We start from the raw sequence: 71,691 nt of genomic DNA on the forward strand, positions 1-71,691 counted from the left end.
GTAAAGAGGCGGGAACATCTGGCATCGTGGTGACAAGTATGCTTTCTATACTAAGACACTTTGCATTGACGTTGTTTGATTCGGGTTCTACCCATTCGTTTGTTTCTTTTGCATTTGTTAGTCAAGCAGGGTTCGTAGTAGAACCTTTAATGTATGTATTGTCGGTTGGTACCCTAGTAGAAGTAGACTTGGTTATTGAAAATAGAGTAAAAGACGGACACAAGTTGTATGGAAAATTCTCTAAATGCGAATTTTAGCTATGACAGGTTTCGTTCTTGGGACACGTAGTGTCTAAAGACGGAATTTCAGTAGATCCCACCAAGATAGAAGGCGTCATGAAATGCAAACGCCCAACTACGGTCACCGAGATACGACGTTTCTTGGGATTGACAGGATACTATCGAAGGTTTGTCCAAGACTTTGGTAGAATAGCCTCGCCTCTCACCCAATTGACAAAAAAGGGTGTACCTTTCGTATGGAACAATACTTGTGAGGCTAGCTTTCAGGATCTAAAACAAATATTAGTGTCCGTCCCAGTGATCACGATCCTAAAAAGTTTTGCGGGATACGTGATTTACAGTGATGCATCCAAAAAGGGGCTAGGTTGTGTACTGATGCAACATGGCAAGGTGGTTGCATATGTGTCATGCCAATTAAAAGATTATGAGAAAAACTATCCTACACACGATTTGAAGTTGGCGGCAGTGGTGTTCGCGTTAAAAATTTGGCGACACTACCTGTATGGCGAAAAGACCCAAATTTCTACTGACCTTAAAAGTCTAAAATATTTGGCGACACTACCTGTATGGTGAAAAGACAACGTAGATGGATAGAGCTGGTAAAAGATTACGACATAGTTATCCAGTACCACCTTGGAAAAGCAAATGTAGTTGTTGATGCACTAAGTCGAAAAACAGTACACTCGTCGGCCCTCATCACAAGGGAGCCACGAGTGCGAGCTAATTTCGAACGAGCTGACATAGCGGTAGTAACCAAGGAGGTTACAGCCGAAATAGCGCGACTGACAGTGCGTCCCACGCTCAAACAGAGGATCGTAGACTCACAACGTGAGGACCCTAACCTAAACAAAAGCCTCAATCAGTTGACACTAGGCCTAGTGGACGATTTTTCTAAGTCAACAGATGATGGACTACTATGTCAAGGACGTTTATGTGTCCCAGTTGTGAGCAAAATAAAGAATGAAATCCTAACTGAAGCAGACAACCCACCCTTCTTGATACATCTAGGTGGTACAAAGATGTATCAAGATCTGAAACAACACTTCTGGTGGCGGAGTATGAAAAAGGATATCGCGGAATACGTGAGTAAATGTTCTGGTGTGCCAACAAGTAAAAGCCCCTAGCTAGAAAACCACTGGACTACTACAACCTCTAAGTATACCAGAATGGAAATGAGAAAATATTGCTATGGATTTCATAGTAGGCTTACCCAAGACACTAAAGGGTTACACAGTATTTTGGATAATTTTCGATCGACTGACAAAGTCGGCACACTTTCTAGCGGGTAAGGCAACATATACAGTAGATAATTGGGCTCAACGGTATCTGAAAGAAATTGTGAGGTTGCATGGAGTCCCGATATCAATAGTGTCGGATCGAGACCCACGTTTTACGTCGGCCTTTTGGCGCGGATTTCAAAAAGCGTTGGGTACCTGCCTCGACTTTAGCATTGCCTTCCACCCATAAACTGATGGCCAAACGGAATGATTTAACCAAATCCTATAAGACATGCTTCGAGCATGTGTTATGGATTTCATGGGGAGTTCGGACACTAAACTACACTTGATGGAATTCTCATACAACAAAAGTTTTCAAGCAACAATCGGGATGATATCGTTTGAAGCGTCATATGGAAAATGGTGTAGGTCCCCATTGTGCTGGGATGAAGTAAGAGAAGGAGAATTGGTAGGACCCAAGGCAGTACAGAAAATTAGAGCAAGGATGCGCACCGCACAAAGTAGGCAAAAGAGTTACGCCGACGTTAGGCGTAGGAACTTAGAGTTCGAAGAGGGGGACCCAGTATTCCTAAAAGTAACTCTTATGAAAGGCGTTCTAAGATTCGGGCGTAAGGGAAAGCTAAGCCCCCACTTTATCGGACCTTTCAAAATCCTAAAAAGAATAGGGTCAGTAGCATATAAACTAGCCTACCACCTTCACTCTTGAGCGTACACGATGTGTTTCATGTGTCTATGTTGAGGAAATATATTATAGACCTTACGCACGTGATAGACTACCAACCCCTCGAGATCGGGGAAAGCTTAAGTTATCAGGAGAACCCGATTAAAATTCTAGCTCGAAAAGTGAAAGACTTATGTAATAGAAACATAGGTTTCGTCAAAGTATTGTGGCGAAATCACCAAACTGAGGAAGCGACGTAGGAACGAAAAGAGGAAGTAAAAGAAAAATACCCCGAATTGATCTAAGAGATTGAGACTTTTGAGGACGAAAGTTCTTTGTAGGGGTAGATAATGTAACGGATCAGATAAGAAAAAAAAAAAAAAATCCGCGGTCATCGGTGAGATCGAAAACTCCGGCGAACGTCGAAGTTTTTGTTCTCACACGCGTCTAATTTTTTGTAAAAACGTGATAGTTTGAGGAAGAAACCGACGACACTCTGGCGAAGCCAAACCATATGAAATCGACTTTGAAACCTCTAATCTACACCACGGAAATAATCCCAGAGACATTTACTCACACCAGGGATAGATTTCGATGTTGATTACACGTCGTACACCGTTAGAGAAGGAAGACAAAACATCGAGTTTTCGAAATCTCTAAGTTTTGGGAGTCTCTTTTCAAGCCAAAATAATACCATAAATGGGATGAAAGGAAAAGGAGGAAAACAGACATTGGAAATGGCGTTACCGAGGAGAGAGAGAGAAATCTAAAAAATTTCGAATAATTGGGCGAAGAAGTCGAAGTCCGACTCGAGGTCCGGACCCCGCGACCCGAACTGAGTCCAACCCACTCCAGCCCAAACTCGCGACTACAACTCAAAAACCCATGCCTAGGCCCGACTTCGGCTACCACACACGGCCGCTTCTGGTAGCACCACGTGGCAGCATATGGCTCAAAACTCCCCTTGGCTCGTGTGACTTAGTTGGCTCTGGCGGCTGCTAATCCGCTCCAGCGGCTTATTCGGCTCGGGAGTCTTATTTTGACCTGCTCAGCACCGTTCCGACCCTCCCAGACTTGATTTCGATCCCATTTAAGGTAAAATAGATCATTTTAAGGCTGTATTTCACAATTTATGTTGGAAATTAATTGTGTTTGTGAAATAGTAATGAAGGTGTCGAATGATCCAATAGGAACAACCACCAACAGAAGCGTAGGACGTATACGAGGAGCTAGGAGCTTAAGTTTAAATTTTAGGGAGTACTCCGGCTAAGGCCTACCAAGTAAGTGGCTCACCCGTCATAACTTACGCGTTGTATGTTGTATGTTGTATGTTGGCACATGACCGTGGATTCGCACGTGTCATTAAATTGTATGCTAGACAGTTATGCTTAAATACGTAAACTTGTGAAATGTGAATGTACGCTCTTTGGTATGATGTGATGTGTTGTGCTTATGATATTTGTGATATTTCTAGATGATTCTTGTGATGTCCCACCTTGGTTGGGGAGAAGAACAAACCACCATTTATAAGAGCAGGGAAACCTTCTCCTAGTAGATACGTTTTAAAGCCTTGACGGGAGCCCGAAAGGGAAAGCCCAAAGAGAACAATATTTGCTAGCGGTGGATCTAGGCCGTTACAATTCTGGTATGAACGGTACTATAATTTTCAATACATGAAATGCATGACATGTAATATTAGTGGAGACTGTTCCAATAAAGAATCTGCCATACAAATTTGGGACACTATGAACGTCGTTATGCTTATGAAAACTTTGCTCAACGGAATATTGTATGATACTCTTTGGTGGAGATTTAAGATAAAATATAGTATCAACCAATTCTTAAAAAAGAAAAAATAAATTGATTGTATATAAAATACATTTCCTAACTAAATTTATATCATATGAACAGTTATACTTGCTTTCATTAAATTTCCCAAAAACTTGGAATCAAATCACAGAGTTATGGTAAACGAATGAAGATCATACAGCTGAAACAGATCCAAGTTTTTGTCAGCCCGGTGATCAGTTTCGTTACCAGATCCAGACCGTTGATTTTGAAGCAGTTAAAAATAAAGACAAAACTAAAATTAATTTTAAAATTAACATTAATATCCTTAAATAGATAGAAAAAAAATAACAAATTAAAAGCTTGTACATGATCTATCCAGTGTAGATAAGATTTAATAACCATAAACTTTTGGTTAAAAAATACTTAAAAAACATTGAGATGATCAATAAAGTCGGTTTTCGTCTAATATTGACTGTAAGAACATTTTATTTTTATTTTTTTTATAAAGTTTGAAGGTGTTAATGCTATTTTAAAATTACAAAGAAGGATATTAGGATCTCATTCACATGGTTTGGAGGTATCAGCAGTAAATCTTCAAAGAGCGGTCGATTTTCATCACAAATTTCTCGGATCCTTCTTGGGGAGGTTGAAGTTCGATTTTTTTTTTTTATTATTATATTATTATTACTTTAAATTAACAAAAATAGAAAATTTTTTCAGTTACGAGAAGGCAAAAGATGCAATTTTTTACTCATATAAGAACCATATAAATGGGTTTGCAGCCATTCTCGATGAGGAGGAGGCCACCAAGCTTGCAAGCAAATACCAAACTATTTTAATTTTAATATATATTTATATATATTTAAATAATAATTAATAATAATTTATAATAATTTATGAGACAGAGCACCCAGAAGTAGGAGTGTTGCCAAACAAAGCTAGAGAGTTACACACAACTCATTCATGGGAGTTCATGCATCTGGAGAAGAATGGAGAAGAATGGTGTTATTCCCCCTTCTTCTCCTTGGAGGAGGGCTAGATTTGGAAAAGATGTTATTATTGCCCATCTTAACTAAGGTAACATTGGAGGCATTTGATCATGCCATCCACGATGGCGTCGATGTCCTTTCGCTTTCCATCGGCAGTCCACCAGCCGAATACTATGATGATATCATTGCCGTTGGTTCCTTTCATGCACTAAAGAAGGAATCCCGGTTGTGTGCTCTGCCGAAAACTCCAGCCCGACCATGGCGACTGCTTCTAATACTGCTCTGTGAATTTTGACAGTCGGGGCTAGCACTTTGGATCGTGAATTTCAGGCGCCCATTGAACTTGGAGACCGACACTTCAGGGTTTGTTTAAAAATATTTAGTCATGAATTACCTTTTCCATATATATAATAATTGATAGAAAAATATTTAGATATTTGCCTTCCATTATTGATTAACATAACATCATATTTGTCATCGTTTGGTTGAACATAAAATTTGTTCTCGGTGATTAGGGGTCGAGCCTTTCGAGTCCATTAGCGGGAAGAAAGCTATACCCATTGATAACGGGAGCTCAGGTGAAAGTGACGACCGCCTCTCCCCAGGATGCAATTCTCTGCAAGCCGGAAACGTTGGATCATTCTAAAGTGAAAGGGAAGATCTTGGTTTGCTTGAGAGGGGGTTCTTCGAGAATTGACAAAGGAATGCAAGCCCTCCTCGCTGGTGCTGTCGGAATGATTCTATGCAATGATAGGCTTAGTGGATTTGAAATCATCGCCGATCTCCATGTTCTTCCAACTTCCCATATCAATTACAATAACGGCCAAGCTATTTCCTCGTACATCTATTCCACGAAGTAAAAAAATTATAATTTCTTTCTTTCTTTATGAATTTTTGTCAGAATGTTTCTCTGATTGTTGTTTTTTACAGAAATCCGATGGGGCATTTGATCCTGCCGTCGTTTAAAGTTAATACCAAACCTTCTCCGACAATGGCGGCTTTCTCATCCAGAGGATCTAACATGGTTTCACCGGAAATTATCAAGGTTTGGTTATGAATTATGACACTCATTTGAGATTATCAAGAACAGAGCTCATGAGTTTCTAATTCTTTGCAGCTGGACGTGACAGCACCGGGAGTGAACATAATCGCGGCATTCTCCGGCGTCGTGAGCCCAACAGGGGAACCATTCGACAACAGAACAGTTCCATACATAACAATGTCGGGTTCCTCCATGTCCTGTCCCCATGTCTTCGGCATTGTCGGCCTCCTCAAAGCTCTCCACCCCGAATGGAGCCTGCTACCATCAAATCTGCCATAATGACCTCCGCCAGAGTTAGCGACAACACAATGAACCTCATGCTCGATGGCGACTCCCCTATCTTCGCTCCAGCCACCCCGTTCATATATGGGTCAGGGCACATCCTCCCCACTAGCGCCATCGACCCCGGCCTTGTCTACGACCTTTCCCCCAACAATTTACTTGGAATTCATTTGTGCGAGTGGCTACAAGGAGAAGAGCATTCGAGTATTCGCTGATGGAAATTTCAAATTCCCTATTTCTGATTCTATTTTGAACTTTAATTACCCTTCCATTGAACTTGACTGGGAGTGCCACCGTTACTAGAAGGCTGAAGAATGTTGGCAAGCTGGGGGTTTACCGAGTTAGAGTTCGGCAGCCGGAAGGAGTTAAGGTTTCAGTGAAGCCAAGCGTTTTGAAGTTTGAGAAGATTGGAGAGGAGAAGAGGTTTGAATTGATGATGGCCAGAGCTGTGGCGAAGGGTCAAATTTGTTACGGTAAGCTGGTTTGGACCGACTGCAAGCACTTTGTTAGGAGTCTAATTGTGGTTTCTTCTAGCTTTTTATGAACCCATTTTGTTAGGAGGGATTACTAGATTTCAAGTTTTGTTTTTTGTGCTTGAAATCATATTCGTTTTTTTAGATATGAGCTAGTTTCAAGGAATTCTATCTTTTTATTTGAAACATTTCCCTCTTTTTCCTTTTTAGTTTAATCAATTGTTTTAGTTTAACCCATGGTCGAAACAAACAATCTCTTTTCTTTTCATCTGTCTATTTCACTGAACCTCTCTATGGGATGGTGCCCAGATCTTTTGTCTTTCATGTGGATTGAAATTTACTGGACAAGGGATTTTGCTACCTTAGGACCATTATAATTATGGCCACCATTCACCGGGGCTGGCGGCCCGCTCCCTTGTTACCGGGTCATAAACTTCCTTGACTTTCCAGTAGTAGGCGTCAGCCTACATACATGGCCTTAAGACTTTGCGGGTGGTGATTTTTCTGCTACCACCATGTTAGCCCCTTTGAGCTTATTCGTATTTTAATCGAAGAGAGGTCAGTTCGACCAAGAGATGGATACGGGTGATAGAAAAAAAGAGGCAAGTCCCTGATTCAAATTATAGTGTGAGAGGGGTCGAGCTTGGGTCGAGTTTCTATTTCCATGTACGGGGGCAAGAATCTTTCTATAACAACCCAAAATTTTCTACTTAATTATACATATCATAAACATTGAATGGAGAAATATTCATTTAAATCTTAAAAAACATAACCTTTAGATTAATTAGAATTTTTTTTATTTAATTCTTTTCATTCATTACAAAATTGAATTAGACTTGATATATTATTTTGATATGATAGATTATTTCAATATTATCATTAATATGAGTTGCCCGGGACTCGAACTCGGAACTAGTCAGATGGAGTAGATAACTTACTCTTTAAAAAACTAAGTAAAAAAAATCTCTCCAAACCATGGTAAAGATTTATGATACATGTTTAGGGTGTACTCAATGTGTCCGAGCTTGCCCCACAGATGTATTAGAAATGATACCTTGGGGCGGATGAAAAGCTAAGCAAATAGCTTCGGCTCAATGAACAGAAGACTGTGTTGGTTGTAAGAGATGTGAATCTGCCTGTCCAACGGATTTCTTGAGTTTTCGCGTTTATTTATGGCATGAAACAACTCGAAGCATGGGTCTAGCGTATTGATGTGTTCTCAAAAAGCCCCCTTGAATCCATTTGATTTCTTTTTTATCCACAAAAATTCATGTTCGAAAATATAGCCATGGACTTACGTGTTTCAAGAACACCTTTAAAATTGGCACAAAAAAAAAAGATAAATAAAATAAATAAACATTTAAATTAAAAACATCCTATCCTAGTCTAAGTCTAAGAAAATAAATACGACTACCCTATGCATGTGTCATAGTCTCGAGTTACGATGTCGTCGTCAGCCGTAAAGAAATGTCTTGCCTTAACCTAAAATAAAGGTAGAATGTAGCTTGAGTATTTTAAGAAATACTCAAAGTGACCCCAATATTGGGGGTTAAATGCAAAGACATGCAAATGCAATGACGAGACCTATCATATCAGTCTCTATTCTAATGGGAAGATTGAATGTGTCCCATATACTCTACACACAGCCCATACGTGTGAGTATGGGCTCACCAGACAATTTGCACACCGCTGAGCCCCTTTTCTTATCGAGCAAGCCTTCTCTGGTAGCTCAACTTTTGTCGAACACCCATTAGAATTAGTAATTGTCACGGCAACATTATGTAAAATATAATGATACTTCGTCTACCTAATGAATGTATGCATCCGTACCCTCGTGATGGAATAGGGGTATCATTTAATACAATCCCACTAGTGTTCTGTACATTTCATATTGTTTTTTAAATCATTTCACATATCATTCATATTCATGTTATATTGTTTCTCATTCTTCAATTCTCATATCATACATAATTCTAACGGTGTTATATTTCATGCCATTTATCGTGATTTCATGTCATTCATATCATGCAATATACACACAATTTAGGAGACATAACATTTCATCATATATATGTCATACCATAACATATTGTTTCACAATATATCATATCATAAACATGTCAATTTATCACATATCTCGTACCATAACATATTGCATCACAATATATCATATCATAAACATGTCAATTTATCACATATCTCGTACCATGACATATTTCATATCATATGACAAGATATATATATCCGTCATTCACATGTCGTATCATAATCATATCATATCATAAACATTTTGTGGTCATATCGTTCCCTAACTTATCATAGTCTTAACGTTCTTATACCTATCATAGTCATGTCGTTACATGAACGTACCTTAGTCATATCATTACAAGAACATATCTTAACGCTATCGTTCTGATCAACCTATCACACCTGTCCCTTTCTACCCATAACCTAACTGTATTCTTTTATCAATCTCTCATATCCATAGCACTTTGGTATATAACCTAACCTTAACGTTTCATGAACATATCTTACTCCTATCGTTACACTTCGTTTTGTGCATCATTCTCGTATCCTAACTCAAACATATCATTGAACACATCGTATTGTAATTATTATCATACAATTGCATATCGATCCACAAACAATTCACACATATCATAAACATATCGATCCACAAACAATTCACACATATCAATATATGTGACATGTGTAGAACCACGGGGCATGTGTCAACATCAAATATAACCATGTCGATAGTAAGGTCACTTACCTAGTTAGCTTAGGTTATTGTCACGAATATATCCTTAATGAAAGTTCGATTCTTTCTTTTGAAATCCAAGTCAACCTATGTGAGCTCATGACATCAGTTTCAAGTTTGAACTCTATAAAATTATTTCTTTACTTTACATTAGTCCATAGTCCCGAAATGTTATAATATCTATAATGATGTTTTTATTAAAAATCTTATTTTCTATGGTTATTGTTCTATAAAAAAAAGTTACAGAGTTATTTCAAGTCATTATGCGCTTCCCTGTTCTTTTGTATTTACTTTTCTCTCTCTATCTAGTTTAAGTTTTTAATTTCTGTATCTTTCTTTTTTTCTCTCTTTATCTTTATTTACTCTATTGTCTTTTAATTTTGTTCACATGCATTCCAAATTTGTTGTGGATCCCTATTTCCAAATCTTCCCTTATATATGTGTTTCCTTTTCTCTCATCTTGTTAACACTTAAATTCTGTTCACAAATTTTATTAGCCATTTTATTTTTAATCTATTCATTTATCTACTACATAAATTAATTGATCTAATATTACTAATGTGACGTGATCTACTATAATTCATATAAATGATTGACCTTTAGTTTCTAACTTAGAACTAAATAATTATAATGATTTGATGAGATATAACTATAATTAGCTGTGATTTCTAAAAAAAAATAGGACAGAAGAAAATGAAGATTTAATATAACCTTATCAGATCTATCTTCACATAAATCATCTTAGTTAAGTAAATCGGGTAGAGGTCATTTCTCATTTTTTCCTCAAATTAAATCTACCCATGGTGAGTTTTTTTCCTTAAGAGGTGGATCAAGGAGAGATAATTGAGGAAGGGACGAGAGGTTAATAGAGAGAAGTGAAGGAGAGTTGTTTGGTTTTATTTATTTATTTATTATATTTTTTTATTTGTTTATGTTTTTTTTTTTTTTTGTGAGCTGTTACAATTTGGAGCACAATTTTCAATGAACCAAAAAAGTTATTTATTCTAAAACTAGAAGCACGAAAATCGTATATTCATTTTATTTATTCAATAATAAACTCAATTCTGAGTTTGGTTGGGTTTGTTTGAGTTGTTCGGGTCGTTTATTCAATTTATTGTTTTTAATAGAACTAAAATTTTAGTTCAAAATGTTAATTTATTTGTTTCAAACCTTTGTTTAAGATTTACCACTCAACTTAAATATATATTTTAAAAAATTACCTTCAAAATTATTTTAAAGCGCGGTTGGAGAATAAATAATAATAAAATAACTATGAAATTAAATAAAATTAAAATAAAAAATGTATATATAATTGTATGGTGAGCAAATACATGTTTTTTTTACTCGAACCCATGAACCAACCATGTTTATAAAATTTTCATTTATTTAGTTCAACACAAATTAAATAAGTTCATAAATTGTACACGGTTAATTGGGTTGATCAGGTTTTTTTTTTTTTTTTTGGATTATCTAGTTTTTTTTTAACACCCTTGTAACTTTAATTATGTTGAAAATGGATGAAAGAGTCCGTCCACATTCGCTAATTAAGAGGAAGATCATGGGTTTATAAGTAAATAACACTACCTCCATTATGGACAATATCATACCATTGTAGAGGTTTGTGGTTCCTAATTTGGGATAGAGCCACATTGCAATTTCGTTATACTTATAAAAAATTGTCTTTGGTGGAGACAGTTTGTCGATTGGAAAATTGTCTTGGCTCAAAGGAATATTGTATAACACTTGGAAATTAACCTTGGGTGGAGACTGTTCCAATAAAAATGGATCCAAACAAATTTGGACCTATGTTATTCTGGTTTCTTTGATTAATGTCATTTACTTTGTATTAGTAATGTGATTTGCTTGGGGTAAAATAATACCTAAAGTTTTTAATTTTTTTCGATTTAATTTGTGTTCTTGTGTTTTTGAGTATTATTATACGAACTCTAATTTTTTTTTTTTTTTTTTTTGAATTTCAGTACTATATTGTATTATTAGGATCTCATTCACATGAGTTAGAGGTATCAGCCGTAGATCTTTAAAGAGGGGTCGATTTCCATCCCAAATTGCTTGGATCTTTCTTGGAGAGGTTTGAAGTTCAATTTTTTTTTTGTTTGTTATTATTATTCTTATTATTTTGAATTAACAAAAATGGAAAATTTTCAATTCTTAGAAGGCACAACATCAATTTTTTACTCTATAGGAACCATATAAATGGGTTTGCAGCCATTCTAGATGAGGAGGTGGCCACCAAGCTTGCAAGTAAATACCAAACTATTTTATGTTGTTAAATAAAGCCAAAAGAGTTACGCACAACTCATTTATGAGAGGTCGTGCATTTGGAGAGAATGATTTTATTCTCCTTTTTTTTTCCTTAGAGGGAGACTAGATTTGGAAAAGATGTTATTATTGCCCATCTCCCACCCAGGTAAATATATTTTAACTTTTACTTATTCGTATAACTGAATCACATTAACATGAAATATCTAATTTAGAACATAAAGGTTAAGGTTGAATTTGACTGTGGTTTCTATTTGGGTTGTTCAGTTACTAATAAGGTTACTTAAGATGGCATAGTTGGAGGGCATAGTTGGAGGTGTGCCATCGAGGTGGAAAGGAGGCTGCATGGATAAAACCCCTGATATAGTGCCTTGTAACACGTACCATTGTTAATCATAATTTGATATTTAATTATTATTTTTAATTCAGATTAAAGGGTGATTGACTGCATTAATTATGATTAACACAGGAAATTAATCAGAGCAAAGTATTTCAACAAGGGGGTAATCGCTTACTTGAAATCCCAAAATTTAACGGACGAACTCCCATTGATCGTCAACTTCACGTATGGGTTGTATAGAGTATATGGTACATATTCAAGCTGCCCAATTAGAATAAGCATCGTAGGAAGAAAAATAAACTGATAGGTCCTGTCATAGCATTTTGCATGTTCTTGTTGCATAACCTCGAGCTAAGTATTCTAGAAATACTTACTAAGTATTCTAGAAATACTCAAGCCTCGTGCTATTACATTTTTAAATAAAGGCAAGTCACCCATGTGAGACCGACGGCAGCATCGCACATCCTGGGATCGTGGCACATGCATAGGACAGTTGTTTTCCATTCGTAGTATAGGTTAGTATAGGTTGAATTTCATTTGCATTCGTAGAATAGGTTAGTGTAAGTTTAATTCCCTTTGGCATAATTAGTATAGGTTGAATTGTAATCACATTAATAAATCATAGGTTAGTATAGGACATTTAGTTCAGAGTTGTTTTTTTCCTTTCTTTCACTTGTATTAGTTGTTCCTGAGTTAATAAATGACAGATTGATGTTGCATTTATAATAAGAGTTCATTTAAAGTAAATTCAACCTTAAATGTAGAAGCATTAAGATAAATTTCTCATTTAAAATATAGTAACGACCTTATATTGAATAGGAAAATCTTAGGGGGTTACATTTCACATATCGTTTATCATTAATATCATATCGTTTCTCATTCTCCAGTGCTCATATCATACATAATTCTAACGGGGTTATATTTCATGTCATTTATCGTGATTTCATGTCATTCATATCATGGCATATATACACAATTTAGGAGACATAACATTTCATTATATACATATCATAGCATAACATATTGCATCACAATATCTCATATCATAAACATGTCAATTTATCACACATCTCATACCATAACATATTTCATATCATTTTTATATCATATGACAACATGTATATATCTGTCATTTACATGTCGTATCATAACCATATCATATCGTAAACACTTCGTGTACATTTCGTTTCCTAACTTATCATAATCTTAACATTCTTATACCTTTCACAGTCACCTTAGTCATATCAGGAACACATCCTAACGCTATCATTCTATCAATCTACACCTGTCCCTTTCTACTCATAATCTAACCGTATTCTTTTATCAATCTCTCATATCCATAGCACTTCGGTATGTAACTTAACCTTAACATTTCATGAACGTATCTTACTCCTATCGTTACATTTTGTTTTGTGCATCATTCTCATATCCTATCTCAAACACATCATTGAACACATCATATTGTAATTATTATCATACAATTCACATATTATAACATATCATAAACATATCGATCCACAAACAATTCACACATATCAATTCACATATTTACTTTTCTCCCTATATTTAATTTAAGTTTTTAATTTATGAATCTTCCTTTTTTTTCTTTATTTGTATTTACTCTATTGTCTTTTAATTTTGTTCAGACGTCTTCCAAATTTCTAGTAGATCCCGGTTTCCAAATGTTTTGGTATTTCCTTTTCCTTCATTCTGTTGACACTTCAATTCTATTCACAAATTTTGTTAGCCATTTTATTTTTAATTTATTCTATGAAGTGATTTACTATAATTCATATAAATCTAGTTTCTAACCGAGCTAAACAATTGTAATGATTTAATGAGATCTAAGTATTAGCAGATTTAATATATACCTTATCAAATTTATCTTCACTTAACCTGTGTAAGAGGTTATTCTCATTTTTTTTTTCCTCAAATTAAATTTGCCAATATTATTTTTCATTTTTCTTTCTTTTCACCAACTGTGATTTTTTTAGCTTAAGAAATGGGTTGAGGAGAGATAATTGGGGAAGGGATGAGAGATTAGTGGAGAGAATTGGGGAGGTTCGTTTGTTATTTATTTATTGATTTATTATATTTTTTAACTAATTTTTTTTATAATTATTTTTATTGGTTTATTTATGATATTTTTTTGTGTGCTGTTACATTTTTATCTCGGTAGCACAATTTTTAATCAATCGAAAAAGTTATTTATTCTAAAACTCATAGCACGAGAATAATATATTCATTTTATTATATTATAATTACCCTCCATTTTATTTGAAAATATGCTAACATAACAATAAATGGGAGAGTATCTATAATTTACGGGAAATGTGTCTATAATTGTAGCACACGTATTTGTGCATCATGTTAGAATAATTTTTAAACTCAACCCAATTATTCACGTTGTAATTTTTTTTTAACTAAATAAATTAAATAATAAACTCAATTATGGGACTGAGTTGGATTGAGCTAGTTGTTTATTCAATTTATTGTTTTTAATAGAAGTAAAATTTTAATTCGTAAAAGGTCAATTTATTTGTTTCAAACATTTTTTCAAAATTTACAACTCAACCATGTATAATTATGGTGGGTACATATGTCTTTTTATTTTTATAGGAACTCATGAATCAACCATATTTATTAAATTTTCATTTATTTAGTTCAACACAAATTAATTCATAATCTAATCCAAGTTGTACATTCAGATCAGGTTTTTTTTTTTTTTGGATTATGAGTTTCTATTAACCAACCTTAAATATGTTAAAATTTATGAAAGAGTAATTCCATCAATATCTATATATTCAGTCAATTTTCTTTTTCTATTTTTGAAAAAGGAGGACAAATCCCATATCTATTTAATATTTAAAATTAGAAAATAAGTTGGGATGATATCCCAAATTTTTCTCCGTATATAACAAAAACCTTTCTTTATAAATAGGAGCAGTGACAAATTTTTTTATAAACCGAAGCAGTGATAAATTTAGTGATAAATTTTTTTATAAACGGAACATTCTTTTATAAACGGAAGCAGTGACAATTAAGTAACTTATAGAGAGGGACAATTAAGTTTATAGGGAGTGAAAAATAGAGAGATGAACTTTACTAATTTCATCCTTATTTTATTCTGGTTTTTTCGGTTAATATCACCTGTCATTGCTGTAAAGAAGGTAATGCCTTTTTTGATTCGACGCTGTGTTCTTCTTATGTTTATTCTTAAGTTTACAAAGTATTATTATACGAACCCTAATTTTATTTTTTTGGGTTTCAGTCCTATATTGTGTTATTAGGATCTCACTCACATGGGTTAGAGGTATCAACAATAGATCTTCAAAGAGTGGTTGATTCCCATCACAAATTGCTCGGATCCTTCTTGGGGAGGTTTGAAGTTTGATTTTTTTTTTTTTTTATATATATTTGAAAATATTGCTATCATTATGTTATTTTGAATTAATAAAAATTGAAAATTTTCAGTTCTGAAAAGGCAAAAGATGCCATTTTTTACTCGTATAAGAACCATATAAATGGGTTTGCAGCCATTCTAGATGAGGAAGAGGCCACCAAGTTTGCAAGTAAATACTAAACTATTTTAACTTTAATATATAAACATAATAATTAATAATAATTAATAATAATAATTTATGAGACAGAGCACCCAGAAGTAGCAGCAGTGTTGCCAAACAAAGCCAAAGAGTTGCACACAACTCATTCATGGGAGTTCATGCATTTGGAGAAGAATGGTTTTATTCTCCCTTTTTCTCCTTGGAGGAAGGCTAGATTTGGAAAAGATGTTATTATTGCCAATCTCGACACCGGTAAATATATATTATCTTTTACTTATTCATCATATAACTCGATCGCATTAACATGAAATATCTAATTTAGATCATAAAGGTTGAGTTCGATTGTGGATTTTCATCTGGTTGTTCCTGTTATTGACCATTTACCTAAATTAGATCATAACGATTAGTTAAGATTGTGAATTTTATGTGGGTTATTTGGGTAAATTAAAAAGTTAGGTAAATTAAATATTTTTTTTGTTAAAAAAAAAAAAAGGTGTATGGCCCGAGTCCAAGAGTTTTGGAGAACAGGGCATAGTAGGAGGTGTGCCATCGAGATGGAAAGGAGGTTGCACGGATAAAACTCCTGATGCAGTGCCTTGTAACAGGTGTCATTGTTAATCATAATTTGATATTTTATTATTATTTTTAATTCAGATTAAAGGTGATTAACAACATTAATTATGATTGACACTAGGAAATTAATCGGAGCAAAGTATTTCAATCAGGGGGTAATCGCGTACTTGAAATCCCAAAATTTAACAGATGAACTCCCATTGATCGTCAACTCCACGCGCGATTACGTAGGTCATGGATCCCACACGCTATCGACAGCCGGCGGAAACTATGTCTCTGGCGTCAGCGTATTTGGGTCCGGTATCGGAACTGCCAAGGGCGGCTCTCCCAAGGCCCGCGTCGCTGCCTATAAGGTATGCTGGCCGTTCCACAACAGTGGCGGTTGCTACGACGCCGACATTTTTGACGGAATTGATCAAGCCATCTACGACGGCGTCGATGTCCTTTCGCTTTCCATCGGCAGTCCACCAGCCGAATACTATGATGATACCATCGCCATTGCTTCCTTTCATGCACTGAAGAAAGGAATCCCCGTGGTGTGCTCTGCCGGCAACTCTGGCCCGAGCATGGCGACTGCTACTAATATTGCTCCGTGGATTTTGACGGTTGGGGCTAGCACTTTGGACCGTGAATTTCAAGCCCCCATTGAGCTTGGAAACGGGCAACGCTTTTGGGTTTGTTTAAGAATATTTAGTCATGAATTATAATTTCACATATATATTATATTTTATTTTTATAAGCAAATATCCCTTCCATTACTGCTTAACCTATGTATCATATTTGTCCTCGTTTGGTTGAACATAAAATTTGTTCCTGGTGATTAGGGGTCGAGCCTTTCGAGACCATTAGCAGGGAGAAAGCTATACCCATTGATAACTGGAGCTCAGGCGAAAGCAACGACCGCCTCTGCCGACGACGCCATGCTCTGCAAGCCGAAAACTTTGGATCGTTCTAAAGTGAATGGGAAGATCTTGGTTTGCTTGACAGGGGGCTCTTCGAGAATTGACAAAGGAATGCAAGCCGTCCTCGCAGGTGCTGTTGGAATGATTCTCTGCAACGATAGGTTTAGTGGATTTAAAATCATCGCCGATCTCCATGTTCTTCCAGCTTCTCATATCAGTTACAATGACGGTCAAGCTGTTTCCTCGTACATCAATTCTAGGAAGTAAACAAATTACAATTAATTTACTTCTCTATGAATCTTTGTCGGAATGTTTCTCTGATTGTTGTTGTTTTTGACAGAAATCCAATGGGATATTTGATCCCACCGTCGTCCAAAGTTAATACCAAACCTTCTCCGATCATGGCGGCTTTCTCATCCAGAGGACCCAACATGATTTCTCCGGAAATTATCAAGGTTTGGTTATGAATTACGACACCCATTTGAGATTATCAAGAACAGAGCTCATGAGTTTCTAATTCTTTGCAGCCGGATGTGACAGCGCCGGGAGTGAACATAATCGCGGCATTCTCTGGCGCCGTGAGCCCAACAGGGGAGCCATTCGACAACAGAACAGTTCCATACATAACAATGTCAGGGACTTCCATGTCCTGTCCCCATGTCTCCGGCATTGTCGGCCTCCTCAAAGCTCTCCACCCCGAATGGAGCCCCGCCGCCATCAAATCCGCCATAATGACCTCCGCCACAATTAGCGACAACACAATGAACCTCATGCTCGACGGCGGCTCCCCTATCTTCGCTCCAGCCACCCCCTTCATATATGGGTCAGGGCACATCCACCCCACTGGCGCCATCGACCCCGGCCTCGTCTACGACCTCTCCCCCAACGATTACTTAGAATTCCTCTGCGCCAGCGGCTACAAGGAGAAGAACATTCGAGTATTCGCCGATGAAAATTTCAAGTGCCCTGTTTCTGGTTCTATTTTAAACTTTAATTACCCTTCCATTGGGGTTCAGAACTTGACTGGGAGTGTCACCGTTACTAGAAGGTTGAAGAATGTTGGCAGGCCGGGGGTTTATAGAGTCAGAGTTCGACGGCCAGAAGGAGTTAAGGTTTCAGTGAAGCCAAGAGTTCTGAAGTTTTGGAAGATTGGAGAGGAGAAGAGGTTTGAATTGACGATGACCGGAGCTGTGGCGGAGGGTCAAATTGGTTATGGTACGCTAATTTGGACCGACGGCAAGCACTTTGTTAAGAGTCCAATTGTGGTTTCTTCTGGCTTTTTCTGAACCCATTTAGTTAGGAGGGGTTACTAGATTTCAAGTTTTGATTTCTGTTGTTGAAATCATATAGGTTTTTTTTTTTTTTTCATGATATGAACTAGTTCTTAGGAATTTTTTCTTTTTGTTTGAAACGTTTCCCCCTTTTTCCTTTTTAGTTTAATCAAATGTTTTAGTTTAACCCATTGTTTAAACGGTCATAAAACATAACCTTCAGCTACTTAATTTAAGGTTGCTACTGTATGCATATCATAAACTAATACCATAAACTAATACTTAATTTAAACTGTCATAAAACATAACCTTCAGCTAAAAACACAGCTATGGACTTACGTGTTTTGAACGATAAATAAAATAAATAAACGTTTAAATTAAAAACATCCTATCCTAGTCTAAGTCTAAGAAAATAAATACGACTACCTTATGCATGTGCCATAGTCTCAAGTTGCGATGCTGTCGGGAATGCCTTACCTTAACCTGAAATAAAAGTAGCAAGTGACTTGAGTATTTTAAGAACATGTGAATGCAATGACGACTACCTACGACACTATTCTAATGGGAAGCTTAAATTTGTATCATATACTCTACACACAGTCCATATGTGCGAGTATGGGCTCACCAGACAGTTCGCACACTGTTGAACCCCTTTTCTTATTGGGCGAGCCTTCTCTGGTAGCTTAACTTTTGTTAGATATCCATTAGAATTAGTAACCGTCACGGCAACATTATGTAAAACATAACGATACTTCGCCTGCCTAATGGATGTACGCATTCGTACCCTCGTGATGGTATAGGGGTATCCCCCATGCATGAGCACACATAATGCATGAGGTCCCAACATTTTTTTGTTTTCATTATCATTTAATACAACCCCGCTAGTGTTCTGTACATATCATATCGTTTTTCATCATTTCACGTATCGTTCATCATTCATTTCATATAATTTCTCATTTTTCGGTTCTCATATCATACATAATTCTAACAGGGATATATTTCATGGCATTTATCGTGATTTCATGTCATTCATATCATGCAATATACATATAATATAGGAGACATAACATTTCATGATATGGAATCAAATCCAGGGAAAGTATGAAACGGATTACCTTGATGATCAAGATCAAGAGTAAATAAAACTTGTTTCTAAACTTGTGATTTGAATCACTCCACAAGAGGTTTGATCAATACCACTTGAATGACTCTAGCATGCAAGTTCTAAACACAAGAATTTGCCAAGAAAATCTTAGCTCTCAACAAAGCTAAAAGAATAGAAATTATATTTTTTTTCTTAATTCCAAAATGTGATGTCTCTAATCAAAGAAAAGAAAGTAGCGTTTACAACCTTAACCTTGTGTCCTATATGAAAAACAAACAATTATTCAAATTATAATTAAATAGTGCAATAAATGAAATGTGCTTATTAGTCATCTTTGGACTAGTTCCATACATTTAGAGTTCATTAAATGCAACTTAAAGTGCATTTAATGCATCTCTTTCTTGAAACACAACTTTGCACAACATATAATGGAGGTCTCCAACGTCTTCTAGAAGATGAGCTCACCATAGCTTGAATACAAAGTGTACAAGGTTTGTTGTAACTTCTTGGCTCTCGTCCTTGTAATTGGACCTTGAGGTATGAAAATTCCTTGTTCGTGGTTCATATCATTCTCCCCTTCTTGAGAAGGATTCGTCCTCGAATCCCAGCCATCACCTACATCAAAAGGACTCAAATCAACAACATTAAAAGTTGCACTAACACCATACTTACCTGATATCAATTTTATAAGCATTGTCGTTGATATGCTCAAGCATAAAATAGTCTATCTCGTCGTGGTAAAAGCTTAGATCTTCTTTGAGTAGGAAATCTTTCTTTTCAGAAATGCACCTAAACTCAATCTCCTGGCTTGAAGACGACAATCTTGTGTCCTTTATTAATTCGGGTGGCAACTTTAGAATTTTGCTTCTCAATTTATTCTTTTACTTGTTTGTGCATGAACAAACTCAACCTTGACATTCGCATCAAAATTTACAAACTATTTTGACGGCATAGGTAACAAGTCAATGGGGGTTAAAGGATTAAAGCCATAAACAACTTCAAAAGGTGTGCATTTAGTAGTGCTATGAACAACCATATTTGAAACACCCACTCATCGAAAACGCGACTTACAGGAGTTACCATCGACACCAATAAATTTAGAAACATTTCCAAACATTTCTATGCACATCTAATAAAACATTTAAAACAAGTACTATTTAAAACATTAAACAACCAACATAACTTTTAAACAACTAAAAGCAAACTACATAAACCAACCGATACATGGATCCCCAATAGTCCCTACCTGTTGGTCTCGTCCTCGGTTGGCCTACATCATCTAAATCTGGAAAGAAAAGTTATAATAATTTTTATAGTAATTAAATTACCTAGTAAGTACCTAACTTATCTTTCATGAGTTATAACTAATCTTTCCAAGTGTTTTTCAGTTTTATTCGGTCACCTATTCATTAATGTGGTATCTCAGCTACCTCCAACTTAGGTTACTGACTCCCTCTCTATATGCTTATCTAAAAATTTTGGACTTGTATGTAAGACTTGCTCTCGGTAAAATACAACCCGTCTACTAATTTATGTGGCGGCCAGTTCATCTCATATACCAACGGTCATGAGTACTCATTCTCTCTAACTTAGCACTCTGCCCGTTGGTCAGGAACTCCGCGGGAATTAGTAAACTAGAATACTCATATATATATAAGTCATGGCTAAACAGCCAATAAGCATATCCTAGAGTCATAAACTTTCCATTAACATGCCTAACATACTCACGTCTAATGCATGTTTTGATACATTTATAATGTTTGACACAAAACATTATGGTAATCATTAATAACATGCTTACATCACAAGCAAGCAGTCACAATATACAATAGACATTAAATATCATCAAAGCTCATATTAACATATTAAGCTCTTAATCATGTAAACAACATACTCACAAGTTGTAAAAAACAAGTTAAGAACTAGTTTAAAGAACGATATGCTACTTACTTGGTTTTGAATCCTGTTTTCCCTTGGAGGTACGTTTAATACGGTATTTCAACTCAATTCCTTCCTATTAGACCTATATTTCACAATTTTCAAGATAAGTATAGACCAATCTTGATAGGACAGGTCAGAAGGAGTTGAACGGGACAAACCGGGAGCCAAAACAATGACGCACGTGCCCTCACGCGCCCCCACTCTCTCTGTTAGCAAAATTCACGCGCCCTTTCTTCTTCCTTGCGATTTCCTGCAATTTTCCCACTTTTACATTAAATACCGTTAAGTCCCGAGGCCATACTCCAACCCTACGGCCTGTGTTTCGTCCCGACTTCTTCTACAACTTTATAGATCTCCTTATTACAATTCTAACAAGCCCTATTTAATTACCTATTACTCAACATACACCAAGATATCAAGTTTTAAAAGTTCAGTACTATGGATTTTGCATTACCTTCGTATAAACGTTCAATTCAGCTCAAAATTGTCCTTTGTCCTTAAAGAACTTCTTGGCAACAACCTCCCTCTTCTTATTCCTTAGTAGTAACTGAGTGTAATCAAGCTGAATCATTCCAAATCGGAAATCCCCAATATTTCTACTCTATTTTTGGTGTTCCCCTTCTCCCGTGTTCTTCATTTTTAAATCCAAACCAACTCCCCATCTTGCTTCCACCACTCACTCACAAATCATCCATCACTCCTACACCTCCCGCCCACCTGTTCCCTTCCCTTTTTCCTCCATTACAACAGTTATTCTTTTTTTTTTTAATTTCCTTATTTACAGATTTCTTATTATTATTATTATTTATTATTATTATTTTTAAACATGAACACATCAGCAAATAAGTACAGATATACATATTATTATTATTATTTTTAGATTATTACAATTCTACCCTCCTTTTAAGAACTTTCGTCCTCGAAAGTTTCTAACTCTACAAACAAGTGTGGATATTCTTGTTTAAACACCTCTTCTCGTTCCCAAGTAGCTTCACTAGCTTGCTGATTCTTCCATAAAACTTTAACAAAGGGAATATCTTTGCTACGCAAGGATCTCACTTCTCGCGCCAAAATTTTAACAGGTCGTTCTTCATAGCTTAAGTCCTCCTTTAACTCCAAGTCTTTATAACGAAGAATATGCATAGGATCTACAACATACTTCCTCAGCATCGAAACGTGAAAAATGTTATGCATAGTATCCAACGTTGGTGGTAAAGCCAACTTGTAGGCTATTGGGCCAATTCTTTCGAGGATCTCGAAAGATCCAATAAAACGCGGGCTAAGCTTTCCCCTCTTACCAAATTGCAAAACACCACGAACTGGTGCAACCTTCAAGAAATCATGGTCCCCCACCTCGAACTCTAGGTCCTTTCTCCTAACATCAGCATAACTCTTCTGACGACTTTGGGCGTCAGAATTCTCTTCCTAATCTTCTGTATCGCCTCATTGGTCGTCCGTAGCAAATCTGGTCCTAACAGCTGTTTACTACCTACTTCCTCTCAATAAATTGGAATTCGACACCTCCGTCCATAAAGTGCCTCAAAAGAAGTCATCTGAATGGTTGCTTGATAACTATTGTTATAGGCAAATTCCACCAAATATAGGTAGGTGTCCCAACTGCTAGCAAAATCAAGTACACATGCACACAACATATCCTCGAGAAACTGATTTAATCTCTCTGTTTGTCCATCTGTCTGAGGATGGAACATTGTACTAAATTTCAGTTATGTACCAAGGGCTTCCTGAAGACTCTTCCAGAATCGAGAGGTAAACCGTGCATCCCTATCTGACACAATAGAAACTAGTACACCATGCAACCTTATAATCTCCTTTAAATACAATTGTGCTAACTTGTCAACTGAATACGAAAAGTTCCCTGTTATAAAATGAGCTGTCTTAGTTAATCTATCCACAACAACCCATATCATTGTAAGCCCTGACTGGGTTCTAGGTAGTTCTGTAATGAAATTCATGGTCACCTCTTCCCACTTTCACTGGACACATTTTGAGGTTGCAATAATCCAGCAGGTTTCTGTCTAGGTGCCTTAACTTGTTGACAAGTTAAACACCTACTCACATATTCAGCAACATCTTTCTTCATCCCAGGCCACCAAAAGAATGTTTTCAAATCCTGATACATCTTTTTGGCACCTAGATGTACGGTATAGGAAGACTCATGTGCCTCAGATAAGATCTTCCTCTTGATCTCCACATGGTTTGGCACACAAGTTCGATTCACTCACTTTAAACATCCATCGCCTGTCATCAAGAAATACTTGATTCGTTCAGTCTCAAGTTGCTTCACGACTTTTGCAAAATAAGGGCACCTCTGCTGACCCTGAGTAATTTTTTGCTGCAACGTCAGACAGATAATCATAAGAGTTAGCTAAGTTGTCGCTTCCCTGACCAACACAGCTATCTGAGCTCGTTCAAACTCCATCTAAATGTTGGGTTGTGTCGTCAACATTGCAGATGAGTGAGCTGTCTTACGACTCAAGGCATAAGCTACCACATTAGCTTTATCAGGGTGACGTGGAATCTCCATATCATAATCTTTCACTAACTCCAACCATCGACGCTGCCTCATGTTAAGCTCTTTCTGGGTGACTGATATTTGAGACTCTTATGATCTGTATATATTTGTATCTTCTCACCATACAGATAATGTCTCCATATTTTCAGAGCAAACACCACAGTAGCTAACTCTCCCGTTCTGCATAAGTACGGAACTCAACCCATTCTTAGAGGCATCATTATAAGTTACTAGATTCTTAGTACCGTCGGGTACAGTAAGTACTGGGGCTGACTCTAGTCTTTCCTTGAGTTCGTGAAAACTTCTTTCACAAGCTCGACTCCACTCAAATTTCTTTCCTTTACGAGTTAATTGAGTCAGTGGCGCTACAATCTTTGCGAAGTCCTTAATAAATCGCCTGTAGTATCCTGCTAAACCAAGGAAACTTCTCACCTCAGTAACTGTAGTTGGTCGAGCCCAACCTATAACTGCCTCCACCTATGCTGGATCAACGGCTATACCATCCTTAGATACCACATGACCAAGGAATACTACTTTCTAAAGCCAAAACTCACATTTCGAGAATTTGGCATATTATCTTTGTTAACGTAGAACCAACAAAACATTTCTCAAATGTTCTGCATGTTCATCATTTGTCTTGGAATAAACCAAGATATCATCAATGAACACAATGATAAAAGAATCCAGAAAATCCTGGAATACCCGACTCATCAGCTCCATAAATACTACAAGGGCATTACAACAAACTCATGTGCCCATAATGGGTACAAAAAGTCGTCTTTGGTATGTCCTCTTCCTTGACTCTTATCTGGTGATAGCCAAAATGAAGATCAATCATCGAAAATACTGCTGCACCTTGAAGCTGGTCAAACAAGTCCTCAATTCGCGGCAAGGGATACTTATTTTTAATGGTCACCTTATTCAGCTCCCTATAATCAATGCAGAGATGGAGTGTGCCGTCCTTCTTCACAAACAACACTGGAGCTCCCCACGGTGACACACTAGGTCGTATGAATCCCTAGTTCAACAACTCCTACAGTTGCAATTTCAACCCTTTCAATTCTGGGAGGGCCATCCTATAAGGAGCTTTAGAGATAGGTGTCGTCCCTGGTTCAAGTTCAATGCCAAAGTTGACTTCCCGCTCTCGTGGCAAGCCAAGCATCAGGGAAGACATCCAGGAACTCATTCACCACAGGTACAGCTGATACATCTGTATCAACTCATCTCACTTCTACCACACTAGCCAGGAATGCCACAGCACCGTGACTAATCAACTTCCTAGCCTTTAAAGCAATTATCGTCTTGGGAACACTTCCCCGCTTCGTACCCTAAAACTAGAAGCTCTTTCCCATTGGGGGGTGAAAAACTATCTCCTTCTTATAACAGTTGATACTGACATGATGAGCAGATAGTCAATCCATGCCCAAAATAATGTCATAATCATACATATCTAGCACCATTAACAGCATGTCTAATGGTTAACCAGATACTTCTACCTTATCCAGTTTCACCTTTTCACGAGTCATCAATATGACTCCTGAAGGTGTAGAGACTAGAACCTCATAACCTAAAGGATCTACTTAATGTCGTGCTTGACGAACAAACGATAATGATATAAAAGAATGCGTCGAGCCAAAATCAAACACAGTATAAGCAAAGTAGCCATAAATTGGTAAAACCGTGCTGGCATCCTCCGCTACCTTGCTCATCGTGGCAAAGGCTTTACCTCGAGCCTGAGGCGGTCCCCCAACACTCGACTGACCTCCTCCTCCTCCTCCTGGAGCGGGCTGCTCGTTGTGTACCACATTAGGATTCTTTGCATTACGACACACTCTGAAGAGATGACCAGTCTTACAACAAATACAACATGTCTTATCTACAGCGCTACAAGATCCCGCATGAGTCAACCCGCACTTGCTGCAAACTGCCTTCCCATCACCTAAGGAAGGCCGATGATCTACTCGTTGCGGTACTGCCTGTTGTTGCGAACCCGAGGATATTTGAGTAAACGTTCATTTATCGCTTGGCCGTACCTGACTTAACCTTAACTCTTATATGAAAAACAAACAAATATTCAAATTATAATTAAAGAGTGCAATAAATGAAATGTGCTTACAAGTGTTTTAAAGTTTCATTTGCCATTGACTCATAGTTTCTCTTACTAGGGTCACCTGTTCATTAAAGTGGTATCTCAGCTACCTCGAGCTTAGATTACTGACTCTCTCTCTATATGCTTGTCTAGAATTTTCGGACTTCTATGTAAGACTCGCTCTCGGTCAAATACGACCCGTCTACTAATTTCTCTGGCAGCCTGTTCATCTCATATACCAACGGTCAGGAGTACTAATTCTCTCTAACTTAGCACTCAGCGCGTTGGTCAAGAACTCCGCAGGAATTAGTAGACTATAGTACTCATATAAATAAGTCATGGCTCAACAACCAATAAGCATATCCTAGAGTCATAACCTTTCCATTAACATGCATAGCATACTCACACCTAATGCATGTTTTCATACATTTATGATGTTTGACACAAAACATTCTGGTAATCATTCATAACATGCTTACATCACAAGCAAGTAGTCACAATATACAATAGACATTAAATATCATCAAAACTCATATTAACATAAGCTCTTAATCATATAAACAACGTACTCACAAGTTGTAAAAAAGGTTAAGATCTAGTTTAAAGAACGATATGCTACTTACTTTGTTTCGAATCCCTTTTTCTCTTGGATGTACGTTTAATAAGGTACTTCAACCCAATTCCTTCCTATTAGACCTATATTTCACAATTTTCAAGATAAGTATAGACCAATCTTGATAGAACAGGTCAAAACGAGTCGAACGGGACAAATCGGGAGCCAAAACAATGACGCACGTACTCCCACTCTCTGTCAACAGAATTCACGCACCCTTTCTTCTTCCTTGCAATTTCCTGCCATTTTCCCACTTCTACATTAATTCCCATTAAGTCCCGAGGCCATACTCCAACCCTACAGCCCGTATTTCATCCCGACTTCTTCTATAACTTTATAGATCTCCTTATTACGATTCTAACAAGCCCTATTTCATTACCTATTGCTCAACATACACCAAGATATCAAGTTTTAAAGGTTCGATAATATGGGCTTTGTGTTACCTTCGTATAAACGTTTGATTCAGCTTGAAATTGCCCTTTGTCCTTAAAGAACTTCTCGGCAACAACCTCCATCTTCTGATTTATGAGTAGTAACCGAGTGTAATCAAGCTAAACCACGCCAAATCTGAAATCCAACGTTTATACGATTCTAACAACCTCCATCTTCTACTCTTTTTGGTGTTCCCCTTCTCCCCTGTTCTTGGTTTTTAAATCCAAACTGACTCCCCATCTTGCTTCCACCACTAACTCAAAAATCATCCAACACTCTGACACCTCCAGCCCACGCGTTCCGTTCCCCTTTTTCCTCCATTACAGCGATTCATTTTTTTTTTTTAATTTCCTTATTTACAGATTTCTAATTATTATTATTATTATTATTAAACATCAACACAACAACAAATAAGTACAAATATACATATTATTATTATTATTATTAGATTATGGTGTGCCATTAAACCACCTCCATGAGCTTCCCTCACAAGTAGCTCACGTATGGAACAAGATGGTATGTAAAGTTTGCCTTTTGGGAACAAAAATTCATCTAACAACAATTAATTATTCACAATGAGTCCTTTTTCACAAGATTCAACAAAAGGAGCAAAGAACATGTCATGTTGATACAAATCCGTTATGTGTTCAAAACCCCAAAAACTTAGCATTCAAAGTAGTGAGGAGGACATACCTTCGTGATAAAGCATCTGCAACAATGTTTCAATAAATTCTAACCACATAGCATGTAGTCTGTTAAGTTTATTTTGTGCTCTCAAATGCTTTAAACTTTCATGATCTGTATAAATAACGAACTCGTTAGGCCAAAGATAATGTTGGCAGGCTTGCAATGCACGAACCAAAACATAAAGCTCTTTGTCATAAGTTGGATACCTCAAAGATGCACAAGTAAACTTTTCACTAAAGAAAATTAAAGGTCTTTGATTTTGCATTAATACAGCACCTATTCCTACTCCACTAGCATCACAACTCAAAATTAGGTAATGGGGAGCAGAACTCAATTTTTCTTTCAAATTATTAAAAGCAAGTTCTTGATCTTTTTCCCATATAAATGATACATTTTTCTTAACAAGTTCATTCAAGGGTGAAGCAATTGTACTAAAATTCTTAATGAACCTACGGTAGAAACTTGCAAGAGCATGAAAACTTCTTACCTCACTTACACTTGTGTAGGCCAATCTTTTATAGTTTTCACTTTCTCCTCATCAACCTCAACACCATTAAATGAAACTACAAACCCAAGAAAGTTAACTTTTTCCATGCAAAAGCTACATTTCTTTAAATTTACATACAAACATTTGTTTCTTAAAGTAGTCAAAACATTACATACATGGGTAATATGATCATCTAAAGATTTAGAGTAAACAAGGATGTCATCAAAATAAACAACCACAAACTTACCTAAGTATTCTCGTAAAACATGGTTCATTAGTCTCATGAATGTACTAGGTACATTAGTTAATCCAAAAGGCATAACCAACCATTCATAAAGACCATACTTGGTTTTAAAAGTTGTTTTCCACTCATCCCCAATATGCATGCGAATTTGATGATAACCCGATTTTAAATCAATCTTAGTAAAAAGACTACATCCATGCAATTCATCAAGCATATCATCTTATTTACGAATTGGATGCCTATACTTTATAGTTATGTTGTTTATAGCCCTATAATCAATACACATATGCCAAGAACCATCTTTCTTCGAAAGAATTAGGGTCGTTTCATTTTTGTATCAAGAACTAAGAGTTCGAGAGATAAAGAGAATTAAGGATACCCACCAGAAAAACTAATCCAATCCATATGGATGTACCTGAAAATACAACATTTTTGTTCGCCGACCAACCTCAAAAGGGCTAATTAAGAGGAGGATCATGAGTTTATAGATAAATAACACTATCTCCATATTTTGGGGAAAACTAAAATAAAGTGACCAGAGCTCATGCTCAAAATGGACAATATAGGTTTGTGGTTTCTAATTTGGTATTAGAGCAGCATTCCAATTTTATTTTTGGTTTTTTAGAAATTATATTTATTTTCTCATAATTTTTATTTAAATATTTAAAATAGGTAGTCATTTAATTTACAAATAAAATATTTTCTAAGACGGAGCATTTATCTCATTTGTACACTAACATTTATTTTAATATTTTTGAAATAAATTACCGATCAAATTAAAATAATTATAAAAAAAACAGTGAAAATACTCCTAAAATGTTAAAATGTAGTAAATAATAATTGAAAAAAATTCAAAACTAATATTTAAAATGAGATTTAAAATTCAGTCAATTTTCTTTTTCTATTTTTGAAAAATGAGGACAAATCTCATATCTATTTAATATTTAAAATTAGAAAATAAGTTGGGATGATATCCCAAATTTTTCTCCCTATATAACAAAAACCTTTCTTTATAAATAGGAGCAATGGCAAAAAATTTTATAAACCGAAGCAGTGATAAATTTAGTGATAAATTTTTTTATAAATGGAAGCAGTGACATTTTTTTATAAACGGAAGCAGTGACATTTTTTTATAAACGGAAGCAGTGACATTTTTTTATAAACGGAAGCTGACATTTTTTTATAAACGGAAGCAGTGACATTTTTTTATAAACGGAAGCAGTGACATTTTTTTATAAACGGAAGCAGTGACAATTAAGTAACTTATAGAGAGGGACAATTAAGTTTATAGGGGGTGAAAAATAGAGAGATGAACTTTACTAATTTCATCCTTATTTTATTCTGGTTTTTTCGGTTAATATCACCTGTCATTGCTGTAAAGAAGGTAATGCCTTTTTTGATTCTACAGTGTGTTCTTCTTATGTTTATTCTTAAGTTTACAAAGTATTATTATACGAACCCTAATTTTATTTTTTTGGGTTTCAGTCCTATATTGTGTTATTAGGATCTCACTCACATGGGTTAGAGGTATCAACAATAGATCTTCAAAGAGTGGTTGATTCCCATCACAAATTGCTCGGATCCTTCTTGGGGAGGTTTGAAGTTTGATTTTTTTTTTTTTTTATATATATTTGAAAATATTGCTATCATTATGTTATTTTGAATTAATAAAAATTGAAAATTTTCAGTTCTGAAAAGGCAAAAGATGCCATTTTTTACTCGTATAAGAACCATATAAATGGGTTTGCAGCCATTCTAGATGAGGAAGAGGCCACCAAGTTTGCAAGTAAATACTAAACTATTTTAACTTTAATATATAAACATAATAATTAATAATAATTAATAATAATAATTTATGAGACAGAGCACCCAGAAGTAGCAGCAGTGTTGCCAAACAAAGCCAAAGAGTTGCACACAACTCATTCATGGGAGTTCATGCATTTGGAGAAGAATGGTTTTATTCTCCCTTTTTCTCCTTGGAGGAAGGCTAGATTTGGAAAAGATGTTATTATTGCCAATCTCGACACCGGTAAATATATATTATCTTTTACTTATTCATCATATAACTCGATCGCATTAACATGAAATATCTAATTTAGATCATAAAGGTTGAGTTCGATTGTGGATTTTCATCTGGTTGTTCCTGTTATTGACCATTTACCTAAATTAGATCATAACGATTAGTTAAGATTGTGAATTTTATGTGGGTTATTTGGGTAAATTAAAAAGTTAGGTAAATTAAATATTTTTTTTGTTAAAAAAAAAAAAAGGTGTATGGCCCGAGTCCAAGAGTTTTGGAGAACAGGGCATAGTAGGAGGTGTGCCATCGAGATGGAAAGGAGGTTGCACGGATAAAACTCCTGATGCAGTGCCTTGTAACAGGTGTCATTGTTAATCATAATTTGATATTTTATTATTATTTTTAATTCAGATTAAAGGTGATTAACAACATTAATTATGATTGACACTAGGAAATTAATCGGAGCAAAGTATTTCAATCAGGGGGTAATCGCGTACTTGAAATCCCAAAATTTAACAGATGAACTCCCATTGATCGTCAACTCCACGCGCGATTACGTAGGTCATGGATCCCACACGCTATCGACAGCCGGCGGAAACTATGTCTCTGGCGTCAGCGTATTTGGGTCCGGTATCGGAACTGCCAAGGGCGGCTCTCCCAAGGCCCGCGTCGCTGCCTATAAGGTATGCTGGCCGTTCCACAACAGTGGCGGTTGCTACGACGCCGACATTTTTGACGGAATTGATCAAGCCATCTACGACGGCGTCGATGTCCTTTCGCTTTCCATCGGCAGTCCACCAGCCGAATACTATGATGATACCATCGCCATTGCTTCCTTTCATGCACTGAAGAAAGGAATCCCCGTGGTGTGCTCTGCCGGCAACTCTGGCCCGAGCATGGCGACTGCTACTAATATTGCTCCGTGGATTTTGACGGTTGGGGCTAGCACTTTGGACCGTGAATTTCAAGCCCCCATTGAGCTTGGAAACGGGCAACGCTTTTGGGTTTGTTTAAGAATATTTAGTCATGAATTATAATTTCACATATATATTATATTTTATTTTTATAAGCAAATATCCCTTCCATTACTGCTTAACCTATGTATCATATTTGTCCTCGTTTGGTTGAACATAAAATTTGTTCCTGGTGATTAGGGGTCGAGCCTTTCGAGACCATTAGCAGGGAGAAAGCTATACCCATTGATAACTGGAGCTCAGGCGAAAGCAACGACCGCCTCTGCCGACGACGCCATGCTCTGCAAGCCGAAAACTTTGGATCGTTCTAAAGTGAATGGGAAGATCTTGGTTTGCTTGACAGGGGGCTCTTCGAGAATTGACAAAGGAATGCAAGCCGTCCTCGCAGGTGCTGTTGGAATGATTCTCTGCAACGATAGGTTTAGTGGATTTAAAATCATCGCCGATCTCCATGTTCTTCCAGCTTCTCATATCAGTTACAATGACGGTCAAGCTGTTTCCTCGTACATCAATTCTAGGAAGTAAACAAATTACAATTAATTTACTTCTCTATGAATCTTTGTCGGAATGTTTCTCTGATTGTTGTTGTTTTTGACAGAAATCCAATGGGATATTTGATCCCACCGTCGTCCAAAGTTAATACCAAACCTTCTCCGATCATGGCGGCTTTCTCATCCAGAGGACCCAACATGATTTCTCCGGAAATTATCAAGGTTTGGTTATGAATTACGACACCCATTTGAGATTATCAAGAACAGAGCTCATGAGTTTCTAATTCTTTGCAGCCGGATGTGACAGCGCCGGGAGTGAACATAATCGCGGCATTCTCTGGCGCCGTGAGCCCAACAGGGGAGCCATTCGACAACAGAACAGTTCCATACATAACAATGTCAGGGACTTCCATGTCCTGTCCCCATGTCTCCGGCATTGTCGGCCTCCTCAAAGCTCTCCACCCCGAATGGAGCCCCGCCGCCATCAAATCCGCCATAATGACCTCCGCCACAATTAGCGACAACACAATGAACCTCATGCTCGACGGCGGCTCCCCTATCTTCGCTCCAGCCACCCCCTTCATATATGGGTCAGGGCACATCCACCCCACTGGCGCCATCGACCCCGGCCTCGTCTACGACCTCTCCCCCAACGATTACTTAGAATTCCTCTGCGCCAGCGGCTACAAGGAGAAGAACATTCGAGTATTCGCCGATGAAAATTTCAAGTGCCCTGTTTNGTGCCATCGAGATGGAAAGGAGGTTGCACGGATAAAACTCCTGATGCAGTGCCTTGTAACAGGTGTCATTGTTAATCATAATTTGATATTTTATTATTATTTTTAATTCAGATTAAAGGTGATTAACAACATTAATTATGATTGACACTAGGAAATTAATCGGAGCAAAGTATTTCAATCAGGGGGTAATCGCGTACTTGAAATCCCAAAATTTAACAGATGAACTCCCATTGATCGTCAACTCCACGCGCGATTACGTAGGTCATGGATCCCACACGCTATCGACAGCCGGCGGAAACTATGTCTCTGGCGTCAGCGTATTTGGGTCCGGTATCGGAACTGCCAAGGGCGGCTCTCCCAAGGCCCGCGTCGCTGCCTATAAGGTATGCTGGCCGTTCCACAACAGTGGCGGTTGCTACGACGCCGACATTTTTGACGGAATTGATCAAGCCATCTACGACGGCGTCGATGTCCTTTCGCTTTCCATCGGCAGTCCACCAGCCGAATACTATGATGATACCATCGCCATTGCTTCCTTTCATGCACTGAAGAAAGGAATCCCCGTGGTGTGCTCTGCCGGCAACTCTGGCCCGAGCATGGCGACTGCTACTAATATTGCTCCGTGGATTTTGACGGTTGGGGCTAGCACTTTGGACCGTGAATTTCAAGCCCCCATTGAGCTTGGAAACGGGCAACGCTTTTGGGTTTGTTTAAGAATATTTAGTCATGAATTATAATTTCACATATATATTATATTTTATTTTTATAAGCAAATATCCCTTCCATTACTGCTTAACCTATGTATCATATTTGTCCTCGTTTGGTTGAACATAAAATTTGTTCCTGGTGATTAGGGGTCGAGCCTTTCGAGACCATTAGCAGGGAGAAAGCTATACCCATTGATAACTGGAGCTCAGGCGAAAGCAACGACCGCCTCTGCCGACGACGCCATGCTCTGCAAGCCGAAAACTTTGGATCGTTCTAAAGTGAATGGGAAGATCTTGGTTTGCTTGACAGGGGGCTCTTCGAGAATTGACAAAGGAATGCAAGCCGTCCTCGCAGGTGCTGTTGGAATGATTCTCTGCAACGATAGGTTTAGTGGATTTAAAATCATCGCCGATCTCCATGTTCTTCCAGCTTCTCATATCAGTTACAATGACGGTCAAGCTGTTTCCTCGTACATCAATTCTAGGAAGTAAACAAATTACAATTAATTTACTTCTCTATGAATCTTTGTCGGAATGTTTCTCTGATTGTTGTTGTTTTTGACAGAAATCCAATGGGATATTTGATCCCACCGTCGTCCAAAGTTAATACCAAACCTTCTCCGATCATGGCGGCTTTCTCATCTAGAGGACCCAACATGATTTCTCCGGAAATTATCAAGGTTTGGTTATGAATTACGACACCCATTTGAGATTATCAAGAACAGAGCTCATGAGTTTCTAATTCTTTGCAGCCGGATGTGACAGCGCCGGGAGTGAACATAATCGCGGCATTCTCTGGCGCCGTGAGCCCAACAGGGGAGCCATTCGACAACAGAACAGTTCCATACATAACAATGTCAGGGACTTCCATGTCCTGTCCCCATGTCTCCGGCATTGTCGGCCTCCTCAAAGCTCTCCACCCCGAATGGAGCCCCGCCGCCATCAAATCCGCCATAATGACCTCCGCCACAATTAGCGACAACACAATGAACCTCATGCTCGACGGCGGCTCCCCTATCTTCGCTCCAGCCACCCCCTTCATATATGGGTCAGGGCACATCCACCCCACTGGCGCCATCGACCCCGGCCTCGTCTACGACCTCTCCCCCAACGATTACTTAGAATTCCTCTGCGCCAGCGGCTACAAGGAGAAGAACATTCGAGTATTCGCCGATGAAAATTTCAAGTGCCCTGTTTTTTGTTCTATTTTAAACTTTAATTACCCTTCCATTGGGGTTCAGAACTTGACTGGGAGTGTCACCCTTACTAGAAGGTTGAAGAATGTTGGCAGGCCGGGGGTTTATAGAGTCATAGTTCGACGGCCGGAAGGAGTTAAGGTTTCAGTGAAGCCAAGAGTTCTGAAGTTTTGGAAGATTGGAGAGGAGAAGAGGTTTGAATTGACGATGACTGGAGCTGTGGCGGAGGGTCAAATTGGTTATGGTACGCTAATTTGGACCGACGACAAGCACTTTGTTAAGAGTCCAATTGTTGTTTCTTCTGGCTTTTTCTGAACCCATTTAGTTAGGAGGGGTTACTAGATTTCAAGTTTTTTTTTTTTCCTGATATGAACTAGTTCTTAGGAATTTTTCTTTTTATTTGAAACGTTTCCCCTCTTTCCTTTTTAGTTTAATCAACTATTTTAGTTTAACCCATTGTTTAAACAAACAAGTTCTTTTCACCGCTCTATTTCAACGAGCCTCTCTCTAGGACTAGCATAGTGTCCAGATCTTTACATCTTTCATGTGGGTTGGAGTTTACTCGACAAGGAATTTCGCTACCTTAGGACCGTTATAATTATGGCCACCATTCACTGGGATTGATCGCCTGCTCCTCTGACTTTCAAGCATTGGCAGGTGTCAGCCTCCATACATGGTCTTAAAACTTTGGGGGTGGTGATTTTTCTACTACCACCATGTTAACCCTTTTGAGCTTATTTGTATTTTGATCAAAGAGAGGTCAGTTTGACCCAAGATAGATGGTGATAGAAAAAAAAAAAAAAAAGGTCCCTAATTCAAAATATAGTGTGTGAGCAGCCAAGCTTCGATCGAGTTTCCATTTCCAAGTACGGGGCGGGGGGGAGGGGGGCAAGAATCTTTCTGTAATGACTCGAAATTTGCTACTTAATTTAAGGTTGCTACTGTATGCATATCATAAACATTGAATGCGGAAATACTTAATTTAAACTGTCATAAAGCATAACCTTCAGCTAAAAACACAGCTATGGACTTGCGTGTTTTGAACGATAAATAAAATAAATAAACGTTTAAATTAAAAACATCCTATCCTAGTTAAGTCTAAGAAAATAAATACGACTACCTTATGCATGTGCCATAGTCTATCCTAGTTAAGTCTAAGAAAATAAATGACTACCTTATGCATGTGCCATAGTCTTAAGTTGCGATGCTGTCAGGAATGCCTTACCTTAACTTGAAATAAAAGTAGCAAGTGACTTGAGTATTTTAAGAACATGTGAATGCAATGACGACTACCTACGACAATAATCTAATGGGAAGCTTGAATGTGTATCATATACTCTACACAGAGCCCATATGTGCGAGTATGGGCTCACCAGACAGTTTGCACACTATTGGACCCCTTTTCTTATCGGGCGAGCCTTCTCTGGTAGCTTAACTTTTGCTAGATACCCATTAGAATTAGTAACCGTCACGGCAACATTATGTAAAACATAACGATACTTCGCCTGCCTAATGGACATACGCGTTCGTACCCTCGTGATGGTATAGGGGTATCCCCCAATGCATGAGCACACATAATGCATGAGGTCCCAACATTTTTTTCGTTTTCATTATCATTTAATACAACCCCTCTAGTGTTCTGCACATATCATATCGTTTTTCATATCATTTCACGTATCGCTCATCATTCATATCATATCATTTCTCATTCTTCAGTTCTCATATCATACATAATTCTAACGGGGTTATATTTCATGTCATTTTTCATGATTTCATGTCATTGATATCATGCAACATACACATAATTTAGGAGACATAACATTTCATGATATGGAATAAACCCAAGGGAAAGTATGGAACGGATTACCTTGATGATCAAGATCAAGAGTAAAGAAAACTCGTTTCTAAACTTGTGATTCGAATCACTCCACAAGAGGTTAAATCAATATCACTTGAATGACTCATGCAAGTTCTAAACACAAGAATTTGCAGAAAATTTTAGCTCTCAACAAAGCAAGAAAAAAAAATAATAAATAGAAATTCTATTCTTTTTAATTCCAAAATGTGATGACTCTGTTCTATTCTTTTTAATTCCAAAATGTGATGACTCTGATAAAACAAAAGAAGGTTTTAGATAGCCTTTACAATCGTAACATATGTGACACATAACTCCCTAGAAGCCTCTATATAGCCTTTACAACCTTAACATCTGTGACACATAACTCCCAAATTAAATTGGCTTAATGAAAAATACCCATAACCTTCATATTAAAATGACTAGTTAAATGGTGGAATATGGTAACCTACGTTAGTTACAATATAACTTTAACTCTTATATTAAAAACTAGCTTAAATATGACAAACAAATATTTAAACTATAATTAAATAATGCAATGAATAAAATGGATTTATTAGTCATCCTTATCCTAGTTCCATAAATTTAGCTGGAGTTCATTAAATGCCACTTAAAGTGCATTTAATGCATCTCTTTCTTGAAGCTCAACTTTGCACAACATATAAATAAGGTATCCAACGTCTTTTAGAATTTTCTTTGATGAGTTCACCATAGCTTAATATAAGTGTACAAGGTTTGTTGTAGTTTCTTGACTCTCGTCCTTGTAATTGGACCTTGAGGTATGGGTCGCATCCATAGTGTCCCCAGGATAAGGTACTCAACCTTATCTCTGTACTATAGATCATTTTGACTATATACTTGAACTTGATCTACTTTTATGTCTCTACATATAGTTCAAGTAATCATACTATAGTCAGAGTGTTCTTAGTTTATTGGATTTAGATCAATAATCGTAAAGTTCACTTTATTCAATAACAATCTTTACTGAATAAACAACAATAATAACTTTATTGAAAATAGAATATGTTTTTGTTTACAAACTATGAGTTTTAGGACAAAAAACCCAATAGCCCTTAGGATGGCCAAGGCCTTAAAGGAACCTCGAGAGGAGAAAAACTCAGAGCCAACGGCATCCGTAGGAAAGAAACGTATTGTGAGGCCGAACCCACAAAATTCCAACCGCCACTCCAGAGACCTCGACATTAGGACAAACGACCTGCTCCGCCCCCAATACCTCGATACCTAGTACCGAAAAAACCTCTTAGTCGCGAATGTGGGAAACATCATTGGGGCAGATGTATGGCAGGCTCGAGGGTATATTACAGGTGCGGTCGTGCAGGCCACAGGCCCAATTCTGTATTGGAACGAACGCGGGAAACCCAAAGACTCCTTAGAGGAGTAGTTATTCGAGTACCCACCATGCAAACCCGCACACAGACCAGGGCGTATGCAACAACCAATAAAGAGGCGGGGACATCTAGCACCGTGGTGACAGGTACGCTTTCTATACTAGGACACTTCGCATTGACGTTGTTTGATTCGGGTTCTACCCATTCGTTTGTTTCTTTGCCATTCGTTAGTCAAGCAGGGTCCGTAGTAGAACCCTTGATGCATGTATTGTCGGCCGGTACCCCAGCAGAAGTAGACCTGGTTATTGAAAATAAAGTAAAAGACGGACAAGTGGTAATAGCTGGACAAACCATCCAAGTAGACCTAAAAGTAGTAGATATGACATATTTTGACGTCATATTAGGAATGGACTGACTAGCCGAAAACTTTGCTAGAATAGACTGCCATAAGAAAGAGGTAGTATTACACCTCTAAACGGACTTACCTTTTATGTTTAAAGGAACCTTCACAAGCACCACCCAAAAATAATATCGATGATGAAAGTCATAAGCCTGGTATAACAAGGGGGGTGGGCGATTCTAGCATGTGCGATGAACACAACAGGAAAAGAGAAAACAATAGATTCGATACCCATAGTAAACGAATTCCCAGATGTCTTCCTAGAGGACCTTGCGAGAATCCCTCCATCGTGAGCAATAGATTTCAGAATAAAACTTGAACCAGGAATGAGACCCATCTTTAAATCCCCATACCGCATGGCCCCAGCAGAACTATAAGAACTTAAATCACAACTACAACACTCGAAATTTTCTGCTTAATTTAAGATCGCTACTGTATGCATATCTTAAACATTGACGGAAATACTTAATTTAAACTGCCATAAAACATTTAAACTGTCATAAAACATAACCTTCAGCTAAAAAAATAGCGATGGACTTGCGTGTTTCGAATGATTAATAAAATAAATAAATGTTTAAATTAAAAACATTCTATCCTAGTCTAAGTCTAAGAAAATAAATACGACTACTCTATGCATGTGTCATAGTCTCGAGTTTCGATGCTGTCGTGAATGCCTTGCCTTAACCTGAAATAAAGGTAGCACGTGACTTGAGTATTTTAAGAACATGTGAATGCAATGACGAGACCTATCATATCTGCCTATTTTTCCTACGGTATTATTCTAATGAGAAGCTCAGATATGTACCATATACTCTACACACAGCCCATACGTGCGAGTATGGGCTCACTAGACAGTTCGCACACCGTTAGGCCCTTTTTTTTATCAGGCAAGCCTTCTCTGCTTGCTCAACTTTTGCCGGATACCCATTAAAATTAGTAACCGTCACGGCAGCATTATATAAAATATAACGATACTTCGTCTGCCTAATGAATGTACACGTCCGTACCCTCGTGATGGAATAGGGGTATCCTCCAATACATGAGCACACATAATACATGAGGTCCTAACATTTTTTAGTTTTTATCATTATTTAATACAACCCCGCTAATGATCTGTACATATCATATCGTTTTTCATATCATTTCACGTATCGTTCATCATTCATATCATATCATTTCTCATTTTTTCAGTTCTCATATCATACATAATTCTAACGGGGTTATATTTCATGTCATTTATCGTGATTTCATGTCATTCATATCATGCAATATACACATAATTTAGGAGACAACATTTCATTATATGAAATCAAACCAAGGGAAAGTATGAAACGAGTTACCTTGATGATCAAGATCAAGAGTAAAGAAAACTTGTTTCTAAACTCGTGATTCAAATCACTTCACAAGAGGTTTGATCAATACCACTCGATGACTTTAGCATGCAAGTTCTAAAAACAATCGTTTGCAAAGAAAATCTTAACTCTCAACAAAGCTAAAAAAAAATAGAAATTATATTCTTTCTTAATTCCAAGATGTGATGTCTCTAATTGAAGAAGAAAACTTTGTATAGCCTTAGCTCCTATATGAAAAACGAACAAATATTTAAATTATAATTAAATATTGCAATAAATGAAATATGCTTATTAGTCATCTTTGGACTAGTTCCATAAATTTGGCAAAGTTCGTTAAATGCAACTTAAAAGTACATTTAATGCATCTCTTTCTTGAAGCACACATTTGCACAAGTCTCCAACGTCTTTTAGAATTTCTTTTGAAGAGCTCACCATAACTTGAATACAAGTGTATAAGGTTTGTTGTAGATTCTTGGCTCTCGTCCTTGTAATTGGACCTTGAGGTATGGAAATTCCTTGGTCGTGGTTCATATCATTCTCTCCCTCTTGAGAAGAATTAGTCCTCGAATCCCAGCCATCACCTACATCAAAAGGACTCAAATCAACAACATTAAAAGTTGCACTAACACCATACTTACCTCGTAAATCAATTTTATAAGCATTGTCGTTGATATGCTCAAGAACTTGAAATGGTCCATCTTCTTGTGGTAAAAACTTCGATTTTCTTTGAGTATGAAATCTTTCTTTTTCGAAAATGTACCCATACCCAATCTCTTGGCTTGAACATGACAATCTTGCGTTCTTTATTAATTTGGGTGGCAACCTTGGAATTTTGCTTCTGCTTGTGCAGTTTATGAACAAACTCAACCTTGGCATTTGCATCAAAATTCACAAACTATTTTGACGGCATAGGTAACAAGTCAATGGGGGTTAAAGGATTAAAGCCATAAACAATTTCAAAAGGTGTGCATTTAGTAGTGTTATGAACAACCCTATTTGTAACACTCGCTCATCGACAACGCGACTTACAGGAGTTACCATCGACACCAATAACAAACTCCGACAACCAACCATAAATTTAGAAACATTTCTATAAACATCTAGTAAAACATTTAAAACCAGTACTATTTAAAACATTAAACAACCAACATAACTTTTAAACATCGAAAAGCATAACTACATAAACAGACCGAGACATGGATTCCAATGGTCCCTAGCCCGTTGGTCTCGTCCTCGGTTGGCCTGCATCATCTAAATCTAGAAAGAAAAGTTATAATAATTTTGATAGTAATTAAATTACCTAGTAGGTAGCTAACTTATCTTTCATGAGTTATAACTAATCTTTCCAAGTCTTTTTAAGTTTTATTCGCCTAGTTTCTCTTACCAGGGTCACTTGTTCATTAATGTAGTATCTTAGCTACCTCTAGCTTAGGTTACTGATTCTCTCTCTAATGCTTATCTAGAATTTTCGGACTCGTATGTAAAATTCTCTCTCGGTCAAATACGACCCGTCTACTAATTTCTCTGGTGGCCTGTTCATCTCATATATCAACGGTCAGGAGTACTTATTCTCTCTGAATTAGCACTCAGTGCATTGGTCAAGAACTCCGCGAGAATTAGTAGACTACAATACTCATATAAATAAGTCATGGCTCAACAACCAATAAGCATATCCTAGAGTCATAACCTTTCCATTAATATGCATAGCATACTCACGTCTAATGCATGTTTTCATACATTAATAATGTTCGACACATAGAACATTATGGTAATCATTAATAACATGCTTACATCACAAGCAAGCAGTCACAATATACAATAGCGTCATATATCATCAAAGCTCATGTTCATACTCACAAGTTGAAAAACAAGTTAAGAACTAGTTTAAAGAACGATATGCTACTTACTTGGTTTCGAATCCCTTTTTCCCTTGGATATAAGTTTAATAGGTATTTCATCCCAATTCCTTCCTATTAGACCTATATTTCACAATTTTCAAGATAAGTATAGACCAATCTTGATAGGACAGGTCAAAAGGAGTCGAATAGGATAAGTTGGGAGCCAAAACAATGACGCAAGTACAAATATACATATTATTATTATTATTATGTTTAGATTATGGTGTGCCATTAAACCACCTCTATGAGATTCCCTCACAAGTAGCTCAAGTATGAAACAAGATGGTATGTAAAGTTTGCCTTTTCGGAACAAAAATCCATCTAACAACAATTAATTATCCACAATGAGTCCTTTTTCACAAGATTCAACAAAAGGAGCAAGGAACATGTCATGTTGATACAAATCCTTTGGGTTCAAAACCCAACAACTTAGCATTCAAAGTAGTGAGGAGGACATACCTTCGTGATAAAGCATTTGCAACATTGTTCTCCTTACCTTGTTTATATTTTATGACATAAGGGAATGTTTCAATAAATTCTAACCACTTAGCATGTCGCCTGTGATAGAGTTAATATAACACATGCGGAAGCAATTTGGATCTTAGACACTCTTAGAACATCAATTATAGTAAATAACTAGCATGTTCATAAGTATTAAAACTCAAGGTTTTTTAGTACTAATCTTTTGTAGTTAAAATTCCTTTTTCCTCACGAACTGGTTTCAAACCACCACTAGTGTCTTCTCCACTATTCTCCAGCCTTAGAACGAAATTGTGGAATCACGTCAGTGACTAAACTTGGGAGGGATTTAGTATATATTAAGAGAGAGTTTGTGAGAGATTTTCTCAAGGTTTTTCCCAAGGAAGAACTTTCATGTACGTTGATCACTCTATTTAAAGAGTCATGTTTCATGTTCAGGCAAATTTAAGAACGCCAAATTTTGATACTCAAAATTCCACTCAAATGTTTGAGATGATGTCGCAAATATGCAAGTTTGAGTTAACTAAATTTCGATACTTAAAATTCCACTCAAATTTGTGGGGTTTATTTGGCAAGCATGCAAGTTTGGTTAAACCAAATTTTGACACCTCAAAATCCCACTAACTCAAACATGAATTTTTCCATTAAATGAAGTCAAGATTTTGATTTTCTTCATTTTAATTCAACAATTAATTCGAATAATTAATTTCAAATTAAAGTAATATTGAAGGATTAATTAAACTATTTAATTAATATTTAAGATTAATTTAAATGATAATTCTAATCCATTCCAATCAATTCCGATACATATTTGATTAAAATATTTAAATCTTATTTAAATATCTCAGATTCTCACTTTTTGTTTAATTTGTAAATAAAATAAAAATGCGGTTAAATATATCATATATATGTAGCACATATTCCCTAATTTGAATTCAAACACGTCGAACTCACTCGTCACACTATTCTATGGTTTAGTCCTATATGAGCTATCAGAGGAACCTAATGGACCTATAGATCATGGGCTCCAATGATCTAAGATTAACTGGTTAAACTCATTAAACTTGTTAACCAACATTCGTTAACTACTAGGACACTCCAATATAGCCTAGTAGTTGCACTCCCCTCACTATAGATAGTAAGTTGATCCTTCACAGGTTGTTCATAACAATTGTTGGGTCACGAAATGGATGAAGAACACCAAGAACACATCCGAAAAAGCCGTCACGAAATGTCAAATTCGCCAAATGAAAATTTTGGCTATGACAGGTTTCATTCTTGGAACAAGTAGTGTCTAAAGAAGGAATTTTAGTAGATCCCACCAAGATAGAAACCGTCACGAAATGGAAACGACCAACTATGGTTACCGAGATACGAAGTTTCTTGGGATTGGCAGGTTACTATCGAAGGTTTGTCCAATATTTTGCTAAAATGGCCTCGCCTCTCACCCAATTGACAAAAAAAAAGGCATACCTTTCATATGGAACAATACTTGTGAGGCCAGCTTTCAGGATCTAAAACAAAAACTAGTGTCTGCCCCAGTGCTCACGATCCCAAAAAGCTCTGTGGGATGCGTGATTTACAGTAGTGCATCCAAAAAGAGGCTAGGTTGTGTATTGATGCAACATGGCAAGATGGTTGCATATGCGTCACGCCAATTAAAAGATTACTAGAAAAACTATCCTACACATGATTTGGAGTTGGCGGCGGTGGTGTTCGCGTTAACAATTTGGCGACATGACCTGTATGGCGAAAATACCCAAATTTACACCGACCATAAAAGTCTAAAATACTTGTTCACACAAAAATAATTGAACACAATACAACGTAGATGACTAGAGCTGGTAAAAGATTACGACATAGATATCCAGTACCACCCTGGAAAAGTAAACTAGTCGCTGATGCACTAAGTCGAAAAACAGTACACTCGTTGACCCTCATCACAAGGGAGCCACGAGTGCGAGTTGATTTCGAACAGGCTGACATAGCAGTAGTAACCAAGGAGGTTATTGCCCAAATAGCCCGATTGATAGTATGTCCCACGCTCAGACAAAGGATCGTAGACTCACAACGTGAGGACCCTAGCCTAAATAAAATCATAGACCAGTTGGCAGTAGGCCCAGTGGACGGTTTTTCTAAGTCAACAAATGATGGACTACTATGTCAAAAATGTTTATGTGTCCAAGTTGTGAGCAAAATAAAGAACGAAATCCTAACTAAAGCACACAACTCACCCTTCTCGATACATCCAGGTGGTACAAAGATGTATTAAAACTTGAAACAACACTTTTAGTGGCGGAGTATGAAAAAGGATATGAATATGTGAGTAAATGTCTGGTGTGCCAACAAGTAAAAGCCCCTAGGCAGAAAACCACCGGACTACTACAACCTCTAAGTATACCGGAATGGAAATGAGAAAATATTGCTATGAATTTCATAGTAGGCTTACCCAAGACGCTAAAGGGTTACATGGTAATTTGGGTAATTGTCGATCGACTGACAAAGTCGGCACACTTCCTACTGGGTAAGGCAACATATACAGTAGACAATTGGGCTCAACTGTACATGAAAAATTGTGAGGTTGCATGGAGTCTCAGTATCAATAGTGTCAGATCGAGACCCACATTTTAGGTCAGCCTTTTGGCGCAAACTTCAAAAAGCATTGGGTACCCGCCTTGACTTTAATACTGCCTTCCACCCACAAACTGATGGCCAAACGAAACAATTAAACCAAATCCTAGAAGACATGCTTCGAGAATGTGTTATGGATTTCATGGGGAGTTGGGACACTAAACTACACTTGATGAAATTCTCATACAACAGTTTCCAAGCAACAATCGGGTTGGCACCGTTTGAAGCGTTATATGGAAAACGGTGTAGGTCCCCATTGTGCTGGGACAAAGTAGGAGAACGAGAACTAGTAGGACCCAAGCTGGTCCGCATCACCAACGAGGTAGTACAAAAAATTAGAGCAAGGATGCGCACCGCACAAAGTAGGCAAAAGAGCTACGCTGACGTTAGGTGTAGGAACTTATAGTTCGAATAGGGGGACCCAGTGTTCCTAAAAGTAGCTCCTATGAAAGGCGTTCTAAGATTCGGATGTAAGGGAAAGCTAAGCCCCCGCTTTATCGAACCTTTCAAAATCCTAGAAAGAATAGGTTCAGTAGCATACAAATTAGCCTTTACCACCTTCACTCTCGAGCGTACACAATGTATTCCATGTGTCCATGTTGAGAAAATATAGTACAGACCCTACGCACGTGATAGACTACCGACCCCTCAAGATCGAGGAAAGCTTAAGTTATCAGGAGAACCCGATTAAAATCTTAGCTCGGGAAGTGAAAGCCTTACGTAATAGAAACATAGCTTTCGTCAAAGTATTGTGGCGAAATCACCAAACCGAGTAAGCGACGACGTGGGAACTAGAAGAGGAAATAAAAGAAAAATGCCCTGAATTGATCGAGGAGATTAAGACTTACGAGGACGGAAGTTCTTTGAAGGGGTAGATAATGTAATGGATCAGATAAAAAAAAATCCGCAGCTGTCAGCGAGATTCACGAGCCACACGACCCACGAGCCTCAAAAACTTCGGGGGTCACCACAACAACAGACCCCAATCCTCAGTCAAACCACATGCAAGGAAGAAAACGAAAAAACGTAGAGTTTGAGGAAGAAACAGAAGCATGATCCTGAAAGGCCAACACCAGATCAGGGTTTGAAGGAAAAGGAGGGAAGCCATGAGACACGACGCTCCGGCGAAGCCAAACCATACGAAATCGACTTTGAAACCTTTGATCTACACCATGAAAACAATTCCAGAGACCCGGGATAGATTTCGACGTTGTTTACCCGTCGTACACCATCGAGAAAGGAAGACAGAACTTCAGGTTTTCGAAATCTCTTAGATCTGGGAGTCTCAGACCTTGTCGAGCCAAAATAACACCATAAATGGGATTAGGGGGAAGAGGGGACTCAGGAACGAAAGGAAAAGGTGGAAAATGGACATCGAAAATGGCATTACCGTGGAGAGAGAGAGATCGCCAAAAAATTTTGAATAACCGAACGAAGAAGACGAAGTCTGACCCGAGGTCTGGACCCTGCGACCCAAACTGAGTCCAACACACTCCAATCCAAACCTCAGCCAACGACACCCCACGGCCAAGACACCTCAGCCCAAACTAGAAAGCCCAATTACGGCCTAACCCATCAGCTGTGACCCGAGACAAAAATCCCAACCGACCCGAGACTCGCAAGCCCAATTCAATACCTGACGCTGATCGCCCAACCCAACTGTAAACGTTTCCTTTCAGCCCATGTTCGGTCCACCACTCGCGGTTAGCCCAGACCCACGACTGCAACCCCAAAAACCCGCTCCTTGGCCCGACTTCGGCTACCACACGTGACCGCTTCTGGCAGTGCCACGTGGCAGTAACTGGCACAAAACTTCCTTGGCTCCAGCGGCTTATTCGGCTTGGGAATCCTATTTTTGACCTTATACCGTACCATTTCGATCCTCCGGGACTTGATTTTGACCTCGTTTAAGGTAAAATAGATCACTTTAAGGTCATATTTCACAAATTCAAGTTGGAAATTAATTATGTTTGTGAAATACTAACGAAGGTGTCGAATGATCCAATAAGAACCAACCACCAACGGAAGCGTAAGATGTATACGAGGAGCTAGGAGCTTACATTTAAATTTTAGGGAGTACTTCGGCTAAGGCCTACCAAGTAAGTGACTCACCCGTCGTAAGTTACGCGTTGTATGTTGTATGTTGGCATGTGCCCGTGGATTCGCACGTGTCATTAAATTGTATGCTAGACTGTTATGCTTGAATACGTAAACTTATAAAATGTGACGCTCTTTAGTATGATGCGATGTGTTGTGCTTATGACATTTATGATATTTCTGGATGATTCTAGTATGAACGGTACTATAATTTTGAATGTAAACAACATGAAATGTATGACATGTAATCACGATAAATAACATGAAATGTAACCCCATAGGATTATGAATGATATGTAGACTGAAAAATGAGAAACGATATGACATGCATGAAAAATGATAGCGGGTTATATTTCATAATGTTGAAAATGGAAAAATGTTGGGACCTCCTACAACATGTGTGCTCATGCATTAGGGGGATACCCCTATTCCATCACGAGGGTACGGACGCATACATCCATTAGGCAGGCGAAGTATCGTTATGTTTTACATAATGTTGTTGTGACGGTTACGAATTCTAATGGGTGTCCGGAAAAAGTTGAAATATCAGAGAAGACTCGCCCGACAAGAAAAGGGACCCAGTAGTGTGCGAACTGATTGGTGATCCCATACTCACACGTATGGGTTGTGTAGAGTATATGGTACACATCCAAGCTGCCCAATTAGAATAAGTGTCGTAGGAAAAAATAGACTAATAGGTCCCGTCATAGCATTTTGAATGTTCTGGTTGCATAACCCCGATAGGAGGTCACTTACTGAGTATTCTAGAAATACTCAAGCCTCGTGCTATTACATTTGTAGATAAAGGCAAGGCACCCATGTGAGATCGACGGCAGCATCTCACATCTTGAGATCGTGGCACATGCATAGGATAGTATATGTTAGTGTAGGTTGAATTTCATTTGCATTCGTAGAATAGGTTAGTATAGGTTGATTTCCTGTTGGCATCATTAGTATAGGCCAGTATAGGTTGAATTGTAATCGCATTAATAAATCATAAGTCAGTATAGGACATTTAGTTCGGAGGACGTTGCATTTATAATAAGAGTCTATTTAAAGTAAATTTAGTATAAGTAAATTTAGCATTAAAGGTAGAAGCATTAAGATAAATTTGTCCTTTAAAATAGAGTAACAACCTTAGATTGAATAGGGAAATCTTAGGGGCTATACATTTCAAATATTGTTCATCATTCATATCATATCATTTCTCATTCTTTAGTTCTCATATCATACATAATTCTAATAGGGTTATATTTCATATCATTTATTGTGATTTCATGTCATTCATATAATGCAATATGCACACAATTTAGGAGACATAACATTTCATCATATACATATCATATCATAACATATTGCCTCACAATATCTCATATCATAAATATGTCAATTTATCACATATCTCATACCATAACATATTTCATATCATATGACAACATGTATATATCCGTCATTCACATATCGTATCATAACCATATCATATGGTAAACACTTCGTGGTCATATTGTTCCCCAACTTATCATAGTCTTAACGTTCTTATACCTATCACAGTCATGTCGTTGCATGAACGTACCCTAGTCATATCATCACAGGAACATATACTAACATTATCGTTCTATCAATCTACACCTGTCCCTTTCTACCCATAACCAAACTGTATTATTTTATCAATCTCTCATATCCATAGCACTTCGGTATGTAACCTAACCTTAACGTTTCATGAACGTATCTTACTCCTATCGTTACATTTTGTTTTGTGCATCATTCTCATATCCTATCTCAAATATTTCATTGAACACGTCGTATTGTAATTATTATCATACAATTCACATATTATAACATATCATAAACATATCGATCCACAAACAATTCACACATATCAATATATATGACACGTGCAGAACCACGGGACACGTGTCAACATCAAATATAACTATGCCGATAGTAAGGTCGCTTACCTAGTTAGCTTAGGTTGTTGTCACAAATATATCCTTAATGAAAGTTCGATTCTATCCTTAGAAATTCAAGCCAACTTATGTGAGCCCATGACATCAGTTTCAAGTTTGAACTCTATAAAATTATTTCTCTACTTTACATTAGTTCATTGTTAAAAGTCTTGAAATTGTTATATATCTATAATGATGTTTTTATTAAAAATCTTATTTTCTAGGATTATTGTTGTATAAAAAAAAGTTATTTCAAGTCATTTTGTTTCCGTGGTGCCTTATTTACTTTTCTCTCTATATTTAATCTAAGTTAAAATTAAATAAAAAGTGTTGTTAGAGAATAAATAATAATAAAATAACTACAATAATTAAATAAAACTAAAATAAAAAAATGTATATATAATTTGGATGGTGAGGAAATATGTGTTTTTTTATATATTTATAAAATTTATATTTATTTAGTTGAATCCAAATTAAATAAGTTCATAATTAAATATTAAGTTTTATATTGTGAATTGGGTTGATCTCATTCCTAATTTGTATGGAGTCTTATTCCATTTTTTTTGGTCTTTTTGGAAATTATTTTCTTTTTTTCATAATTTTCATTTAAATATTTAAAATAAGTACTTATTTAATTTACAAATAAAATATTTTCAAAACGGATTGATCCTGAATTTGAGTTTTTAATAAATATATTTGTTTTCTCGGTATTTAATTATTTGTCAACCAACATTTATTTTAATATTTTTGAAATTTTCATATATATATTAACCTTTTACATTACTAATTTATATCCCAGAAAAATTATGATATAATAATAAATAAATAAATAAATAGATAAATAAGAGTAGTTAAATAAAATTTAAAAAATAAATAAATTACTCAAATTAAAATAATTATAAAAAGGTAAAAATAGTGGTGAAGATTGAGTAAATAAAGCAATAATAATCAAAACTAAATCCGTGAAAATATCTGGAGAGATTTGAAAACTAGTCATTTTTTTTCTAAAGAAATGAGTACAAATAGATTTCATATCTACCTAATATCTAAAATTAGAAAATAAAAAATTTATCCCAAGAGTAAAAAAATTTAAATTTATTTTTTCGAGTTTATCTTTTTTTGGGTTATTAGGATCTCATTCACATGGATTAGAGGTATCAACCGTAGATGTTCAAAGAGTGGTCGATTCCCATCACAAATTGCTCAGATCCTTCTTGGGGAGGTATCAGTAGATGTTCACAAATGGCCGATGGTCAAATTGGTTATGGTTCGCTAATTTAGACTCACGGGAAGCACTTCGTTAAAAGTCCAATTGTGGTTTATTCGGGCTTTTTTTAATCCATTTTGTTAGGAGTTGTTAAGAGTCCAATGGGTTTTTTCTTGCTTTTTCTGAACCCATTTTGTTAGGAGGGTTACTAGACACTGAAATCGTATAGTTTTTATTTATTTATTTTATGAACTAGTTCTTAGGAATTCCTTCTTTTTATTTGAACCATTTCCTCGTTTTGTAATGAATTGTTTTAGTTTAACCAATTATTGAAACAAATAATTTCTTATCATCTCTCTATTTCATCGAGACTCTTTTCGAGATCGTGCCCAGATTGTTACGCCTTTCGTGCAGGTTGAAACATATCCGACAAGTAATTTTGCTACCTCAGATCATTATAGTTTCACCGGGGTTTGGATCGCTAGCTCACTTGTTATTAGGTCACCAACTTCCTGGACTTTTCGACACTGGTTAGGCATTAGTTTTCATAATGGTCTGCAGACATCAGTATCCTAAAAAGCAAAGTCAATGTTAAACGTGGACAATATCGTATCATTGTGGAGGTTTTTGGTTCCTAATTTGGTATTAGAGCCACATCGCAATTTCGTTATGCTTATGAAAAGTTGGTCTTTGGTGGAGACAGTTGGCCAATATGCTTATGGAAAATTTTCTTCACTAGTGGAGATTGTTCCAACAGAGACGCTCCCAAACAAATTTGAGACACTATGAAGCCTCAGAAGAATATTGTATGACAGTTGGAAATTGGTCGTTCCAATATAGATGTTGTCAAACAAATTTTAATTTATACTATGAAGCAAACAAATTCTTTTTTCTCTTAGGAAGGAATACCATGGTTCTTTCAAATTAGTATCACCTTCTTTTTCTTTGAGAACTCTTGTGGTTCTTATGAGCTCTCCAAGGTTGTGCAGTTCCTTAGTGACTTCTTTCTTTGTCAACGGCTTGACTTTTACACTCCTTTTTCACTCTTCGGTGTGATACCTCTCATTTGCTTAGCTATGGCTTCTTGGCTGGCTGGCTGACTAGCAAATTTTCGAACTCTACAAGTTGTTTAGTTATGGCTTCTCTGGATGACAACTTCTTTTTCACTCTTCGACATGATACCTCTCATTTGCTTTCTTGGTATTCTTCTTCTTTTAGAACAACATCACTCGGTGTCTTGTCATCCCAAATGTGCTCTAACATCTTTTCTTCTCGGTTGTGGTTTTCAAAGCAAACATTGCTTCTGATGTGGAAGACCAGCCAAAGCTGAAATCACAAAGCATACTAAGAATTCTAAGAGTCAGACAATCTACACCAACCTTGCTCTAATACCATGCTAGGAATCATGAAGCTCTACAATCGTATGATATTGTCCCATTTGAGCATAAGTTCTCATTGCTTTGCCTTTGGGTCCCAAAGGCCTCATACCAATGAAGATTGTGTTCTTTACTTATAAACTCATGATCAACCCCTTAATTAGCCGATGTGGGACTCTCTCCCAACAATCCTCAACATATTTGGCTCGAATACTCACCATTGTAAATAAGATGAAAATTCATGGTAAAAACATGAAACAAGTGGTGATTATTGAAAAAATCGTGAGATCAATGACTTCAAGATTTGACTGTTATATGTTCAATTGAAGAGTCTAGATGAATTGCAAAGCATCTTGCTGGTACATGAGCAAAGATTGAATGAACATGTAGATGATGAACAAGCATTAAAGGTGACATACGATAATAGAATCGGTGGAAGAGGATGTGATCAAGCTCATAAATTTTTTCAAGGAAGATGTAGAGGAAGAAGTAGACATCCAATCAACAAAGCTATAGTTGAGTGTTACAAGTATCATCAATTATGACATTTAAGATATGAGTATTCTCAATGGGAAAGGAAGATGCTAAGCTTGAGGAGATAGAAGAAATGTTGTTGATGTCATATGTGGAGCTCAATCAATCAATGTGTCCAACAAGGAATAGTTCTCTGATCTTGAATTTCGATCTTGCTTGTGGAGTGATTCGAATCTCAAACAAGTGTTCTTGCCTTGAGATATTTCTTCAGATAGTCGATCAACAAGGTAATCCGAATCTTACTCCCCTTTTAGTGATTTCCATATCAGTTGGTATCACAGCTTTCCCTTGGGTTGATTCCATATCGTTTGAATGATATGAAATCACTACAAGAGGAGTAAGATTCAGATTATCTTGTTGCTTGAATATCTCAAGGCAAGAACACTCGTTTGAGATTCAAATCACTCCACAAGCAAGGTCGATCATGTCTAGTTTGAATGATTCTTGTTGATCAAATATCTCAAGGCAAGAACATTTGTTTGAGATTCAAATCACTCCACAAGCAAGATTGATCATGTCGAGCTTGAATGATTCTACATAACCTAAACTACATATAGTCTACCTACAAATAGAACATACATGTCTTTATATAGCCTCAAAATGAAACTCTTGACTTTACACGAGACATTTCAAGAGTTTGTAATATTCATACACCACTAACATTTTCTTCATATCTTCATTGAAATATATTGTATGATTGATGTCTCTTGGTTCATATCACGAGAGCTTATGTTTTAGGTGGACAATATCATACTATTGTGGAGGTTAACTCTTTATTCGAATTGGTTCGATTCAACCCAATTTATAAATTTTTTGGATCGTCGAACTTTTTAAAAAACCGTACAAAAGAACCCTAATTCACTCCAAATTGGGGTTGGGTAGAAAAAGGTTGTTTGTATAAATGGTTGGTGGCGCAATCATAGAAAACTGAATTGGACAAGGAAAGTCAATGTGGAGCCTAATCTACATGCTCCGTGAAAGGAAGAAAGAGAAAGGGGAACGGAAAGGAAGAAGGCGCAGCCGTATACGCGCAATTGGAATTGCAATTTGCAATTTGCAATTTGTAATTATATGATCACGATGGCTAAAAGTCTCGTTCACTTTAAACTTCATCCAACTTCCAAATCATTTCCCCTCTTTTTCTCTCTCTTTTCCCCAACAATTTCTTGCTCCTCCGGATTTTCTGCTCTTCCCATCTTGTTTCAGTTTACGAATGCGTTTCTTCTAATTTCTTGCAGCGCTCAGATGAACACCAATTAGTTTATATTCTCATTGTTTTAACTGGGTCATCGCGGGTGTTCACGCCCCATTTCGATTTGATTTTCGTCTACCTTTTCCAACATTTCACTTTGTTTCATTAATTGCCACGCTAATTCTCTGTTTCCGTTTCCAATTTATCTCTAAGAGTAGAATTCTATGTGTTCTGGTTATAAGAATATGAAGCTTACTGTTCGTGTAATAGAGGCGCGGAATTTACCAGCGACGGATCTAAATGGATTTAGTGACCCCTACGTTCGGTTGCAGCTTGGTAGGCAGAAGTTTAGGACCAAGGTGGTTAAGAAGACGTTGAATCCAAGTTGGGGGGAAGAGTTTAGCTTCCGGGTGGATGATCTTGACGAGGAGCTATTGATTTCTGTCTTGGATGAAGATAGGTATTTCAATGATGATTTTGTTGGACAGGTTAAGATACCCATTTCGCGGGCTTTTAATTCTGATAATGGGTCGCTTGGTACTACTTGGCATTCTATTCAACCTAAAAACAAAAAGTTCAAGCAGAAGGATTGTGGTATGTTCTGTTCTCCATAGTTTTTCATGTATCTTCGTTACAAATTTATTTTTGAGAAGTTGATGATTATTTCATGATGTGCGATCCAATTTTTGGTTGCGTTGCTGAAATTGTGATGAAATTTTCCTTGATCAATGTTCATTTTCTTGTTATGAAATTTGGTTCCTGAAAAGGAGTTGAGGAAGTAAGTTTTTTTTGTAATCTTGGCAGGTGAAATCCTTCTTGCTATATGTTTTTCTCAAACCAAAGCATTTGTAGACTTCAATTCTAATGGTCGTGTGTCTTATCCAAAGACTTCCACTGATGAAATAATGGGTTCACCGTCGAGGTCTCATAGTGGCAAATCTAGCTCACCATCGCCAGTGAGGCAAAGAGAAAGTTCGTTGAAGGAACATAGACCTTTTCAACAGAAGACCTTTGCTGGTCGTCTTGCTCAAATGTTTCATAAAAATTTAGATTCTGCTTCACTCATTTCGTCTCGAGCTACTGACCTATCAGAGATATCTGAAATCCCTGCTTCTGAAGTTTTGGAAGTCAATTCAGAAGAGCAATCCTCTATGGCCACATTTGAAGAAGCAATAAAAGTATTGGAGTCAAAAGATCAAGAAACTGAAACCCCATTGAATTTTCCAGGAATAATGGTTGATCAATTGTATGCCATTGCACCATCTGACCTCAATTCTCTACTCTTTTCATCAGATTCAAGCTTTCTATCATCTTTGGCTGACCTTCAGGGAACTACAGAACTTCAACTTGGAAATTGGAAATTTGAGAATGGTGGTGAAAGCTTAAAGAGAACAGTATCATATCTTAAGGCTCCAACAAAACTAATCAAAGCTGTCAAAGCATTTGAGGAACAAACGTACTTAAAAGCTGATGGAAATGTTTATGCAGTTCTAGCTATTGTAAGCACTCCAGATGTAATGTATGGGAACACGTTCAAAGTAGAGATACTTTACTGCATAACGCCTGGTCCTGAGCTTCCATCAGAAGAAAAATCTTCACGACTGGTAGTTTCATGGCGAATGAATTTTCTGCAGAGCACTATGATGAAAGGAATGATTGAGAATGGAGCCAGGCAAGGTATAAAGGACAATTTTGATCAGTATGCTAGCTTGTTATCTCAGACTGTTCCTCCAGTTGATCAAAAGACTATTGGATCAAACAAGGAACAGGTTTTGGCGTCTTTGCAGGCACCGCCACCACAGTCAACCTTTAAACTTGCTGTCCAATATTTTGCTAATTGTACTGTTGTGTTCACTACTTTTATGGCTTTGTACGTGCTTGTACATATTTGGCTGGCTGCACCTAGCACAATTCAGGGGCTTGAATTTGTAGGGCTCGACCTACCTGATTCAATAGGCGAATTTATTGTGTGTGGTGTCCTAGTTCTGCAGGGTGAACGTGTTTGGGGGATGATTTCACGCTTCATGCGAGCCAGACTGCGAAAAGGTAATTTCAGTATAACGCATGCAGCCGGTTTGTTACTACAAGCTCTATCTGATTGCGGTGCCTTTCTTTATAACAGGGAGTGATCATGGAGTCAAAGCACAGGGAGATGGATGGTTGCTTACTGTTGCTCTAATTGAAGGATGTAGCTTAGCCGCAGTTGATTCAAGTGGATTATCTGACCCATATGTGGTTTTTACATGTAATGGAAAAACAAAAAACAGCTCAATCAAGTTCCAAAAATCTGATCCTCAATGGAATGGTATTTTTGTAATATGTTTGATACCTGTTAGTTATTAATCATGAAAACCTATTTTTGATGTAGAAACTATTGTCTTAAATTTATACTTGATACAAACTAATGTTCTTACACAGACCTTGTTTTTTTCTTTCAGAAATTTTTGAGTTTGATGCAATGGATGAACCTCCTTCCGTGTTGGGTGTTGAAGTTTATGATTTTGATGGGCCTTTTGATGAGGCTACGTCTTTGGGATATGCTGAGATTAATTTCCTCAAGACTAGTATATCAGATTTGGCTGACATGTGGGTACCCCTTCAGGGGAAGTTGGCTCAAACATGCCAATCCAAATTGCACTTGAGAGTTTTCTTGGATAATACCAGAGGCAGCAATGTTAATATTGCTAAAGAGTATTTAAGTAAAATGGAAAAAGAGGTTGGGAAAAAGGTACATAGCCTAGCATTCTACCTTAGAATTTACGTTCTTGACTGGATATCTCTCTCTCTCCATTCAAATACTAACACCTTTAGTTGCAATGAATTGTAGCTCAATTTGCGTTCTCCTCAGTCGAATTCAGCCTTTCAGAAACTATTTGGGCTTCCAGCTGAAGAATTTCTTATTAATGACTTTACGTGTCATTTGAAACGTAAAATGCCAATTCAGGTGCTTTAGTTATTTCATAGTTAATTGTTTATTTTCATCCAGCAATTAAAATTATATTTCATGAGTTTCATCTAATAATTAGTTGCTGTGTCCAGGGGCGCATCTTTCTGTCAGCTAGAGTCATAGGTTTCCATGCAAATATATTTGGGCACAAGACCAAATTCTTTTTCCTGTGGGAGGACATTGAGGATATTCAAGTTGTTGCTCCTACTCTTTCGTCAATGGGCAGTCCAATTATTGTTATCACTCTCCGAGCAGGTAGAGGTTTGGATGCAAGGAGCGGTGCAAAGACACTAGATGAGGAAGGCAGACTGAAGTTTCATTTCCATTCCTTTGTATCCTTTGGTGTAGCACAGAGGTAATTTCGTACACGCTTGCTAGTTCAGTACATTTGATTTTTTACTCATGTCGTGACCTTTTTGTCGACTCTTTTCTTTTGGTACTTGCACTTACTCATTTTCTGGTCTCAAATGGAATTATTTGCTCTTTTCTTCTAGAAATATGTTCTTGTATTCTTATCCAGAAAAAAAGTTTATTCCCTTACATTATGGATCTTGGATGTGTAGGACTGTGTGGGATGTCGTAGTAAGATTCTAAATACAAGAGAATGTTAGGATCACTGAATAGGTTGTTTAGTAGTTTAAGGATTGGTTGTTTTGCTTAGTTAGTAATAGGTAAGGAGTAGGGGCTTTGTAAATACACGAATGTTCTCTTGTAATTTGAACACTTTGATAATTGGATATTTACAAAGCCTTGAGTCCACCTTCCCCTCTTTTTCTTGTCTAATGAAATGTTTATTTCTTCTCTCTCGTTGTGCTGCTAGAAAATGGTCCTTTGTTCTCCTGAAAATCATTTCCATTGGAATACATGACTATTAGCATATGGAACATCACTTATTTATTTGATATCAATTGTTAGGCGTCACTCGTTCTCTTCTCTTATGAGAGGTAGGCATCATACAGATTTAATATATCTCCAATCTGTAGTGGTGGTGAAACTGAATCCGATCAAATCGATATCCTCAAACTTCTTCATTCATTAATTCTTGAAGAGCGAGAGACAGTGGAACCATTTTTCTAGTTTTCTAGGGTTTCCTCCAATCAGCATTCCCAGATAGGTTAGAAGCCACTATCCATCAGTTTACAGGAGTTCGATCGTCTGATTTTCTATCTTCTGCTAGCTAATGTGGATCCAGTGATCACACTTTTCTGCTAGTTAGTTTTCACCCTGAAGCCAGCTCAAGCATCTGAAAGAAAACCTTGCAAACATTTAGCATCCGCCCACGCTCCAAATAGGCTCAAGAAATGAGCTAAACTAAAATGAAAATAGTGAGAGGTTATCACTTGCCTCAGCACCTGGATGTCTTGTCTAACTTCAGTTTGTCTTTTCAATTATTTTAAAGGCTAAACCTTAGTGTTACATATGCAGCTCTCCATTGGAGAACACTTTACGTTAAGCTTTCATCTTAATCACTTTTGACAACCGCTGCTTCATTTTTCTCAGGTTTTAATCGACTATCTGGTAAACCATTAGAAATGAGCCTAGAATTTGTCTATCCTTTATGAAGACAAACTGATTATGGCAAATGACGATTGAAATTAGCCTCTTTGATTTGCTCTCGAAGTATTTCGCACCCTTGACAAGACTGATACGGTCTTCCCAAAAGTGAATTGTGAGATCCCACATCGGTTGGGGAGGAGAACGAAACATTTTTTATAAGGGTGTAGAAACCTCTTCCTAGCAGATGCGTTTTAAAAACCTTGAGAGGTAGCTCGAAAGGAAAAACCTAGAATAATATCTGCTAGCGGTGTGATTGAGCTGTTACATGAACATTCATATTGTTTAACACCCCAAATTGTAGGGAAGCAATCGTTGTGTTCATGCATTTAGAAACAATGTTCCAATAACTTTTGCATCTGATTCCTTTGATAAAAAAAATTAAAAAAAAGTAACTCTGAATTGATTTATAGGACAATCATGGCTCTGTGGAAGGCCAAATCTTTGAGTCCAGAGCAGAAAGTTCGAATAGTTGAAGAAGAATCTGAAGCTAAAGGCTACTTACAATCTGAAGAGAGTGGATCATTTTTGGGTCTCACTGAAGTCAGTATGTCTGAGGTTCTCTCTTCCACACTTTCTGTTCCTGTAAGCCCACTTTCACTCTCTCTTAATTTTGTGCACATGAACTTGATTTGCACATTCTATACTACCATGTATATTTTATGTCGTAACAATATTTCTGCTGGTGCTTCCAGACCAGCGTTGCTATGGAGCTATTTAATGGGGCTGAGTTGGAGCGCAAAGTTATGGAGAAAGCTGGTTGCCTTAATTATTCATTTACTCCATGGGAATCAGAGAAGGAGAATGTTTATGAGAGGCAAATATATTATATTTTTGACAAACGTATCTCCCACTACAGAGTGGAAGTGACAAGTACACAACAAAGATACTCACTTCCCAACAAAAATGGTTGGCTCGTTGAAGAGGTCTTGACTCTTCATGGAGTTCCCCTTGGCGACTATTTCAATGTATGAATATTGAGTTATTATGTTTTTTACTTCACTTAAATGTAGTTTGAAAAACTTTTAAGCTCATTGTTTTGTTCAATGCATCTTTCCTTGCAGGTTCACCTTAGATATCAAATTGAGGATTTACCTTCTAAGTTGAAGGGATGTAGCGTACTAGTATCTTTTGGAATGGCCTGGCAGAAAAGCACTAAGAATCAGAAAAGGATTACAAAAAACATCCAAAAAAATCTACAAGATCGTCTGAAAGCGACTTTCGAACTCGTTGAGAATGAATCTGCAACAAAATAGTGCATCGATTTAATGTTCGTGGAGATGATTTAAACGTGCGCAGGGGAGAGCTGGTGCTTTGATACTGGGTGATATTCTGCTTCTCTTTTCAGCTAAACGTCTAGCTGATTCAAGCTTGACTGGCTAGCACGTATTGAAATCTTTACTTCCTTCATATGATTTGTCGGAGTACTCTGAGGTGAATGCTTAAATTTGATGGAATGGAGCTTGCTTTGACCTTTGGAAACCTGGTGTTTTTTATCTCAGTATGCTGGAAGTTGGTGCTACGTTTGCATAGAGTTGCTGGGTTGAAACTCAGAAGCCCCTTGGAGAGTTGTTATCAGTGCTTCCCCTCTCGATGAGGATGGCATAGGTAAAATACTTAGTCTCGACGTGGCCATCGTCACATTCTTTGTTCATTAGTTTATACCCTTGGGTTGTTTGTAATCATTCATTGATAGGCAGGATATACTAGCAGGTGTTATTAGGGATGGCGTGACGAGTTATTAGGGATGGCGAATCGTCACGTAGAAGTCTCTTGGTTATTTTACGGTGCATGAGACATAGAAGTCTCTTGGTTGTTTTACGGTGCATGAGACATAAATGTTGATTTGTTGTACATTGTAAACCACGTAACGGTATGTTTTTAGTTCAATTTTTTTATTGATCTAAGACCGAGCCATTTCTAGGGATAAGGACCGGTGACTTTTTCGATTTTTGGAATATAAGATTTCAGGAGGTTAATGTCACGGCTATGCTTGTCCAACGCCTTGTTGTGTGTCGAATGTCATGTAGAAGTCTCTTAGTTGTTTTATGGTGCCTGAGAAATACATGCTAATTTGTTGTACATTGTAAATCACATAGCGATATGTTTTTAAGTTCAATTTTTTTATTGATCCAAGGCCGAGGCATTTTTAGGGATAAGGACTTGTGACTAAGTTGTCAAATCTTCTTATCAGGGTTACACGTTATTTCTTAAAGTGTTTTCCAAAACATTATCTTTCCTCATTTTCTAAAACCTTTTTCTTCGCCGAGGCTTAGGTCCCAACTCAAATTTTAGTTGGGCTGACTTATTTGAGGATGAGAGGTATCGAACAAATAAAGAATGCCACCCTGTGTCGAGGCTTGAGCCTGCGGTATGATCCGCTCTCTCCCCGAAGAATTATTCAACGGATTCAAACAATTAATTGTAACCTAAGACACAAATTTAAAAAATACAAAAAAATTATTATAAACAAAATAAAAAATTGGTTTAACATAAAAGGTATTTTAAATCTTTTTTAATCTTAAAATTAGTTTTTTCTAATACTTTTAATTTTATATGAAATAGATTCTCCAACTTTTAAATTTTAAATCATTGTTATTGGAGGCTTAACAGTAATAAATTTAACCAAATCATCACTAAAACTTTCAAAATATTTTAATTTAAACTATTTTAATCAATTAATAGAACTTTGATAATTTACCTCAGTAAATTTGTAAAACCAACCATTTATTTTTTAATATATCTCAAAGATTTCAAATTAGTTAGCTCGACTAAACATTTCAGCTTAGAGCGTTGCATGGTGTCTTGTAAAGGTATATAGTTATAGTAAAATGTAACAAGTAAATCATGAGATGACGTAAAACTATTTTTTAGATTACTTTTATCGTTGAAAATTAAGGGAATTCGAGTACCATTATAACTGAATTACAAGTGAATTTAACTACCGGAACAAAAAATATTTAAATGAATGTAGAGCAAATAGAAAAGTTACCGAACTTTGTGGTGAATTTTAACTATTTTTAATAGATTCGGAAACTCTCATCTCAAAGTCATGCACAGTGATTACTTCTATAATTATTTTGTAATTTTTGTTAACAATATGATAGAAGAGGAATATCAACCTGCCTCCCCTATAAGGTTTTAACTGTTCATACCCACTTATTTATACAGAGGAATCAACATTTAGTCATACAAAATTAATAAAATAAGAAAAGAAAGTACGAGATTAGAGAGTTAGTATAATTGGTGTTGTTCTTCAATGGAAGTTCTTCATTTGTCCACGTAGAAAACTTTTTATTCCGTAGGTGACTTGCAGATTTATATTAAATTTTTCGCACGTCATCCTGATAATTTTGCTGCCATAATTGTTGTGACATCATCGTTCAACAATTGATGTAAACATATCATCGCCAATAAGGTTGCTTTCGATTTCCATAAAATCAACATCAAAATTCTATCCCTCTACAAAATAACTCAATTAAATATACAAATTTATGCTAGATTTATACAAATTGATCACCTTTTACGTGAACCACAATGGACTATTTCATGTTTACTAATTAGAATAAATGAAGAGTACGTACGCAAAATTATTGAGAAAAATACTCCGCATAACTCTTTTATTGAAAAGTTATCATTACATTTCCCTCCACTTCGCTCTTTATCTTCATAATATCTTCTCCGATAGTGATGACATTTGTTATAGTACCGTATTTTGATACCATATATAGGTTTTTATCCTCGATCGAAGCAAACTTGTAAGCACTATGTTTGTCCTCCCTTTTTGTGGGTCTTCACAACTACCCATCGATTGTTGTCGTCGCAGCCTGAAAGAGTGAACCATTAGTTTCGTTAGGCTTGATACTTTTAGTCCAATCTCAATTCTGAATTTGACGTACCACTAATATTTATCTCTAACTTTCAATATAGTAACCAAAGTACCAAAATCGGAAGTCAAACAACCAACTACCTGTGTTTGGAAAGTAGAAATTGAACTCACATGTTCCATAAGAAGCCCAACAAATTTTGGATTTGTTATGCCGGGTGCAATTTTGATTCATTTGTAGATATGTTAATTTTGGTTCGGTCTAAGTCAGAGCTGGACTAATATTTCTAATAGCCATTAAGGGATACATTTCAGGTAAGAAACTTTCCTATTGAAACTAAACGGTTTTGTTTTCTAAAATACTATTGTATGTGTATGCCATTATATGAATTGTCATATAGTGTTGTTTGTTGTCATGTCTATTGATCATGAAAATAATTGTTTTGGGACAACAACGTGAATGCTATGATTTTTTAATGAAAAAAAATGTGGTAATCTTTGTGTATATCAGGTAACTAATCACTATGGTTCACATGGATGATTGTTGAAAATTATTTTCGTGATAAAGGTTACACATTATGTGTATCATGTACCAACCACTATTGGTCACTCAGAAGTGTTTGCTGAAAATTATTTTAGGTGAATAGATTACACACCGTGTTACGAGTAATCAACCATTAAAGTTTCTTGATTTTAATTGATGAACTATATGAACGTTTGTATATCTGACTCAATAGAAGAGAGCTTTAAAATATATTGGATACACTACTTACGGAAAAATATTATCATAGATCTTTTATAACGGTTTTCATATGTGGTGACAATCTATGTTATAAAAAGTTTGTGTAGCTAAAATAAATGCTATAATTATTTTAATGCACGTTTAAAACACATTTTCTCAACATTATTTTTTTAATATAATTTACTCTTGGTTAAATTCATGCCCATGAAATAATATTTCATAATACATTAAATACCAACCGACTTCTATTCATAATTGAAATTTCATAATCTATTTATCGACGGTTCACAGGATAATATTATTAAGTTTTAAGATATTATTCTAGCTTTTTAAAATTTAAAAATATCCGTAAAAGGTAATTTCAAGTTTTTTTTATTTATTTATAATTTAACCAAAATAAAAGGAAAATAGGAGATGATAAAATAGATAAATAATTTTAAACATTTAATGAATTTTCGTGAAAATTGAGAGTATTTTTAAAACAAATAATATTTTTAAATCTTATTTTTTATTTTAATTTTTTAATTTAAGAATATTAATGAAACAAATTAAATTTGAGGGTTAATTTCTCTAATTTACCCAAAATTGGAAACAAATTTATTTTCAGGGAAAACTTTGACGACAGAGAGAGAAGCGAAAGAGCGATTTGGGTTTGGCATTAAGCATAAGCCGAAAGATAGGGCGATTCAAGGAAGAACGGCAGGCAACCGTCCGCCACTTGGACGGCCGGAGATATCAGGGACTCCGCTGCGCTCACTCTCCACAAATCTCCTCTTCTTACTTCACCGTTCTCACAACCGATACCCTATCACAGGTAAATTTCTCCCTCTTTTGTCTGTTCTGTTCAATCGACGCCTTTCAACTATCAATGAAATCGAATTCAATTCAAGGAGCTTCACTGTTTTCTTCATTTACTACGTTTTTTCTCCTTCAATTTTTCTTTGATGTTCTCAGTTTACTCTTTGAAACTTCAGTTTTACTAACTTCTTCAACAATTTCTTTTCAATTTAACATCAGCATTGAGTTTCTACTCTCTGATCAATGTCTAAGTTCTTCATTTTTATTGCCCTAGTTGAACGAATTGTTGGAACTTTAACTTTCTCCCTTCTCCTTGTTTATGCTCCCTACCGCAAGATTTTGTGTTATGTTCAGTTCCAATTTCGCATAGACTATTAGATCTGTGACTGTTATTAACTTGTGACTTTTGCGATGCCATTTTTATTTTTGATTATTTCGTTTATTTCAGTCGCGTGTTGTCTGATACAGTTAGACTTTGAATGAAGTTCAAAAACATTGAAAGAGTTGATGATTCGTGTTTTCTTCTTTCAGTGAAAATATGTGCTGTTAGGTCTGTGGACCATTTGAAGTTCGATGCTGATGTCACATTGTGCTTCAATTACAATAAACCTCAGCCTAAGAGCATTTATTTAATCTGTAAGTGATAGATTAGAAAATGTATGGAAGAAGTGGCCTCGATAGATTTAAGAAGGCTCAGACCTTGGAACCGTTCTCTGTAACTGTCAATTCTACTTCACATGACTCTGCTCAATCTTCTGGCAAAGAAGGCATTCAACCACTCGTTCAATATTCACAATCAAGATCTTCGCACTTTCAATCCATTGACCAACATCAATCCCATGATTCAAAAAAACTAACTGGACCTGAAGCAGGACCATTAGTGGGGCAGACTCAGCAATCAACTCAGGTTGGAGGAAGTCAGTCCACTTGGCAGCCTCCTGACTGGGCAATTGAACCACGTGCCGGAGTTTATTATCTTGAAGTCTTAAAGGATGGTGAGGTTATAGATCGAATTAATCTGGACAGGCGGAGACACATTTTTGGGAGACAATTCCATACTTGCGATTTTGTGCTTGATCACCAGTCTGTATCACGCCAACATGCTGCTGTTATTCCTCATAAGAATGGAAGGTTGGATGTTTGTTTTCTTGACAATAATATCATTTTATTTGTTTTATTTCCTAATTTTTAACCCATTACTAGTCCTTTTTGAATCTTATTGCAGGTTACAGGTTATTTATATATAAAGTATTTTTCTCTAGAATTTGAATTAATTGTAAATATTCTTGATACATTGTGATATTCATGTTCTCATCATTGACACAATGACAAACCTACATTAGGGTAGTTATAATTTATAATTAGCGATTTTGTTGAGTGAAGATGATTAATAATTATAAATAGAGTAACATTTCCCCTTTTCATTTTTTTTTTTTTGGGGTGCGTTGGTGTAGCCTGTAAGGAGGGTCACTCATAAGGTTGTAGAAGAATTGGTAAAAGAAATAATCATGTCAAAGAAATTCAAACTCTTGTAGTTTGATGATTGCCTCTAAAATCACATTGGAATATAGGCACGATGGCTAAAAGATGGAAAAATGTTGTTAAAGGAGTCAATGAACATCGGAGCAAGGGTGATTGGATATCTGGGAATAAACTTCAACTGGGATCTTATGGACTCACAAGAGCGAAGATGCTATTGGAGAACGAACCACTTTTATTAAGAAAAAGAGTGAAATCCAAGGAGTTCATAAAACAAATGGAGGAAGGAATGGTCATAGTTGCAAGATTGGTAGTGTCTGTCACCAAAGTGCTTAGATTTTGGTGAGTAGAGAGAAGATGGAAATGCTCCCTTGTGTTTTTTGTGATCAAAGAAGTGAGCAGATAACGTGGTTCCATTCCACCACATTAGCACAACCAGTGTAGAAACTATATAACTCAGTTACTTGATGCTAGCAACAAAAATTAAGGCTCTAACTTCACTTGAAATATAAGATTTAGGCGTGATAGGGGGTGTGCATCCAATCCATAAATGAAAACATGTTACTACAATTTCTTTCAACTATTCTTTCTTCCATGTTTAGAATAAAACTAAGCTGTTTGCAGTGTGATCCACTTGGCTGGTGAGTCTCTAGCGACTAAAATGTGATAAAACCAATGGGCTTACTCAGCAGATTTGGGATCATTAACAAACACACATCTTGTTTTTGTGAGTTCCTATAAAGACCTCCATGGAATGAGGTGGCGCCTACATATTTGTAGGGGGTCTAATTAAATTGGCCATTGGTATTGATTTTAATCGGCAACCCTTTTGTAGCTAAAGTTGTGGAGTTTGGGTCTGTTTGGGGAGGAATTTTTTGCTGGATTTTGTAAGTAGTTTCCGTCCATGGCCTTCATGCAAGCCTTTCAAGTGACATAGCCGTTGTTACAACAATTTCACTTTTTTGAAGCAAGAATTACGTACAGAAGTCTGTGTGCTTTATTTTACTAGTTGTCTATTAAGTGGCTGTTAGTGTTCCTTGATTCATCCCTGTCCTCTGTATTAATAGTTGGATTGTTTTAGTGGTATATGAATCATAATTATTAGGTACCTCTGAAGGCCCGGACTTAGAAGGCATCAATGAATTTTCTTGATTTTTTTTTTTTTTTTTTTGGGCGATTTTGTTATCTTTTGATAATTTCAGCACGTAATTCAAAAGTGTTGGGACTTCCTGGGGTGATTGTTAAGCATAAATTTTTGTTGTCTAATTTCTTGTTTAATGAAACAAGGGTTAATTTTTTTTGTCAGTTCAAAGGTGATATTTAGAGCTTGAGAGGCTCATAATTGAACTGTATTGGTCTGAACATGAAAATGATGATAGGTGTCCATGACAATGTCAAAAGCGTATATTTATTTTATAGGACCTATCATGTAGAGTCTGAAAAGGTAAAAATGTTTTTTCAATTAGGTACTTAGCGAGATGCAAGGTTTTGCTTCTCTTTCCCCTATCTGTACCAGATCTGATGTTGCAGTCTGTGGCTTTTGTTATGGGGTTCCTCTCGAGTTATCAAAGTTTCTGCTTTGCTTTTGCTACCTTTGAGATACTTCCATGTTAAATGTGGAGGAGTGATTCTCGTTTGACCTCTTGTCCTTCACAAGGCCTATTTTTTCCAGCTCTCTCCTGTAACATCTGAGGGTTTTCTCGCTTCCCCTATTGACTCCATTTTCCTCACTTTGGAAGGTTAAGATCTTCAGAGAGATTTAAGTTCAGGTCTTTCATGAGAACATTAATACTTTCGAGTGCGTGGAGAAGACTAATGGCGAACATGAAAGGCTGAAAAAGACTTGTCCGACAAAAACTATGGTTTTCTCAAGTGGATTTATTATTTAAAAATCTTAGATTTCTTCTTCTCTCAACCCTTCTCTCGTCCTTTTGCTTTTCTCTGCTTCTTATCTCTCCTCCCGTTCTCTCTTCTCTCACCTCTCAACTGAACTATCTTATTAGGGGTGTGTAGAAGGACTTTGACCATAACTTTTTGGAGTTGCTAGGTTGCTTTGTCAATTTGGTCTAAGTTCTTCAATGTCTTTGGAATGTCCATGGTGCAGTAATAGTGATTGCAGGATTATGATCAAGGAGGTTTTGCTGAATTCCCCTTTTTGGAAGAAGGGCAAAATCTTTAGGAAGACCTGTTCTTTTGCCATCATTATGGGGATTTGGCTTGAGAGGAATTATAAGATATTTGAGAGGAGGTGAGAGATTCGAGGGGGAGTTGTGGGAGGTTTTAGTTTTAATTTCACAGTTTAGTAGGCATCATTGGCTAAGTCCTTATATAGTTATTAGTTGGATTTTATTCTTTTGGATTGACGTCCTTTTTGTAGGTTGTTGGACTCCTTAGATTTTATTCTTTTGGATTGCCGTTCCTTTTTGTAGTTTGTTGAGCTCCTTTTGTTGGGCTGTCTTTTTTGTATTCTCTTGTATATCTTTTATTTTTCTCTCTGTTTCTTATGAAAAATCAGTTTTTTTTTCATGGATTACAATAACATTACCTCTAGAATAGACTAACCAGTTAAATGTTTTGAGAATTGCTAGTACATAATAGGGATGGTTTTCTTGACCTGCTCAGAAAACGATTTAGCAGCCATCTGATTTTGTTTCTTTCTTAATTATTAATTTTTGCACTACTGAATTTTCAACATCAAAAGATACTTTTTGATGGCCATATGAATTAAACAGTATTAGTTGATTTTGCAGCATATATGTAATTGATTTGGGATCTGCCCATGGAACTTTTGTGGCTAATGAGCGATTGACTAAAGACTCCCCGGTCGAGCTAGAAGCAGGACAGTCTTTGCGGTTTGCTGCATCAACGAGAACTTATATCTTGAGAAAGAATAATGCAGCACTTTTTGCTCGTCCCCCATTGCCCACCGATTTTGATTTACCACCACCTCCTGATCCATCTGATGAGGAGGCTGTTGTTTCTTATAATACACTACTAAATCGCCTAGGTCTTACCAAATCTGGCCTGCCTTCATCATCTGAAGACAACAACCCAGCAATTGCAAAAGATGCACAGCATGGAAGACCTACCAAAAAGCTTAGGAAGATGAGAGTGGCTTTCAGGGATCAACTTGGAGGGGAGCTGGTTGAAGTTGTGGGGTTTTCAGATGGTGCAGATGTAGGGACAGAACCTGGTCCAATAGGTGTTAAAGAAGGAAGTCTAGTTGGGAAATATGAGTCTCTGGTGCAGACTACCATAATACCAAAAGGCAAGGAGCAGTCTTCTTTGAGGGGAGATAATATTTGTCCAAAAGGCGTGACTGGTAAATTACAAGAAATCTTGAATAGGGTAAAAAATCCATCAAAAAGCGGAATTTATGATGACCTTTACGGAGAATCATTTTCAGGAAATGTGGGTTCATCCTGGGCATATTCTTCTTCTGGTACTGCTAATAAACCGTCTTCCCCTCCTGAAGTTTCGATTGGTAAAGCTTCCACTGAGAACCACGAAGAAAATAACAGGACCAATATTAATGACAGTGATGATGACTTGTTTGGTAATTGATCACAATGTGCAGAATGATCGTGGAAGTTCGTGTAGTTTTTCGTTGTGACAAAATGGTTGGAGTTCGAAGGCTGCAGCAATTCTATGGATATGAATTTTTTCTTCTTCAAATGTAACCGGAGACTTCGATGTAGTCCATCAGGAATTTTCTTTTGTAGTTGCACGCTCTACTAAGGGGCACATGTAAACCTGATTATAATATTTAAGGTTCTCTCTTCGGAAGTCTATACTGCTTAGAAATGGAGGAAATGAGAAGAATTGCGTAATTTTCATTGCAATTGTCACAGGCACATCCTCAAATCAAACGGGTGCTGGGCGTCTGTAAGGTTAGTGGTTGTTGCTTTTCTGGTGAAGGGTACACACTTTATGATTAAAGTTTCATTTTGGCTAAGAACACCATGTTCTTTTCGCATGTCAGTTACTGTTTTGTAATGTTCTGTTTCGTAGAAAGTGTTTCTGATTGAAAAGGATTTTTGTCAGTGTTTTCCTATATTATATTCCTCATATGGAAACGCTCTCTTCAAAGGATATCTGCAGGTACTAATAGGTAGATTTGCAGGCTACAAAGGATATCTATCTAGAGCTCAAGAGTAGCTTGTTCGAGCCTTTTTGGGCTGAAAAGTTGTCTTTTCATGATTCCATCAACGATGCTTCCTGGAGTCAAATTATGGCAACAGGTAATTTAATTCTCCATGTCTTGGGGCTTTAAGAGGTTATATGAATGGGGTAGAAGTTTGTAGTCATAGATGTTGGTTAGAGCCACTCCTATCAAGCAGTTGTCTGGTAAGAATTCCTTAGTTAGAAGTTTAGAAAAACAGTGGCATCCCACTGAAAGACAGAATTGGTTTTGGATGCGTTTTGGTGTGTGTGTAGTATTCCATCATAATCAGAGTCAAGTTTGACTGTTACCATTTTGGTATATGTTTAATTCTATTTCATCATGCTTCTTTTGTTACTGTCTAACTTACCTTCCTAATGTCCTCTCCCTTCCCCTTTGTACCAAAAAGCTCAAGACTTCCGTCTCGGTTGGTTTTTTATTTGATTCATGAATCTAGTCGTATATTACAGCCTATTCGATATGTAATTCGATATTATGAAAATTGTGCTCGTTTTCTTAAAGTTGAAGTGGAATGACAGTAGGTTGTATTGTGGCTGTTGAGATTAGGACAGAGCAGTGATAAGAAAATGTCATTAAAATTGATATGGGAAGATGGTGATGATGATGACTGATTTTGATTGGAGTACGATGGAATGTTGATAGGATTGAAGGGATGGGTGTGTGTCCACTTTCTTCCACCAAAAAAAATTCAATAACTTTTGGATCTGTTGGATCCAAATAAACAAATATTTGATAAATTTGACAAATTTAACATCTACTCACATGTGGGTTTAGTATTTAAAAATCCTCGATAAGTAGCTCTACTGTTGAAGTCGGAAAATGCAAATGTCAGCATTTATGGTGGAACCTATCTTTTCATAAAAATATTTCATGGCCTTGAATTCTACTTTCCAGTCTGGGTGTGGGCCATGTACATCCAGTTGACAGGCATATACGTACTCATTGGGCCTACCCTTCAGTGTAAACTGAGGGAAAGGAGCCCACATAATATAACTGTAAAACATAGATATCATAATGTATGTGTCTATACTTTAACATATATTATTTATAGAGGTTTATGTATCATACAATATCGATAACATAGCATTATCATATCATATCAGACATCAAAGCATAACCATAACATGGCATACGTCAAACAATCATAAAAATGGCGAAACATACAGATATCCATATCCTTGAAACCGTAATCAAGAATCAGTTTATGACGCACTTTATTAATATTGTATTATAATGATATCATAATTTTATATAAATAAAAAAAATTGTGTATTAATATATATGATATTTTATTTATATGTAAAGAAAAGATTTCCCCATCGGTCTTTGTATTTGGGCTTAAATGGGCTCTCCACCGAAGGCTCAAAAGATAACGACGTTGCATCAGCCCAGCAGCGCCGGAAAGATTTAGAAAAAGAAGATCATAATTTGGAGATGCGGGTTATCAATCCCGGTACCTCTCGCATGCTACATCCCCTTAACGTGTCACCTAAGTCAAGTGTTCGATAGACCTTTTGTCCACGACGGCTATGACTTGGATTTCAAAAAATGGTGAAGAATTGATGGAGTTTTTGTCCAAATTAGAGCTCGGACTTCCAATCTCATGCCGAGATTAAAAAGACAACATGAAAACAAATTAAAGTAAAAAGTAAGATAAAATGAAATACGAAAATTCGGTAAAATTTGAATTAAATTAAAAGCAAACAACATAACAATTAAAACAACATAACAATTACCCTTGAAACCCTAACCCGCCTCCTATTCTTTCCGGCAGCCATTCTCTCATAATCCCCTTCCCGCCGCTCGCTGTCGCTCCTCCGCCTCCCATTTTTCCCCTTCCCCGCCGCTTGCTGCCACTCCTCCGCCTCCCGTTTTCATTATTCGTTACTCTTGCGAGGCATTCGCGTTTCTCCGATTTGTCTTCTCAAGAGGAAGCAGGTTTTCTTTCCCCTCGCGTTTTCACAGTCATGTTGTTGCTTCGTCGGATCATTATAGTCAGGCAGCCATCATCAGTCTTTGCTCACGGATTTTCTGAAAGTCCGTTGAAATCTCTCAGATACTCATCGACTTCTTCTAAGATCGCATCATCTCCAAAATCTACATCGCTGGATTCTATTTCGGTTAAGCCAGAGAACGATGAGAAGCCTGTAATGGTGCTCTTTGAGAATCATGGATTCTCAAAAACACAGATCTCTGAGCTTGTCAAGAAATTCCCTCGAGTTCTTTCAGCGAACCCCGAAAAGACGCTATTGCCAAAATTGTTGTTCTTTCAATCGAAAGGCCTTTCTTCCCCCGAGATTGCCAAATTAGTGTGTGGTTTTCCTTCGATTTTAACGCGAAGTTTAGACAGAAAAATCATTCCAGCTTTTGATTACATTCAAGCGCTACTTCAAACTGAGGAGAAGACTATCGCATCCATAAAACGGTCTTTAGGTATTCTCACTTGGGATCTCCAAACCGTTCGTCCCAATGTTGAAACTCTAATACAAATTGGAGTTCCTGATTCCAACATTGCAACCATTCTTCAGTACCAACCACGAGTGTTCTTGATAAACACCGTCCGATTCAAGGAGATTGTGGAGGAAGTTAAGGAAATGGGATTCAACCCTCTGCGATTGAAGTTTGTTCTTGCTGTTTTTGCATTGCGAGCAATGAGCAAATCTACATGGAGAAAAAAAGTTGAAGTTTACAAGAAATGGGGATGGCCTGAAGAAGAGATTCTCTTCGCATTTCGAAGGCATCCATGGTGTATGATGGCTTCCGAGGACAAGATCAATGGCGTAATGGATTTCTTTGTGAACAAGATTGGATGTGAACCTTCATACGTTGCAAAGCGACCTGCTCTGATTACACTTAGTTTAAAGAAGAGGATTGAGCCAAGAGGCTGGGTTTATCAAGTTTTGCTGTCAAAGGGTTTGATTAAGAAAGATGTGAATCTTCCTTTGCTGTTTGAGTCTACTGAAAGCCGATTCTTAGTCAAATTCATCGACCCTCATAAGGAGCTGATTCCTAGATTGTTGAAGTTGTATAAAAAGAAATTGGAGGATGCTAAGAGATAGCAGGTTCAATCTCCTTCTCTGAATGTTATTATTTACCTGTTTTGCTTGTTCATATGTCTATTCATATCTAAAATTGATGTATGTTCAAGAGCTTGTGCTGAATTGGCTGCTATTTAGATTGT

At 36.8% G+C, this 71,691-nt stretch overlaps 7 protein-coding genes and 1 pseudogene across 7 annotated transcripts in view; 7 read left to right on the forward strand and 1 right to left on the reverse strand.

Moving 5' to 3' along the window:
• Positions 1-4,892: 4,892 nt before the first annotated feature.
• LOC111471616 lies at positions 4,893-6,786 on the forward strand (annotated as a pseudogene).
• Positions 6,787-15,191: 8,405 nt separating this feature from the next.
• On the forward strand, positions 15,192-18,467 carry LOC111471617 (subtilisin-like protease SBT5.4). Its single transcript, XM_023117318.1, has 10 exons — positions 15,192-15,266; positions 15,368-15,477; positions 15,571-15,668; positions 15,747-15,911; positions 16,153-16,264; positions 16,354-16,906; positions 17,057-17,397; positions 17,475-17,589; positions 17,662-18,000; positions 18,097-18,467. Exons 1-10 carry the CDS (start codon positions 15,192-15,194, stop codon positions 18,418-18,420), a joined length of 2,232 nt encoding a protein of 743 aa, XP_022973086.1. The 3' UTR covers positions 18,421-18,467.
• Positions 18,468-22,324: 3,857 nt separating this feature from the next.
• On the reverse strand, positions 22,325-24,038 carry LOC111471618. Its single transcript, XM_023117319.1, has 5 exons — positions 23,961-24,038; positions 23,702-23,804; positions 23,529-23,602; positions 23,184-23,237; positions 22,325-22,876 (listed from the first exon to the last, which is right to left on the reverse strand). The coding sequence occupies exons 1-5, from the start codon at positions 24,036-24,038 to the stop codon at positions 22,355-22,357; spliced, it is 831 nt and encodes a 276-aa protein (XP_022973087.1). The 3' UTR covers positions 22,325-22,354.
• An 854-nt stretch (positions 24,039-24,892) lies between these two features.
• Positions 24,893-32,887, forward strand: LOC111471619 (subtilisin-like protease SBT5.4). Its single transcript, XM_023117321.1, has 11 exons — positions 24,893-24,910; positions 29,897-29,920; positions 30,022-30,131; positions 30,225-30,322; positions 30,401-30,565; positions 30,807-30,918; positions 31,008-31,560; positions 31,711-32,051; positions 32,129-32,243; positions 32,316-32,783; positions 32,873-32,887. Exons 1-11 carry the CDS (start codon positions 24,893-24,895, stop codon positions 32,885-32,887), a joined length of 2,019 nt encoding a protein of 672 aa, XP_022973089.1.
• An 11-nt stretch (positions 32,888-32,898) lies between these two features.
• Positions 32,899-34,979, forward strand: LOC111471620 (subtilisin-like protease SBT5.4). Its single transcript, XM_023117322.1, has 4 exons — positions 32,899-33,465; positions 33,616-33,956; positions 34,034-34,148; positions 34,221-34,979. The coding sequence occupies exons 1-4, from the start codon at positions 32,899-32,901 to the stop codon at positions 34,977-34,979; spliced, it is 1,782 nt and encodes a 593-aa protein (XP_022973090.1).
• Positions 34,980-52,744: 17,765 nt separating this feature from the next.
• LOC111471633 (C2 and GRAM domain-containing protein At1g03370-like) lies at positions 52,745-59,466 on the forward strand. The gene is made up of 9 exons (XM_023117332.1): positions 52,745-53,575; positions 53,786-55,027; positions 55,104-55,286; positions 55,420-55,709; positions 55,809-55,925; positions 56,021-56,283; positions 57,896-58,067; positions 58,178-58,450; positions 58,547-59,466. The coding sequence occupies exons 1-9, from the start codon at positions 53,206-53,208 to the stop codon at positions 58,736-58,738; spliced, it is 3,102 nt and encodes a 1,033-aa protein (XP_022973100.1). The 5' UTR covers positions 52,745-53,205; the 3' UTR covers positions 58,739-59,466.
• A 3,197-nt stretch (positions 59,467-62,663) lies between these two features.
• On the forward strand, positions 62,664-68,261 carry LOC111471653 (protein phosphatase 1 regulatory inhibitor subunit PPP1R8 homolog). The gene is made up of 3 exons (XM_023117367.1): positions 62,664-62,864; positions 63,380-63,979; positions 67,078-68,261. Exons 2-3 carry the CDS (start codon positions 63,504-63,506, stop codon positions 67,889-67,891), a joined length of 1,290 nt encoding a protein of 429 aa, XP_022973135.1. The 5' UTR covers positions 62,664-62,864; positions 63,380-63,503; the 3' UTR covers positions 67,892-68,261.
• A 1,987-nt stretch (positions 68,262-70,248) lies between these two features.
• Positions 70,249-71,691, forward strand: part of LOC111471659 (transcription termination factor MTERF6, chloroplastic/mitochondrial-like) — a 1,540-nt gene continuing 97 nt past the window's right edge. Inside the window, exon 1 of the mRNA XM_023117377.1 lies at positions 70,249-71,691. This exon is cut by the window's right edge and continues 97 nt beyond it. Within this exon, the coding sequence (XP_022973145.1) occupies positions 70,478-71,569 (1,092 nt within the window). The 5' untranslated portion in view covers positions 70,249-70,477 and the 3' untranslated portion in view covers positions 71,570-71,691.

Source organism: Cucurbita maxima, unplaced genomic scaffold, assembly GCF_002738345.1.
Source record: "Cucurbita maxima cultivar Rimu unplaced genomic scaffold, Cmax_1.0 Cma_Scf00054, whole genome shotgun sequence".
Lineage (NCBI taxonomy): Eukaryota > Viridiplantae > Streptophyta > Magnoliopsida > Cucurbitales > Cucurbitaceae > Cucurbita > Cucurbita maxima.

Excerpts from the sequence above, each read along its gene's own strand:
- LOC111471617 (XM_023117318.1), top strand. The coding sequence starts at position 15,192 with ATGAACTTTACTAATTTCATCCTTATTTTATTCTGGTTTTTTCGGTTA. Across the intron at positions 15,267-15,367 it reads CTGTCATTGCTGTAAAGAAG|TCCTATATTGTGTTATTAGG; the intron begins GTAATGCCTTTT and ends TTTGGGTTTCAG. Across the intron at positions 15,478-15,570 it reads CTCGGATCCTTCTTGGGGAG|TTCTGAAAAGGCAAAAGATG; the intron begins GTTTGAAGTTTG and ends GAAAATTTTCAG.
- LOC111471618 (XM_023117319.1), bottom strand. The coding sequence starts at position 24,038 with ATGAGGCAGCGTCGATGGTTGGAGTTAGTGAAAGATTATGATATGGAG. Across the intron at positions 23,603-23,701 it reads CTTGATGACAGGCGATGGAT|GTGCCAAAAAGATGTATCAG; the intron begins GTTTAAAGTGAG and ends CCGTACATCTAG. Across the intron at positions 22,877-23,183 it reads GAGTCTTCAGGAAGCCCTTG|GAAGAGAATTCTGACGCCCA; the intron begins GTACATAACTGA and ends ACAGAAGATTAG.
- LOC111471620 (XM_023117322.1), top strand. The coding sequence starts at position 32,899 with ATGATTGACACTAGGAAATTAATCGGAGCAAAGTATTTCAATCAGGGG. Across the intron at positions 33,957-34,033 it reads TCGTACATCAATTCTAGGAA|AAATCCAATGGGATATTTGA; the intron begins GTAAACAAATTA and ends TGTTTTTGACAG. Across the intron at positions 34,149-34,220 it reads TTTCTCCGGAAATTATCAAG|CCGGATGTGACAGCGCCGGG; the intron begins GTTTGGTTATGA and ends AATTCTTTGCAG.
- LOC111471633 (XM_023117332.1), top strand. The coding sequence starts at position 53,206 with ATGTGTTCTGGTTATAAGAATATGAAGCTTACTGTTCGTGTAATAGAG. Across the intron at positions 55,028-55,103 it reads GCGAGCCAGACTGCGAAAAG|GGAGTGATCATGGAGTCAAA; the intron begins GTAATTTCAGTA and ends TCTTTATAACAG. Across the intron at positions 58,451-58,546 it reads CCCTTGGCGACTATTTCAAT|GTTCACCTTAGATATCAAAT; the intron begins GTATGAATATTG and ends CTTTCCTTGCAG.
- LOC111471653 (XM_023117367.1), top strand. The coding sequence starts at position 63,504 with ATGTATGGAAGAAGTGGCCTCGATAGATTTAAGAAGGCTCAGACCTTG. Across the intron at positions 63,980-67,077 it reads ATTCCTCATAAGAATGGAAG|CATATATGTAATTGATTTGG; the intron begins GTTGGATGTTTG and ends TTGATTTTGCAG.